The sequence below is a fragment of the Pyrgilauda ruficollis genome, unplaced genomic scaffold (genome assembly GCF_017590135.1).
Source record: "Pyrgilauda ruficollis isolate IOZ18807 unplaced genomic scaffold, ASM1759013v1 scaffold13, whole genome shotgun sequence".
NCBI lineage: Eukaryota > Metazoa > Chordata > Aves > Passeriformes > Passeridae > Pyrgilauda > Pyrgilauda ruficollis.
In genome coordinates this window covers 10,814,906-10,886,069 of record NW_024511432.1, presented here as the reverse complement: position 1 = coordinate 10,886,069, position 71,164 = coordinate 10,814,906, and the positions used below count along the sequence as shown (strand labels likewise).

General features: G+C 39.3%; 2 protein-coding genes across 3 annotated transcripts in view; one reads left to right on the top strand and one right to left on the bottom strand.

Moving 5' to 3' along the window:
* The first annotated feature begins 11,957 nt into the window (after window positions 1-11,957).
* Window positions 11,958-57,647, top strand: ADCY7 (adenylate cyclase 7). The gene is made up of 28 exons (XM_041458926.1): window positions 11,958-12,190; window positions 16,422-16,574; window positions 24,797-25,333; window positions 26,600-26,800; window positions 28,884-29,045; window positions 29,816-29,965; window positions 32,214-32,362; window positions 32,683-32,794; window positions 35,123-35,250; window positions 35,464-35,622; window positions 38,985-39,117; window positions 40,364-40,549; window positions 41,448-41,491; window positions 42,123-42,203; window positions 43,092-43,164; window positions 43,975-44,072; window positions 44,697-44,781; window positions 46,361-46,498; window positions 47,635-47,697; window positions 48,385-48,423; window positions 49,800-49,957; window positions 51,086-51,167; window positions 51,732-51,887; window positions 52,480-52,626; window positions 53,066-53,173; window positions 53,971-54,085; window positions 54,614-54,738; window positions 54,856-57,647. The coding sequence occupies exons 3-28, from the start codon at window positions 25,163-25,165 to the stop codon at window positions 55,000-55,002; spliced, it is 3,210 nt and encodes a 1,069-aa protein (XP_041314860.1). The 5' UTR covers window positions 11,958-12,190; window positions 16,422-16,574; window positions 24,797-25,162; the 3' UTR covers window positions 55,003-57,647.
* Window positions 57,648-58,847: 1,200 nt separating this feature from the next.
* BRD7 (bromodomain containing 7) overlaps window positions 58,848-71,164 on the bottom strand; it is a 13,669-nt gene continuing 1,352 nt past the window's right edge. For both annotated transcript variants that reach the window (XM_041458930.1, XM_041458931.1), the window contains exons 4-17: window positions 70,874-70,931; window positions 69,599-69,743; window positions 68,332-68,442; window positions 67,814-67,998; window positions 66,929-67,052; window positions 66,236-66,311; window positions 65,625-65,732; window positions 64,802-64,934; window positions 63,933-64,044; window positions 62,747-62,803; window positions 61,805-61,916; window positions 61,518-61,661; window positions 60,314-60,457; window positions 58,848-59,359 (exon numbers count right to left, since the gene is read on the bottom strand). In XM_041458930.1, the coding sequence (XP_041314864.1) occupies window positions 59,295-59,359; window positions 60,314-60,457; window positions 61,518-61,661; window positions 61,805-61,916; window positions 62,747-62,803; window positions 63,933-64,044; window positions 64,802-64,934; window positions 65,625-65,732; window positions 66,236-66,311; window positions 66,929-67,052; window positions 67,814-67,998; window positions 68,332-68,442; window positions 69,599-69,743; window positions 70,874-70,931 (1,574 nt within the window). In that variant the 3' untranslated portion in view covers window positions 58,848-59,294. The remainder of the gene's footprint in view (window positions 59,360-60,313; window positions 60,458-61,517; window positions 61,662-61,804; window positions 61,917-62,746; window positions 62,804-63,932; window positions 64,045-64,801; window positions 64,935-65,624; window positions 65,733-66,235; window positions 66,312-66,928; window positions 67,053-67,813; window positions 67,999-68,331; window positions 68,443-69,598; window positions 69,744-70,873; window positions 70,932-71,164) is intronic.

Below are 71,164 nucleotides of genomic sequence, written 5' to 3'. Positions count from 1 at the left end.
AATGCTTTTGTCTAGGTCAAAAGTCAATAAATTTTTTGTTTGTTTGTTTAGGTATCCTGATCTTTCAAATGCTTAAGTCCTGATCTGGAAGGATTTTTGTCATCCCCTGTAGGTGGAAAAAGAATGTGTTGAGGTGTGTTTGCCAAAGTCACCACACCTTGACAGTTTCCCCTATCCAGAAGTGTGGAACAGAAGCAGAGGGGTATGTGAACACAGCTCCGAAAACAGTAAGCCAATACGGATTTCTGATGGCCATTATGGCATGTTGGTTTTGCTTCCAGAAGTCATTAGGAACAGCAATTAGGGTCATTGGGGGTTCTTGTAAAGCAGCCATTAAACTTCTTAAATTTTTCTTAATGAAGCTAATGCCAATGCCGTTAAGAGTAAACAAGGGAGAGACTTCATTCCCTAATGTATGTGGGTATTTGTGTCCTCACGGCTTGCTCTAAGTGAAAGAGCAGGTGCTGGTGCAGAGGTAATTAGTTTAAGGTGTAAGCCTAGGGATGATGATCACTGTTTCATGTCAGGGTGGGTATTTGTCTAAATTGCCAGTGCTCTTAGATTAAAAAAAAAAAAAAAACTAGAAAAAGACAGTATTCCCCATGGAATAACAATAAAATCTCTAAATTGAAATCTTTGATTTATTCTTGTGTTCCACCTTTGACTTGGGTTTAACGTTATAATGTGACAGAATTTATCAAAATTACTTGCTCTAACTTATTACAACGTCTGTAAAATATAGGGTGAAATACTTCACCCAGTTATTGTTCCCTCAGTTTTATAGTTTGTGCTGAAGCTACGTTTTATCTTTCTGAAAAAAAGGATCCAGACTACTTGGATTTGCTCCAGATTAATACAATGCACTCAGCATCCGCAAAGCTTCCGTATTGCAAGTGTCACTTGGGATTTTTCTGTGCGGAAATACCTACTCTTTTTGTGTAAATCGAGGAGAATTTTAGTGTCCTGGGAGGTCTGGCTGGGCGGTGCAGGAGCAGCGGGCAGCTCGGGGTGTGCAGCGATGCTCCGGGGCCGAGAGCGGAGCTCAGAGCAGCTCCATCACCCGGACACCCCCAAAGCCTTACAGACCTGCCTCAGACCAGCGAGGCTCTCCAGGTGAAAGCCGGGACCTGCCTGAGCCAAAGATCTCTCTCCTTCCCTAGTAAAGCCCTGCCGATATTCAAATTGTGAAGTGCAGTCTCTAAATGCCATTTGAGGAGTTAGCCGGTTCTTTCAAAGGCTGAATACTTTATATGAAGAGGGGGAGAATCTGTTAAACTAGCATCTGCAGAGTTTCAAGATGATTGTTTGCTAAACCGACAGGATGTTACAGTGTGAAATAGTTTGTAAGCATTGTGCACTCAGATCATCTCGTATTACAATGAGGAAGTGCAACTTCTTCCTCAGGCTGTTACAGCAGACTTCACCAAGAGTCTGTCTTCTGTTTGCAAAAAAATTGCGTTTTATAGTTTGCATTTTGAGAACAGTAAAGACATAGATCTTGGATTCCCTCCTACTCTTACAAACCAGAACATTTTCATCTGGAAAAACTTGCTGCCTTAAAAAATTAGGAGTTTTACAACACTCTTATCTCATAATAAAAATCATTACCATTGTTATCTCCAGAGACTTGGAAATCGCTTTAAGTAACTGTTGCTTTTTGTCTTTCACCTCTGACACCATCCTATCTTCCTGAGGCTCCTCAAACAGGACCCAGGCCCTGTCTCGTCGTGCTGAGCAGCAGGGTATATGTGCAGGCAGGGGGACAAGCCATACACTGGATCTTTCCTTTGGAAGTGTTTTTCTTTGCTTAGTAATAACATATGATAGCATAAATATGCTGTAATGATATAATATTTCCTCCACACCATGTGAAGGTTGCTACTCCTGAATGTTACCTCTTCAGTTAATAAAATTGAGGGTGTAAAAGGTGGAATGATTCTGTCTAGGTTACTCAAAGATAAACAGCAGAATTTAAGTAGAAACTGGGGCTGATGTTCCTTTTCCAGCCAAAGCATTGCTTTACCTCAGTACCTTGGAATTATGGCATGTATCAAAATGTGCCCTTCAAACAGCTTTGTTTTGTGTAGTCTCTCTTCAGTAGCACTTTTATAAAAAATAAACAAACCTCCTCCTCTGTAGCAGCCAAGCTGCTGGTTTGATTCCTCCAGCACAGGCCCTGCAGTTCAGAGGCTTCAGGTCTGTTGGTGCTTTAAAGAAGAAACAAAGTCAAAGCTGGCTCTCCTGTGACAGCAGGGCTGTATGCACAGCTTTTCCTGGGAGCTTCCTTCACAACTAATGCCCAAAACGCTCCTCTCTTAACAGCTGCTCTGTAATCCTCTTTTCAGCATTAAAAGTGGCTTCTGGTCTGTAATTAGAGAGAGGGAACCAACAGGGTGTGTTTAACTTGTCTGTGGGCACAAAACTGAAGTGAATAAGCAATGATTCTAGTTTAACACGAAATAACAAAGATTACCAAGGCTGCAGCCGGTGTAAGTGAGAGAAAGGGGACAAGTTTCTTCGAGCAGAGCTGGCTGTTTCTGGCAGCTTCTCCCTCAAGTGCTCCTGTGTGCTGCGTTCAGGCAGTGTCTGTGTGTCTGCCCTGCTCAGGTTGCTGCTGGCGCCTTCTGGCACAGGGAAGCGAGGGAGGGAAATTTCAGGCTCATTCTCCGGTGTCCTGCGTCGCCAAAGGGCAGCGGCAGGGCTTTGTCCCACCTTCTGTTCTGTGGGATGCACAGACAAGTACTGTTTGTCACGCAAGTTGTCATTCAGCCCACAACAAAAGGAATCTATTTTTTTGAGGTGTTCAGCAAGAATAGTAGTAAATTCTTTTTCTTTCTTTCTTTTTTTTTTTTTTTTTTAATAATGCTGCCTTGTAAATGGCTTGTTATAAAGCCACAAGCTTAGTCTCAGAATCAATACAAAATTGCTTTAAAGGGCTTTAATAAAGTTGTCAGGCCTTGAGACTGCATGCTCAAGGAAGGAGACAACACAGTAAGTGTTTTATAGGTAGACAAATGTAGAAATAGTTTACTGTAGTTGACTGTATAATTTTGGGTTTAGGTTGTTACTTTTCACTCTATGAATTTTTTTTATGACTAAGTTAGCATTTCAATGACTTGAATTGAAATATTGTAGTAAGGTGCTCTTCATTTATAATATAGCCTGGATTTTAGTCAATATTTACTTATTTACTTAATGTCCAGCCTGGGACATTTTCTGCTTTATTTATGTAAAAATATACATTCATTCTGGGGGTTCTTTGAAAGAACTAGTTGATGATCAAACCAGTGACTAATTACTTGAATACCGTTTTCCTTCCAAATAACCAAAATGGTGAGGGAACGAGCATTCCAGTAGGATGACAGAGTACATGGAAGGGCTGGGCAAGGAGTGCAGCTGAGAAGGATCTCACAAAGATGGATTGGGACAGACTGAGCTCATTGAGGTTTATTTAAACTCAGCTGAAATTAATGGAAATGGGTGATAAAGCCCTGATCACTTAAATGCCAGATATTCTTGGCACCTGGCTCAGGTCAGCCTGAGCCCATCTGCTGTGGTGTTTCAGGCAGGACCTGCTTGCTCAAACAAGCTCAGGCTTAGTCAGGCTGTGGGGAAAACCCCGGATGGGGTCAAGTTGAGAGAGGATGAACTTTGTGCTGGAGCTTTTCTGTGTGTCTTTCTCTTTTCCCGTTATTGCTGCTGAGCACATGTGGGAATAAATCAAAAAAATAAGCTACAGTAGCAGAAGAGAATTTTGGTTTTAATTTTCTCCTTTGGAAGGAAGTTAGGGTACTGCTGTCAGAACTTTCTCACTTCCTGACACTCTTTGTCTGACCTGCTGCTCCTCCTTTGCTGGCAGTTTCAGCTGTGAAAGTGACAGGTATGTCAATGTCAAGGAATCAAACATTTGTATATTTGTGGGATATGTTTTTGTTGGAATAAACAAATATAACAGAAAATGTGTTAAATACATCTTGGCATTACTCATACATTATAATCAGGAACTGGGTTTTGAGGTTAAAATTTGTCTTCCTCTAGATTTGATGTAAATACCAGTCACTTTGTATTCCTGGGAGCAGATTGAGTTTTGGGGGTTTTGGACCCCATTTTGCTCTCCTATGGAGTCTCCACCTTGTTCATGATTTTTCTTTTTTTTCCAGCAAGATCCTGTGTATGTATAGGAGGGCAGAGTCTCTTTTGGGAACATCCTGGGAACTTTAAATCCCTTTCTGCTCACTTGTTATGTAACACTGACTAATGATGTTTGGGTAAAAAAACTGGTTTTTTTCCTAGAAATATATGACTTTGAATATGAACACAGAAGTAAGTGCACAGAAGGCTGTGATTTTTAGGGTGCAGCTAGGCTGGCTCAAGGAGCAGCTGTCAGTAAAAGCCAGCAGCTCTGTTCACTTCCTGCCCCTGTGCTTCCACCCCGCCCTGGAGTCAGCACTGCTGCTCATCTGACCTGCTGCAGAGATGATTCATGAAGCCAAATGGAGAAAATGCAGGTTTTTTTTCAGAGGATAAGCATTTTTTAAGTATGATTTTTTTTCCTCTGTAGGAACAGAACAACCAGGCTAGAGGAAGTGGCCAGAACACATTGTTGAACTTCTAGAGAGTCAGGCAGGGACAATTCCCTCCTCGTCAGTGGTGGCTATACTGTGTAATTGGGCTCCTGGTTATCCAAGCAGTAAGTTATACTTCTGAAACATGCTGGAAAAGTGACCTGGACTTTGTTTTGGTTGAAGGTATTGCCAGTTGAATTGTTATCCCAATTTCAGTATTTCTTGAGAGTGAGCTCTGTTCCTCTGTTTTACTTGTACAGCAGGAAATGAACATAAAAGTATTTCACTGTAGTACTTTTTAAAAATCATCTATTTTTTTTGTCAAGTTCCTGAGGAGTATCCTGTTTTGAATGTAGTAGTTTTTACTTTTTATTTTTAGATTGTTAATTGTAACAATTACAAGCCCCCTCCTCCCTCAGGATGCTGCCCTTTTAAAATAAGGCAGAAGATGCTTTGCAGTGCTACAGCAGCAGTTGAGCTGATGTATATTGTGGTTTGCTTGTGCAGCGTTGTTGCACATTAGATAATAACACAAAATTCACGTTGGAAGGTACTCAAAGCTGAGTTGCTCTGAGGAAGTGAGAACTTGATTTGATAACACCATAATTACCTTTCAAAGAAATAGGAAAACCCAGTGTAGTAACTTGGTGAAAACAGTTTGATGCAGTTTTTACAGTGCCACAAAAAGCTAAATTCCACACAGGCTGTTTTGCTTTCCCCAGTGAGCTGATGTGTTGATTGCCTGCATGTTCAGAGCTCACTTGTGGAGTGGTGGAACACGATTCAGTGACACAGGTTGTCAGGCTGAGCAGAGCTGTGTGTGGGTGTTAATTGCTTCTGGTCAGGTGCAGACCAATTATTTAACGATCTTTTTCGATAAAGGAGATTAAATTGCAATTCGTGAATAGTATATTAGGAGTACTAAGGGGGAAGTTTTGCTTTTCAAAATTCTGGACAAATTTAAGCAAGAAATAAGAGTTGCTCGTTTCTTATATTAACTCTGTATTCCATAACCCTTTGGCAAGCATGTTTACACAGGGAATTTGGATGTAGTTGTAGCTAAACTGGTTTATCAGAGTAGCATTAAACACTTGTTTTACATGTTGAATTAATTTCTGTCCTACTTGTGTGCAGGCAGCTGTATTTGGAAATGGATTCTCCTGTACTTGTTTTAAATTAGATTGTTCATGGTTAGGCTTTTCCTGGAGCTCTCTGCTGCCAATAAAAATGTATATATGTAAAGATACATGAATGTCTATTGGTATAGATAAAGAAAACTAAAGCATCAGTTCTGAAGGCCACAGAATCCAAAATATTGTGCTTGTTTCTTTTTATCTTTCTAAATGGCAGCTCCATCATATTCTGTGTATCAGTATCCCAGGCATCATTCTTTGGGCTTGTGCATTTGCAAACAGAAAATTTTTTAAGAAGCAGTGGCCAAAAAAACCCCAAACAACCAAACTTACTACTTGCTGTTAAGTCTGAGGAGTGTTGGTTGTAGAAAGGATGGGAACTCTGGGAATTGGAAAGCCATGAATCAGTTGTGGCAGTTTTTACATGCTATAAAAATGTTCTCATTAGGAACGGAAGGATTTTCACGAGGTGAAAAAAGTGAGATCGGGGGAGAAGGAAGGATTTCTTTAACTGTGCACTGCCCTCACAGAAATGGGATGGGTTGCAGGCAGAGGAGACCTAGTTATATTGTATTATTATTGCATAAAGACACTGCAGTTGACTTGAGAAGAGCTTGCCCTGATCCAGAGTCAGGCTTGGGTTAGTGCCCTTGATGGGAGGGGACTCTCGAGATACCAGAAGGGAGAAGGCAGTGTATGTCTTCTGAAACCTTGTGTATCTTAAAAGCACTTCTGAAGGCAGCTGCCTAACACACTGGAAATCAGGTTGTCCAGAAATACTTTTAAATTGCTGAAACCTGAGCTGTGCTGTCAGAGCAGTGGCCTGGCAGTGGGCAGGGGAAGTGTGCCAGTTCTGAGTGGGGAACAACTCCAGAACTCTTTCCAGCCTCGTGGTTGAATTTTAATAAGTTCTCTTTTTGTGTGCAGCTTAGTGATGGTATCACCCTGATTTGTGCCTTCTTTGCAAGCCAGCTGTATTTGTGTCCACCCCATGTGCAAGTGCTTTAAGCACCTCAGGGTTCTGGGTGCTGCCCCGCTGCACCACTCACTGAGCCTGGACCTTGGGAACAAGTGCCCTGGACATTAAAATCAGCTCTGACTCTTTTTGAAATAAACAAACTTTTCTGGAGTCCCATCAGCTAGAAATACTTAACTCTTGGAGGCATGAGATAGCTGACAGTCACAAAGACACAGAGTTAGTTAGTGGGGGGAATTTTTAAAGAAGCTTTCCAGGTGATGCTAGCGATTACCTGTCAGTGCAAAACAAACCATACAGCATGCTGTTTGCTTAATCTTCCCTCTTTGAAGTGTTCTTTGGGATTTGGTCAATGCTTCCCAGGGTTCCCATATCCCTGTTCCTGTACTCAACACCCCCAGCATGGGCTTTTCTTTGTGAGAAGGATCCAAGCAGCCTTTGATTCCTGTTCCTGTGCTGCTGTGTGACCCTCTGGCCAGCCACAGACCCTCGGGTGGTCTGTTGCATGGTTACCATACAATTTGAGTTCAGACCTGAAAAACTGGTTTTTAAATGCACCAACCACCTGTTCTGCTAGGAAACAGCCAGGTGATTGTGGATGATCTTTGCTGGTGTCTTATTCAGCAGAGGAGGCTGGGGCTGCTCCTTCCTCAGTGCAGTGCCATCCAGCCAGCCCTCCCTATGTCCCCATGTCACATGAAGGACTGTTAGCTTAAAGAGCTTTAGTGATGTCCAGGCAAACTTCAGATATGCGTCAGCTCCTGTGACAGCCACAAGGAATTTGTGATTACAGAGCAGAGCTTCCTCACCTCCCCCAGCAGTGCACACAGGCTGCACAAATTTCTTCTAACATAAATGTATATTCTTATACCAGGGGAGCAACATGGTAATGATGGCCACACTTGTTTTTAGACAATAACCTGAGAGAGTGGCTGCACAAAATGTTGTCAGAGGGCAATTTAAAACGCCTTAGTTATTACCTGTGTGTATTGTTATCCAACATAAAGTATATGTGAGACAAATTATTCTGCTTTTCTTTACAGGAAGCTGTGAGTTTGTATATTGGCAGTTGCTATGGGAAATTTTACATGCTATTAATCCTCATGTTTTAATTGATCTGCTGATAATTTGTTTGTGTAACTAGGTAGGCAGTTTTCTTTGCAATGGTAGCCTTTTAAAAAAGTCTTTGATAATTTGCACAGATCATTTGTAGCACACAAACTGTATTGTGTGCCTTTTAATTGCAACTAAAACTTGAGTCAGAATGATGTCAAGATGCCATTTTCTCTAGTTCTAACCTGCTTGGGGTGATTGTATTCCTATAAACCATTAATTATTTTTTCCTTTCTGTGTTGCTATATGGCTAACAGCATGGAACATAGGCAGCAGTGAGTTTTTAATAACATTATGGTAACCTGAGGGGTCACTGCACCTTCCTTGCATAGCTTTTGGTTATGATTTGTTTACAAAAAGAAAAAAGGCTTTCAGAACTGATTTCAGGCTGATTTCTCACTTGTCTTATGAATTTTTATCACCTTTTAGTCTAAGGTGAGTTCTTCTCTGCAGTTAAATGCTAAAAGCTTTAAATCACAATTTTGTGATTTAGGGTTCACTAAAAAAGTCTGCTAACATTAATATTCTGATAAAACACTAATGCTGTGTCAGTGGGCTTCAGCATTCTTATAACTTCCTTCCTGTCTTAATGGAGAAGTCAGCAAACTTTTCAACACTTTCTTAGGACCTTTAGTTTTTTACACCTATTTCCCAGTAATTTCAAGCACAGTAGTTGAAGAAATATGTGGTGAATATTATATGTTCTGTTTCTGGACTGTGCCACAGGGTTTTGTATTAATGCAGTTACCTTGGGTTTGTACTGTAGCTTCCTTGTGCAAGAGACTGATTTCAGGCCAGAACTAGACATGCTGCCTGCTCAAAGTCAGAGTACTGGCACAAAAATCTGCCTTTATTGATGAACTTCCTGACTGTTCTTTTGTTTGAGTTCTGCCAGAATGAGAATCTGCCTTTTCTTCTTTGGGATTTCTTGACCCTCAGTCTGAGTTCCTTGATGCGTCACTCACTGAATCATCCCTGCTCCTCAGTCTGACCTCCTCTTGATCCTTTCTGCAGGGTCATAAAACCAGGGCAAACTGGGAGAATCGCTCAAGGGCTCAGAGGAGGAGCCAAGAGCTGCTCCCCGGCTGCAGGGGGGAGCCCCACTGGTGTCTGGTCTGGCTCTGGGGAGGTCACTCGTGCACGGCTCTGTCAGCGTCCCCTGGGAGCCACAGTTTGTGCTAACGTCCAGATTCATCTCAGCCAAAGGAGGAAACGTTAAAGGAAATTGATAAAATCTAACACCACTTAGAAAAATTGATGTATTACTTACTACATTTACTGCCATGAATACATTTTTTTGCAAAATCTTAAGGGTTTTTTTTGTTGTGGCTGATTTAAGTCCCTGCTTTATGTTCACAGTACAGATTTGTTTCCAGCTGTGATGTTGATAAAGTGGACATCTAGTGTTCATAGTACACGTAAAATTTCTCTTATATGTAGTTTGTTTGATGAGCAGCTTTGATTTCACTTTATTTTACTTCTTTTGTCATCCTGTCTAGGAAATCAGGATTTCATAAGTCAGTGGTGTGGGTGGAGAGTTCAGTGAGTGTTGGTTTCCATATTCAACATATTTAGACACTAGCTAGTGTCTAAATATAAAAACTTGTCTTAATGCTTTTTTAGTTTGTGCTTGACGTCTGCAGCTGACAGTGTACAGTATGTTTCCTAATGGGACACTTTTTTCTTGTACCCCACTGGTTTTCTTTGAACGGCACTTGAACTTTTGCACATTTCTTGTAGATCTGCTGTCTCTCCCACACACCTTTTTTTGAGCTCCACCTGAAGCTGGGAGCTTGTGTGAAAGACATAGAAAGCCTTTTTCTATGCTTGTCACTGAACACTTTCAGTGTCTTTTTGTAAAAATGCTAAGTTTTGACTGTTTGCTTATAATTAATTCCAACTTATTTTATCATGTAGTGTTTTGTTGTGCTTATATATGCTCATAGGTATATTAAGCAATTAGACAGTGATGAAATTATTGGTGTAGTCCAATGTATACGTGCCTGAATAGAGTAACTGCTAACAGTCACTTTAAGGAGTGGATTTAAACAAAAACACCTACCAGACACTTTCACTTACATTTTATTCCTTCTCTTCCTTGTTCTAGGCCTGTATGCTTAGGCTTAACATGGTGATCAAGTAGTAGAAGTTTGGGTAAACCATTGTTTTATGATTTAAATGAATGTTACAGCATTTTTATGTCAGTGTGTAATACATAGAGTACCTAGAAATGTAGATTTGCCTGTTTCAGGCACAGGTAAGGTCACTGAGGGGTTGCATATAGCTCATGATTTTCCTTACCCTGAAACACTTGGATGTTAGCTCCTGGATGAAGTGGGCTGACTCAGTGATAAATATGAATATGGGGTTTGTCATATTGTGCATTATATTGTATTTTAGTGGTTTCTGCTTCATTTGTTGAAATTAATTCAAAACCAACAAAAATAAATGAAGTGGTAGTGTGTGGGGTTTGGATTTGTAAATGTTTGCAGATTGTGTTACATCAGCAACACTAAAAATGTAAATGTTTGGCTTTTTATTTCTCACTGTGAGCTCATATGTCTTTTGAGGCTGGTAATCAAATGCAAAAAGTACTTGGTTTGGAGATTAGCCTCTGGAAGGTGTGCAAGATAAAGGTATTAGAAGCTGCAAATTGGTCACAAATGATTGATATATTTTCTGTTCGTGTGCTTAACTCCCTTCTGTCTAAAAGAGTGAGCTAAACTTTTGGAATAGTTCTTTTTATCTTTGAAGTCCCTTAATTCTTCCTCCTCTATTTCCTGCTCTTGAGTACAGATCCTTTTGGTGTATATCTTGCCATGCAAAAATTGTAAGTTGGGAGGGAAGAGCATATTTTTCTTTTCTCTGAGTTAAATGACTGGATTTTTAGGTAGCAAACTTGAAGTGTGTTTACTAGTGGAAGCATAAACCTGGCAGTTAAAAGATGTGAGTAGTGCTCCCAGGGTGATTCTAGCAAGTCTGATTTATTTCTGGCTTTTTCATTCTGTGAAATGTTGATAGAAATAAGAGTATATGAGGTCTTATTTACTCATCCTGGAAGCTCCCAGACAAAAGTGGAAAGTGTTCTGGACATTAACAGTAATTTGGCTGCTGGAAGTTGCCCAAAGTACTGGCAGTGTGTTCTTGCTCTTACTGAAAAAATAAAGTAGCAGCTCTTCTTTCTTTCATAAGCGTATTTGTGTTTGGATCCTGCTCAGCAGCCTGTTGTGAAAGTCATCACTTCTAATAGCACCGTGCCCCAGGGACCTCCACAGGGCATTGACGGGCTCAGCACTGACTCAGAGCCCAAGTTGTTGACACTGCTCATCTAGAAAAATGATGCAATTACAACTCTCCTCCCTGCTCTGGGAAAGCATCTTGGATCTCCTCATTCAGTTTGCAGAGGTGGGGTGAGCCAATCTGACTGGAGTGAGTCTTCCCTGCTTGCATATATTTATATTGCCTGTTTTTTACAGTCTTGAATATTTCCTGCAGGTCACAGACTGTGCATAACTGAACTGTTAATGGCTTTTGTCATGTGTTAAAATCGAGAATTTCAGACCACCCTGACTACTTGCTTGTGCCAAAGGCATCGAGAGGTCTGTTTTCCCCTGTGGAGCCGATCTCTTCTGTTCCTGGCTCTTGCCTGGCATCTCTCTGGGCTGTTCCTCATCTTGGGGCACATGTGGGAGCACAGTTCCTCCCTCTGACTTAGGTTAAGGAGCACATTCCTGCTGTCACCTCATTGTTCTGCCTCTGCTCTGCAGCCAACTGCTCTCAGCTGTGCTGGCTGAGCTGCCCTCGAAGCTGCTGCACACCATCACTGATCTTGGCTGCCTCTTGGGCAGAAAGGAACAAAACCTAGGAGACACAAATGGTTATTTTTGTGTTGATCTGTTGTCCTAGAAACAGTAACTGCACATACTGAAAGAATGGTGTGGCAACAAGCTAGGAATAAGTGGTGGTGGGGTAGAGGAGGAGAAACTCGTTGAGAAAATATTACTGTAGACACCCCTGTTGTGGAACCAGAGCCAGGATCTGTGTGTATATTTTTTTAAATGAACAGCAAAACTTCCTGTTTCTGTTCATTAAACTGACTTAAACTCTGTGTGTAGGGAGGAGGGTGATTTGTGAATAAGTGTGAAGATGTTTGCAGCAGAGCACAGCCCAGATACCTCCCCTGTGGTGCCAGGTCTGCTGCTCGGGCAGGTACGGAGCCGTGCCTTGGCAATCAGCAGTGTCAGCTTCAGCTGTACCTCAGAAACAGTGCTGGTGTTTCAGCCATGTGAAGGGAATGAAAGGAACCTCGTGATTCCGTCCCCTGTTGTGTCACACCATTGCTCAGAGGCGCTGATTCCATTTGCTACTGAAAAACCGGCGTTAAGAGATCCCCCCGAGTTTCTGTAAGTGAATTTACAGCACTGGTTGCTGTGTTGTTTTTTAACCACCATGTCTGTCAGTGGGAGCTGAAGCACGGCATTCTGCTATCCTTAACATTATGCATTCTCATCTAATTATATATTTATTTTTGAAAAGATAATGCTATTACACAATAACTTAATATTTTATGTGATATTTAAAGCCCAGCATTGTGCTTCCTGCCACAGCTGAACAGACATTCTCCTCCAGGAATTATATGTTTCTGGAAGTATGAGAATAAAGTCCAGCAAATATTTAAGTGCCAGCAAAGATGTTTGCTGTAATGAATTGTTGTAGTCCAAAATTATCTGCATCTTATAAGCTTGGGACTATTGTATTCCTAAAATGTCTTGTAAGTATTAATTTATTTTTTTGGACTTTTTCTGGGTGGTTATTGGTATTAGGTCAGCTCCTTTAGGAGAGAAGAAAGGGGATACCACACACTTGAAGTCTGTCAGCAGAAAATCCATAGGAGGGAGGAAATAAATGAACTTGAGTTCTTTCCTTTAAACAAATTAGTTGTCCTCTCACACAGGGGCTAAGGGCTTTGGAAGGTTTTGGGAATTTGTATGTTCACAAGATGGAATATGGAATTATAAGGGAGAAGTTATTGAAATCATGTTCTTGTGCTTTTGGCAATAGTTGACTCTCAGGCCTGCTCTTAAATTGTGCTGGATTATAAGGGAGAAAAATAGCTCTGGAATTTGTGTTTTAACTACAGGATGTGGTTATTGAAATCATGTTCTTGTGCTTTTGGCAATAGTTGACTCTCAGGCCTGCTCTTAAATTGTGCTGAACAACTTCAGTGACAGAAGTAATCAGAATTTTGAGCAGTTGACACTAATTAAATGGGTGATTTGTGCTTCTACAGGAGCTCCCTGATCTACCAGGGAAGAATTGACCAGTGACCTCTCAGCTTTGGCTGCTCTTCCCAGATCTGCTCCTGAGGTGCTTCATAGCATGGGTTTTGGTTGAGCACTTTCCTTGTAAGTGCTGCCTTTCTCCTTGGGGCTCTGTGCAGAATGTGAGCTCTCTGAATCATGGTTATCTTTAAGAAACTACCAGCAGGTTGGACCTGCAGGCTATGGCTTATGTCCATTAGTAGTTTGTATTTTGTTGGGGCATAGGATTTATGAAAATTTGTTTTTTCCTTCGTCACCATCTGAAGATGAACTTGGGATGGATGACTTGTGTAGTTCAATTACATTTTCATTGAAAGATATTGCTTTTTCTTAGTTTTGAAAGGTTACTTCCTAGACTATAATTTCTCAATTTTTGGCACTTTTAAGAAAATCTCATTATGCCATTTGATCTGATGGTGAATATTTGATGTTGCATTATTAGTTTGGTACATTTTCTGTCTCCTTTGATTGATTTCAGTCTCCCTAGCATTAATCAAGGACTGTACTTGTTGCATACACAACTGTTGTTGTGTACTTCTTTGCACTCTAATACTCCAAACTTCAAACAAAGGAAACATCTGGAAAATAATAGGGGTGTTACAAAGTAACTAAGTTACCTTTTTTGAATACTGTGAAGTTTTGGGGTTTTTTTCCCTTTTGACTTGTTTGAGCTTGATAAAGTTCAGATAGTCAAAAAACAAAAAAATCCCACACTACCAAAACACGGTAAAGCAAATCTGTGCTGCAGGTGCAGCATTGATCCAGCAGCTCAGTGCCACACAAAGAACAATTTGGTATGTGTGAAAAGCAACTGCTGCTGTAGCAGCAAGGTGCAGGGCTCATAATGTAACTGGTTAAATGTTCTTCAGTCAAAATGAAAGCTCCCCACAAACTGTTGCTAGGGAAATAGGCGCCTGTGGTGAGTGTTGAATGCAGAGAGGCTTGTCTGTCTTGCAGATCAAAAATTGGCTCCAAGTACTTTGTGTATCACTTTACTGCCGGAAACTTGCTGCTTATCAGCAGACTGCTCTCTGTGCCTCTGAGGAACTTCAGCTACAAATACAGAGAGAACCTTTTTCTTTTTTAACTCTCTTCCCTTTACATTTTGATGTGAAGTATTTCTCCTGTGCATTATCTTTGTTTATAAAGTCTGTATAGGACAGGAATATCCCCAGAATCTGATCCTGAAGACACTTCTAGGGAGCAGCAACTTTATCCCTCTGTATCTAAAAGGAATATTGCATATAACTGTTGATCAGGGACTCTGGACAAAATTATGTTTTTAGGCATAACTTTTAAAAATAAAAAGAAAAGCTAAAGTGAGTGAAATTTTGTCAGCTTGGTATAGACTTTACATTAATTCTCTAAATCGCATTGCAATTCTGTTAGGTGTGTTGTAAGTATGAATTACAGCTAAGCACCTTCATAAACATGGGGTGATTTTTAAAACTGTCACAGTTTATTTTTCTAAAAGGCACTGTGATATTTCTGGGATGCTCTAACTATTCAGCATCCTCCTCATGTGCTGCTCTCCAGATGACACTGGTCCATTTCAAAGGAACATGAGGCGTCTCTCATGATCATCAGACACTCACCCTTAGCACTGGATACGTGACACAGTGAAAGTAAAGCAGCAGCTTAGTTAGGCATTCCAAATTGTACATGTAGCAGGTTTAACAAAGTCTTATTTTTATCTGCTTTTACGCATGCACAGACACAGCAGATTCATATCTGCCCTTTCAGATGAACTCTCTGAGATATCTTGTGGCTTTTCTTCTCATCTCTCTCCAAGGTTCCCAAAAGCCTTTGTCAGGGTTTTGACCGTTTACATAACAATCTTTTCCATCTTTCACCCAACTTTTATGAAAGCTGATGCATGTAGGGCTTGGCTAGGTACAGCTAATTCCTGGCCAAAATCTAATGGAAATGGCCACAGCTGTCCCAGGACTTAGGTATGAGCTGGACATTTAACCCCCTGTGACAGAGTGGAGTGCCTATTTTGTAGTTTGTATATTTTAGCAAAAAGTGATCAGAAAATGGCAGTAGATTTACTTCAGTTCTTGTTGTGATAGAATAATTTGCATCTACTCTGATTTTGTGCCAGATTATTTGGGAGTTTCCTTTGCCTTCTGCTTTCCAGAGTGGGTCCCTGGGGACAGAGCTTTGGGGTGGGCAGTGAAGTAGATGCTGATGCTGTCTCTTCCCAGCACAGCTATTGAACTTGGTCAGTCTCCTCAGTGCCATCTTAATTCTGATTTCCTGCTCTGGGTCTCTCTTTGGGTTATTGTTTCAACATTTCTGTGTAACCATTTACTGCTCTTCTTGGTTCATGCCCCTGGTGAGTGTGCACTGGATTCCAACAAGGAACAGTGAGGAGCCAGGGCTCCTGCCAGTGCCTGGTACTGTGCTGAGGTGCTGAACTTTTTTGGCATCTTCTCACATTGGAAGAGCTGTTTCCAAAATGTGTATGAAGAGGATAAAGCAGGAAGAGAGTGAGACAAAGCTAGGAGCTGTTGTGTGATATGAATTCCCCTATCTGGTGCACTGTGTTCAAGGATGATACCTAGCCATGTCTTGTCATCTGCCTAACTGGAGACACAATTTTCTGTTCGCAGCATCCCAGGAATATGCACTTTTGCCCTTTGGTACTCCAAGACAAGCAAACTCAGTGTCAGAATCTCTTAATTTCCACACTAGCAGTAGGCAAGTCTTTATCCAGAGTTACAAGGTCCAGGGAAGGAATGTTTTGTTGGTGTGCTTTTAGGGGTTTTTTCCAGCTGTTTTCTTGCCATGTTGTCATATTTGATGACCTGCAATATTTTAAGTTGTTCTGAATTATATAGTTTTTAATTTAAGTTACTCTTCATGGAGTGTTTTTATTTTTTAAATTGCTGATATTTGGTCTTATGTGTAACATAACTTACCGGAAAAGTAGGGCTTTCATTATCTATGATGCTGTGAAAGTTAGTAAAACATTCTTATCCTATTTTTAGCAGAGTTCCCTTTGCTGTCATGCAGGCCTTGCTTGAAAAATGTTAGGATCACTTAGCATAATGACAATGCCTCTCATCAGTCTTGAGCCTTTTTCTCAGGCATTTCCAGCTATGATTGTTTCAATCAGGTTCTATCCATGCTGCAGCATGTAACAATACAGTTAAATACTTTTTCTTCTACTGATAGTCTGAGTAAAGGTTCCTAAAATGTATGATGGAGATGGAGTAGATTATTCTTCCTTGAACTATGAGGGGAAGAAATAAAGCATTGTTAATGCCTACAGTGGTCCTTGGAGTAAAGATTCCCTGTCTTGTTGCAGGTTCCTGTGTGTGGTATGTCAAAAGATCTAGAGTCAAGGATTTAACCCGAGTAGGCTGCACTCACTGTCCTGTAGGAATTTCAAAATGAAGGAAGAGACCATGGTGGAGTGGAGAAATATGGATTTTGCCAGTGAATCCTGTGGCCTGTAATGGTAAGCAAACAACCAGCATGTGTTTCTTATCAGTGGTCCCAGTAAATAATAGCCTGGAGTAATCTGCTGCACACAGCTCAGCACTGCAGTGCAGGGGAAAATGCTTCTCAGTGCTGCTGAGGTGGGTGAACACCCAGTCCTGGGGGCTGGCTGGGCACTGAGCACTGCAGCCTTCACTCCGTGTCAGTGATGCCTCAGTTTGGAAGGTTCTTCTGTAAACCCTATGCTCTGAGGCACTGACTGCAGGCTGTTTTGAGAAGTGACTTTTGCCACATCCTGAAGATTTTTTGTGTCCATGGTATTATTTCAAGACTGGAATTAACTAGTTCTGCTTTAATACTCATTAGCTGGCTTTAGTATCAGCAAATCCAAAGGACAAAGTTGCTTCAGGAGAATTTAATTTAAAAGTATCTGCTTTGTTTTAGCTGTGCCTGGTGAGATAGCCCTGTTTCCCCTGGTGAGTCAGTGCTTTGCATGGTGCAGGTTTCCAGTGGCCTGTTAGCATTGGGAATGGTTTGGCAGGGCTGGCTGTCAAATAAACCTTTGGAAATGGCAAGATGAAAGATAAGATGAAATAAGAGGAGTGATAGTGATTAGATCTGTGTTCAGACATTTTAGTATCTTAGCAGGCAATAGGCAATCGAAACTTAGTGTGAATACAAAATTCCATGAGGCATGTTGGTTGTCACTGGAAAGCTCTCACTGTTTCTCATGGTTCTCTCTTTGTGATCCAAAGCAGCTTGTGAATGTTCGGCTCCTGTGGCCCTTTGTCTGGATCAATGAAAAACATGTATACAACTCCTAATTTTTAGTGTGTTGCTATCAACTGAGGATGAAAATATAAGATTCCTGAGGTTTTCAGTCCTTTATTATTGTTTTATTTCAGAATTACTCCACAAAGGACCTTTCTGAAACCAGGTACTGCATTTTGGAAAACTTTTAAAAAATAATTGTGGGTGTTTGACAGCTTTGAGTCCTGAGGTAGGGTATGACTAGAATCAATGCTTCCATCAGAAATGTCTGTCTCTTTGGTGGTGTTTTTAGTATTTAACCTCCAAGGGAGGGAACTTCCTTATTGCAAGTGTTACTTTTAGTTTTTTTGGCTGTGAAGTACGGATGTGGTGGTGTAACAAATGTTGCATGGTTAGTCTGGGCAACGTTAAAATTCTCCTGTAATGAATAGCATAGAGAAATAAGATTTTTAAAGCAGGTATTTGGTAGGACTTAGTCTTGAAGTACTAGTCATTAAATAAAGGGGGATTGGATTTAATCTGTCTCCTTAGCTTCCCCCTTCTTCCTTAAACAGTATGAAGACTTCTCTTTAGTAAAGTGAATTTTATACATTAACAAAAATATCTGTGCTGCAGTACCAGCCTGCAGTGCACTGCTCCAGGTACTGAGGCACAGTCACATTCTTTCTGTGTCCATCTCTCAGCCTAGGGCTGACTTTTACTTCCAAAATGAGATTGCTTAGGGAAGAGCTGAGTAAGCAGAAATTCAGCTAGAAACAACCATACTTTACAAAAACATTTAAAAACAATAGTTGGATCTGTAAAAATTTGATGCTGGGACAAAGAAAAATCAAGGAAAGCAAAGTTGTTGTTGTTATCAATGCATTGTTTGAATTTCAGATGCCAGTTTGTATTTCTGTTCATTCAGTGGGGTGGGAATATTGTAGGTAGGAGAGAGAGGAGCCTCCTTCCCTGTTCTGCTGGTTTTAGATAGACTTGACTGAAATGGGAAGTGATTTCTTATCTTACTCAGGGCAGGTGTTATCTTTTTCCTGCCTTCTCCCTGCCATATTGTGATTGCACCTGCTCTATGCAAATACACAATTTACCCTAGATGTGGGCAAGACTAATTTCTGTGTTGAACTGTACATTCCCCTTAAATAACTTTGTGGGACAGGAAAAAAAATGAAAGCAATGTGTGATGCCCATTACACTCTTGTTTACAGTGATTTTTAAAAATATTTTGTAATTTTTTACTTTTTGCACATCTGTTATATTTAGTGATAGAAGAGTCCAGTTACACCCTGGTAGTCTGACTCTGCCACATCTCTGCTTCTTGACTGCTTTACTGAAATAGATTAGCTGAGGCATGTTCAAAATTTTGCAATACAGGTGACAGAGAATTCATTCTAGGTGTAATTAATTATATTGAGCTTAGAAACCTTGTCAGCCTGATCTGTTTGTTCACTATTTATTGTAATTCTGTGGCTTAAATGAGATAATGGCTAAAGAAAAAAAGACTGTTCAAGCACACCTTTTTTGAATTTTTTGTTTTATTGCTGATTTCAGAAAGGCTCAGTATTAGCTACTGTGATGTATTTTTTTTTCTTTAAAAACAGATCCTCTGAAAATGTCAGGAGTTTTACTTTCTGTGAAAATGAGGGATATTCTTGTAGAAATTATTGGGGCTTAGACACACAGAGGTTCTGTCCCTGTCTTAGCTGAAAATATTTTTTGGCATGGTGTTGAAGTTTAATGTTCTGTGTTTCAGGGTTTTTCTGCAGTTTATATAGCTCAATATTACAGATTTCAGTAATGGCACAAGCACTCTGCTTTTGATATAACTAAACTGAAATTACTCAGTGAAAAGCTATTCTGGCTTCTGAGGACACTGTTCAAAGACATGAATTTTAAATAGGTCTGAAAACTGAGTGTAAGGGGAATATTGACTTTTGCAGTGGCAAGTTCAATTTTAGATCAGCTGAAGTCAAAAAGTCTATCTGTAAGATGTGACAGGGGGTCGGGAAGTCAAGAAATAATCACACACCTTGGTTTTGAAAGATGCAAAGCACAGCTCAAGTCCCTTCTGGTGTGATGTGTCTTTTTACACCCTGGAGTTTGCTGCTTATGAAAACCAGTATTATAAAAGGGCTGCTTCCTCCCCCGCCCTGCTGAGCCAGACCCAGCACTTAATTATAAGGCTTAATAGATTTGTTGGCTGAACCATTATGTGTTTTCATAATAAAAAGTACCTTAGAATAGTAGCAAACTCTCCCGTGTAGTTTGGTGGCAGCAGTCTGGTTATATGGACTTTTCTTTCTTTTTTACTGACTTAGTTTGTGAGCTTGTCTTAAATTACCAACAGGTTTTCTGAACCATATTCTGTCACCATTTTCTGTCCTACCTGAATCGGTAGCACAGAGATTTCAAAGTACATCCTGTAATGATAGGGGTATTTAAAAATGAGCAACAAGCAGCCTCCCCCTGCCCCCAGCTTTAGCAGTGGTATTTTTCATATTCTTTTCCTTAGGCTGAGGACCTGTGAGAAGTGATGAGTCAGTTTAAGAGCTCACTGCTGTGCTTGCTTTTCTACTTGTGGTTTGCTTTTCCTTTCCAAACCCCAGGCCAGCTGTGGAGCTCATCTGTACCTCTGCTACCTGCTGCACTGCCCCACCCTGACAGGGAAGTGACCTGCCAAATCTGGCTTTCCATGCTGTATTTGGTGAGTGGGCTCTGCAGAGAGCCCAGCAGGAGCTTGGGGCAGTGCCTGGTGCAGGATGGGGGCTCTGGGGGCGTGAGACCTCCTCCTTTGGCTGACCAGAGCTGGCTGTCCGTGCGTATGAAACCACAGCCTCTATTATTTCACATCTTCCACTTGTACAAGAGACTGAAAAACTGTCTCCAAATTAAACAACTTGTTACTTATCCCTACTTTAAATAGCATTGGAGAACAAACATTATGGAAGAAGCAATCTGCTGAAATAAGAATGTGAATTAATAAGTTCAGTTTCACTGCTTTCTTTGCAGCACATTTAGCACTATCATTGCTGTGGCTTTCAAAGTTCAAGGGCAAACCCTAAGAGATGTAGTGTCACTGATTGCTCTGATATGTCATGGGGTATTTTTTTTTTAAATGACAGACTTTTTATATTGATTTGGCTTTTTAATGTAAACGTAGTTCTGAGTGCTGATGTGTTGAAGTGGGTGTGCTCACTTTTTGTGAGAAAATAGAAGGTGAATATAAGTAAGTGGTTTTTTTTCTGTATTGCAGAAGAAGCTTTTCAACAATTAAAAGTAACTGAGGAAGGTGAAATTTCACATGAAAACTCCAAAATATGTATAAAAAAAGTTTGCCTTTGTAAAGAAACTCACTGCTAGCAGACAGATCATTAAAAACACACCTGTTCTCCACTCAGTACTTTTGTATGGGTAGTAGAAGCTAAGGTGGCTGCAGACTAGCATTTGAAAGCAAAGTCTAAAAGGAAGAAGTGTTGTCTTTAACATGAATGGTATTTCCTGTGGTTTATGTTTGGATTGCTAAAATTCATTTCCTAGACTGAACTAGTGGTGGAGTCCACTAGACTGGAGATTATTTTTGCTTGAGATTCATAATTCATCCACTAATCTCCTTCAATTATTCTATTGCATGTTTATAGATTCCTGATTCTTTTTTAGTATCTGCTAATGGGTAATTACAGTCAGCAATCATTCTTGTAATGGAAATTGCTAAAGTAATTTCAGAAACACTGTTGTTATTTGTGTGAAACAAAAGATGGAATGGAAGTCAAAACTGTACTTTCTGTCTGGTGCTGTAGTAGTTCAAGATGAAAAAAGTGATTCTGCTTGCTTTTACAACAGAAGTTATTGAGAGGAATAAGGAAATTTATATTGATTCATTTGGTTCATGCTATTAGGGTTTGTTTTAATATTTCAGACACTGCTCTTGGTAATCAGGCGGCTCTAGGTGATCAAGTCTTGAGTTCTTGGCAAACGAACAACAAAGAGAAAAAATACTTTATAAATTATCCAGGGGGTGACTGTGTCTGTGTTCGCTTGTGAATATATCAGGAACTTTGAAACTAAAACCAGAACTCCAGCATTCTTGGATTCTGTTTGGAAGGGCTTTTACTTGGTCAGGAGTGAATAATTCTCCCGAGAGAGGGAATAGGATGTGATCACTGGCTGTCTGTCCATCCTGGTGTGTACGTGAGAGGGTGGGCAGGAGGGTGCAGAGAGTGAAAGAAGCCATCCCAAGAGCTGTTCTGTTGTTATCAGTCTGATTTCTGTCTGATTCTTTCTGTTGCTCCACTATGCAATGCTGGGGGGAGACTGCTCTTTGTGCTCCAGAGAGCTCCCTGGGATGTGATTTGTGCTCTGCTCTCTCTGTGTCTTGGATCATCTCCCCTTTTTCCCTCCCCCATCTTCCCTCACGCTGCTCCATGCAGACAATTTCTGGGGAGGAAGGGGCTGAAATGACCCCATGCAACAACACTCTTGGGCTGGTGTGTGTTTCTTTAAAACACTTGGGCTCTACAGGCTCTGTACAGGCCATAGCTATTCTGCAGCTGTTGTGTCTTCAGAAAATGTGGTGGATTGATACAAAGCCTGGTGGGCAGTTTTAACTAGCCTGGGAGAAAAAAACAGCTTCAGTCCAAGCCTGGTAGGATAATCAAATAATAATTGCTTTTATATTTTTTGTGACAAAATTCTATTATGTGTCAGTAGGAGACTGGAGAGTTTAGCAACTCTTGAAAATTCCTGTCTAAGGGGAGGAAAGCATAGAGCAATACCTAGATTTGTGGGAGATAGAAATGTTATCCTTTTTGCTTGCAGTTGAAAGGTGGCTGTGCTTTTGTCAGCTCTTGCCCAGTTCTGGTGCTGAATCTGAGCACATCCTTGTTCCCACTGAAACACAGTAGATTTGGAAGGTAATAGGTGTTTTGGTTCATGTTCTGGAAGATATTGTGTTGTCCAGTTTTTTTATACCTCTCACATGTCCAGTGTTCTTACATATTCACTGGGCAAAAATTCTTCATGTTTATTGGCTTGCAAATGGCTATGGAGCTCACACAGATGTGACTAAATCATATTAGTGTGTTTGGTGGCTGCTTCTGTAAGCTCCCAGTGCAGTTTCTAACCCACACTTCTGGGGTTGCTTCTTATATATCCTGACCTGGGTGACAATTCCTTTTTTTTCCATGCAAACACAAAAGAAATGAGGCTTTTTCGTGACAAGCTGCTGATCAGAGCTCTGTGGCTTTAGGGCAACAGCCCAGATCGAGTCCCCATTTGGCTCAGTGTGTTTGCCACTGGGGCTTCTGGGAGTGTTCTTTGGTTTTTGTGGCCTGCTGCTCTTTCAGGGTTACACCTCTCTTGGTGTGTCATAACAAAAAATCTTCAAGGAACAATGACCAAAAATAGTAAAAGTGATGCTGTGGTGCACAGTGCTCACATGATCCTTAAATGTACAAACAGGAGCATGTTGAGTTGATCTTTTTTCCAGTGTGTGATACCACCCATGATAGAATCTTTTTCTCTCTCTCAACTCTACCTTCTACATTTCCAGAAGGTTGTTGGAAAAAATTCAATGGAGGAAAGACACAGAAAATAGGGACTGTTAAGAAGGGAGGTGGTAGTGGCAGTGGGACATGGGATGGAAATTGAAACTAATTCAGAGTTAAATTGTTCACCTCGAAGTAGCATTTATGTGTGCATTATGGATTCTTGGTAAATCAATAAAGTACTGTTGGGGAGTTTCTTTGCCTAGTAGAGTTCTGAGAGGAAAATTGTATGACCCAGGGGTCATTCATAATTACTCGCAGTGCATATCTACAAAGATCACCCAGGAAGAAACAAATCAATGAGATATCAATCTCTTTTTAATTAAAATGGGTTAGGCTATTGAAAAGACATGTCTCTTCAATCTGATGTCCTGTAAAACTCTTCAATAATATTCAGAGAGAGTTCCAAGCTGACACTGCACCCATTTTTCATTTTTTGAGCATCAGATAACTGAACCACAGTCACAAAGTATAATCCAGTAGAATAGACAGTTCTTGGTACTGTTTTTCATTGACATAGTCAGAAGTTACAGAAAGCAAGCTGTGAAGTAATTTTTCCTGGATTTTAATATTAAGTAGCCCAAGACGGGATAGTTTGTTCCACATAATTGTGAATGTATTGCTGCTTTGCAATTATTAGTTATTTTTTGAAAATGGATTCTGCTAATTGGAAAAACAAAGTTCCCTCTCAAAATACATATGTCAGTTTATTCTGAGTGTTACCGAATAAGAGTGATACTGTATGGGGTTTTTTGTGATTAATTCAATTTTGTGGGGTACTCAGGAAAGAAGTTTTAGTTTCTCATTTTGCAAAAGTACACTTTTTTTTTTGTTCCATTCTCACTGTTGATATATCTGGTTTTGCTTGCTTGATCATTAATAATTGGATAGGATGTTAGTGTTTGGCTCTATTTACCAGAGGCAGAATTGCTCACTATGGTTTGTGAAACTTTTTCCTGCTTTTTAGTGTGAAAGCAGTCTGAATGTGTGTGTGCAGTTAAGCATTTGGGCTTTGAAAGCAACTGGCTGGAATTTGGCTTTTCTGGGGAAAAAAAAGAAGTGGGGTTTAGTGGGTTATTTCTCCCTGGAGCAGTGGCCTTGGGCACCATGGTGACGGCAGTCAAGTGGCAAAGAAGCTGTGGTCCTGTTATCAAGTTTTAATATGACTTAGAAAATCCTGTTTTTCATGCTTCCCTCCATCACATCCCTGTGCTTCTTTCTTATGGCTCTTGGCACTGAATGAACTATATTAATGAACCTATTTGAAAAACACAGGTCATTAGAAATAAACAATACAGTTTATTCCTTAATGTTCATTGCTAGCAGAACACATGTATTGCCTTGGAAACAGTATTACTTAAAGTGGAATGAAATGTACAGAACTACATGCTAAGTATCTTTAACAAAAAAAAAAGTTTAATGCATTTTGACTTGGACAGCTGCATTCTCTTCTCATTTTTCTATGCCTTAATTAAAGTGTGAAATTAATAAAAGAGGATTTCTTAATTTTTAAGATGCATGTTTTGAGAAAAAATGGCATGTGTACTGTGATTGAAGATTATATATACACACACACAGATGCACACAACTTCCAAAGAGTTGTGAGCATTCAGTTACACAACACACTCCCAGGAACTGTGTCGTTTTCTCAGAAGGAAAAACCCCATGTAGTACACTGTATATGGAAATGTTTGAGCTGCCAGAGCCAGGTGAGCAGAGCAGCCCTTGGTGAGTGCTGCCGGGCACCGCTGCCCACGCACGAAGCTCCTGGGCTCCCACCCACCAGCAGCACGCAGCTCTTGCTCACTGCTCACAGCATGCAGGTAGAAAGTTCAAGGAAAGTTTAAGGAATCAACTGTTTTTATTCTCTCCTCCCTGGGGAACACTGTGTATGATTAACTATGAATTTACTAATCCTGTCTCTCTGCAGGATTCATCCCAGGAAGTGAGATTCAAGCTTATGGAAAGGAGTTTGAGACTTGCAAAGTAATAATTAAAAAAAACCTCATGCCAAAAACACCTGTCCGCACCAATGCAAGTTGATCTGGAGCTTCATGCTTAGTGCTGATGATGAATTGCCTGTGGTTTTGGGGAGGCTAATTCTTGCTTTTAATGGCATTGGAAATCTGAAGTTGATGCTCATGAGAAGTAAAATCAGGGAACGTGGGTTACTCGGTGTGCCTGAAGATCACAGAGGCAGCAGCAAAACGACAGAACTTCTCTTTGAAGCAGCGGCTTCAGCTGTGTCATTGTGTGCACTGGGAACTGAGAGAAATAGCAGCCAGCCTGGGAGAAGATGCCAGCTAAAGGGAAATACTTCTTCAATGAGAGCGATGACGGCCGGATATCAGACCCGCTCTATGAGAAGTACCGCTACACCAGCCAGCAGCATCCCCTCCTGCTGCTGCTGCTCTTCATTGCCATCCTCCTCTGGACTACTCTAATCATAATGTTCTTTGTTACTGCTGTGAGTAAACTCCTTTTGTGTGTGTTCAGTGTTTGCAGGGAGGATAAGGAGTTGTTCTGACAGCGCACTAAACCTTTTTGGCTAGGTAATACTTTGAGCAACATGGTGTCAAAGTTGCAGTGCTGAAAGATATCAAGTAAATGTGCATGTATGACTGTGTATGTTTTTGAAAGGATGGGAAGAGAGGAGAGATTGTCAGGCACCTGCACAATTACTATAACAATTGTTTTTCCTTTCTATACATTATGAACAAATCCTGATCTGTATTGAATGCTAGCTATGATAGTAAGTACTGAAAGGGCCAAGGAAGGAACAAGAACCGCGGTTAAAATATCCTGCATTTCTCATATTATGGTGACTTGCTCGTTTTTCATCAGGTTATTCCTGAGGTGATTTTTTTCTTAAGAGATTTGTAGACGTTAATTTCATTTTTTTTATCTTTTTCTTTTTTTCGTTAGTGAAAACACAACAGGAACCTCCCAGTACAATGGATGATTGGAGGAATCAAAATTTAGTTAGCAAAGAGCGGAGATCTTATAGGCATAGAAAAGATGCAGCTTAAAGATTTTTTTTGTTATGTAGTGTAATTTGATTTTCTGTAAAGAAATTGGTGTTTTACAAGCCCAGCTGGCAGCTGGTAAGGAAGGGCGTTGATTTAAAGATAATGTATGAAGGTAGCAAAGTAGCTATTATAATCCTTCATTGCCTTTTAACTGTGCTTTCCAAACACTGTGCTTCATGATAAAGGGTCTTCAAGTCCCTCTTTAGCAGCAAATCAAATGTTACCAATTGCACTTGTATTCCTTTTACCTTTTATTTCTTAGGAAGGGGAAAAAAGTAGCAATATTACTTTTAACAATTTGTCTTCTGTGAAACTTAGAGCACTGTTACTCCTCTTTAGCAAAGTTTGAGCTCTAAATCCATTTCTTTGGGTACATCTGCATTATAGATACAGTGTAGTTAGAACTTAGTGGTTTGGGGTTTACCTTTTAAGCTAGTTTGGAAAATAATAATGGAGGAACTGTGGTAGAATGAGTATCTATAATAGTATTTATTATGTTAGCTCTGTATGTGGGAATATCAGAAAGTGTTCATGCTGCCACAGCTAGTCTACTTAAAAACCCATGTTAATTTATTTCAGAGGTATCCATGCTGTTCCCAGGGCTGTACAGATGCATCTTTCACTTTTCTGAAGGGACATTTGCACCACCTGTAACCCTGTTTTGCCTTTGCAGGAAGCTCATTCCCTTTGTTTTGCCCTTGCAGGAAGCTCGTTCCCACCTTGCCTTCGTGGCGGCGGTGTGCGCGGCGCTGGCCGTGTTTGCCGTCATGTACCTGCTGCTGTGCATGGAGTCCCTGTTCCGCAGGTGGCTGGCGCTCTTTGGGGCCGTGGCTTGGCTCTGCTTCCTCACTGTGGGCTACGTTTCTCTTTTTGAAGCAGGAGGTGATTATCAGCTGTGGGAACAGGTGTGTATGCTGTGTTCATGCAGGTACCTGCGTAGGGCTGGTGGTCAGCTGTGCATGTGTTTGTGTGCTTTAGTCTTTCAGAATGTTGTAACTGCTTAATGACTCTTCTGAGATTTAGGTTAACTTTTGAAAACTGGCTTCACTGATTTGTTGCAGTAAATTTTAGTTGGTATTCTGGATTATAGTGAAAATACATTTCAGTGAAAAAATTGGATAATTGGTAAACCTATGTGGGAATTGCATCTTTAAGTTGTAATTGAATTGGATTTTTACGTAGGATTTTTACCAAATCTTAATTACTATGAATTCATCTCTGATTTTTTTTGTTCTTAATAATACTTGCTTTGTTAATTTATTTGGGTCAAAAAGGTGTTCAAGAAATGTATAAATGACGCCAGAGCTGGGTGTGCCCTAGGGAGCAGGTTTTTAAGTCAGTGGGAGAGGTGAAGTGAACAATAAGGATTAATGACACATCCTGGCATTGCTGGGTGTGGCTAAACTTCGTTGCTTGCTATCTTTGATCAGAAGATGGGTGATTTCATGAAGCCAAAAATATCATAATTTGTAGGAAACTCCTCCTAAGATCTCATAATGCAAGCAGAAGAGTTTTAATTAAATGAAAATTACTTTTTATCTTGTTTTATGAACTCTGCCCCTTCCCTTTATTTGAATAAAGAAAGATATAAATTATCAGTTAAACAACCAAAATCTCATTTGCATTATGGCCTGGATCCAGCACTGTACATTTAGAGTTGCTGCTCAGTATTTTTTAGCCTGAGGAAGTGCCTATTCCCTTAGAAACACCCCCCAGATGTATTGTTGTTCTTAACTATAAATACAAATATGTAACAAAGTAAGATTTGGTTTTGCTGCTTTCAGTGCTGCAAGCCAATGTGGTGTTGTCATGTGGTAATAATTCATTCATATTGATTTTAAGTCTAAAATATAAGGATGCCCTGCTCTGAAAGTGAATAGATTTATTTCAGACTTTCACCTTAATTTATGAATTTATCACTAATTAAAGCTACTGTTTAAATGCAGGTATGGCCTTTGCTTGTCCATCCTTTGTGCTTATAAAACTGTCACACAACATTCAGAACATTGTGAGATGGGGGTTGAAAATAAGGCAGAAAAAATGTTTTTACTTCAGCTAAAGCAGTAAGATATACATGGAAAAATATTTTCATTGAATGAAAACTTTTATTTACCTGTTTGTCTGATTATTGCTGTCTCAGTCAAACTGTCTATTCTGGGAATATATTGAAGGGCAGACTGGACCTTGAGACTTCCTTGAAGGAAACTCTGGTCTGGAATGGCACAATTTAGTTGCTGTGATGAGATGGAGCTGAGCCAGGAATGCTGCAATATATTCCTCTGATCAGGGCTGTTAGTTTCCCTATATATATATATGTATATATATATATATAAGCTGACAATTTCCATCTATATATAAGCTGACAATTGTAACAAGTCTATAAATATGAATTTAAGTTTTACAAACCTTCCAACTGATCTGGAGCAGTTCAGTTCTGCATTTTATAATATGTGTGCAGCTAAATGTGTGGTTAGTGGTAATAAAGGTTATTCTCCTGTGGGAGGACCAGGAAGTATTAGTTGGATTTTTGGTTTTTATCAAGCACGAAGCAAACATACACATGTGACTGGGTGATGTTAAAATTAGAAAAATATCTTCCAACAGGTGAGAAATCTGATTCTATTCAGTATTGCTGGCCTTGCAACACACTGTTCCTGATGTGTGGGTACAAAGTGCACCCAAAGCGCATCTCTAGCTGTAAAGGATAAGTTCAGGATAAAGGGCAAGGACAAGTGAAAAAATTATAGGTGATATGTCACATTAACCCATCTTGTCTATGAACCTGTAGCTGTTATTCCCTCAAAACTCTTAGAACTACCACTGTTCTTATGGTTTTAACTGTTAATTTTGAAACATCAGTATCTAATTGTTCAGCCTGAAATTGAGTAAGAATCCTACTGCTTTGCTCCTGTTTCTGTAGTGATTTTGGCATTTACCTAATAACACGCATGTGTGATTATTTTTTATTTTTTCTTTTTCTTTCCAAAGGTGCCATTCTTTCTGTTCGTAATCTTCACAGTTTATACCATGCTACCCTTTGGGATGAGAGGTGCTGTCATAATTAGTGTTGTTTCTGCTCTCTCCCATATTGTTGTTTTAACTGTGGTAAGTGTGACTTCTCAAGGAAATAAGGAACCCATTCCATTTCAGGTAAGGAAATAACTTGGTTACATAATGAAATACTCTAGTCAAGATACCCTTTGCTTTTGGCATAACTATTCCATTAAGAAAAGTTTCATTGATGTTTCAAGTTTGTGCATTAGGAGCTTTGGCCCAAAAACCCTTGGTCTCTTTTTAAAATTGCAAATTTTTAGATCTATAGTGCAATTTTGTTTTTCTGACCTAAGTGGAAAAAGCAGGGTTCTTTAAATTAATTTTTAAACTAAGCTGTTAAAAATATGCCTAGCTTAGTCACAGTCACTCTTCCCAACCTGTGCTCCTTCAGGTGGGTCCACCTGCCTTCATCAGGCACTGCCCACAGGGTGGATCAAAAGGGCCCAGGCTGCCCTGGGCTGTCAGAGGGGCTGGGAGTGCAGCCTGGGAGTCCAGGGCTCCCAGCCCTCATTAACAGGGTGTGTTCACAGCAGCACCCCAGCTCAGTCCGCGCAGGCGTGTGCCAGGCTCCACACAGCTGCTGGTGCAGGAGTTTGTGCACTGGTTTGCCACAAACCAAACACTGGTGCCTGCAAATAAATGTTAAATGATAGCATAGTGTTTTCTGTTTCATTATTGTGACTGTGAAAGTCGGATTGCATCTGCCAGGTCCATCCTGGATAACAGCAGCAATGATTTGTTACGAGATGGGGTAAGAGGAAATGAGACATGGTCTGGGATTTACTGTGTTTTATGGGACTAATATGTGTGTTAGTGAAGTATCAATGATTGCCCTGCAGTAGGTAAATATTTTTCTTCTTGTGCAGCTCCTTGCCAATGCTGTAATTTTCCTTTGTGGCAACTTCATGGGTGCATTTCACAAACGCCAAATGCAGGTTGCTTCGTGGGATTTGTACAGATACACCTTAAAGTGCATTCAGGTCCGAATGAAACTGAAGATTGAGAAGAGGCAGCAAGTGAGTGAGCTACTTCTTGTTACAAATTGCTTGTTTTCATTGCCAAAGTCTGCATGAATTCATAAGGTTGGTGACTAATCCATGTTGAAAGGCTTGGTCCAGTCTTTGAGATACCCTCCTAGTGTCAAAAATAAAAGTTGTGCCATTTGTAACAAAAGGAGGAAGTTAAAGGGAGGAAGCTGCTTTCTGGGGCTTGTCTACATGAAAATCACAGTATTTGTAACAGGAATGTAATTGCCAGTAATTTTTAGTTCCTTTTTTCCTAGAATAAACTGTTCCTGAGACTGACCTAAGATAACTTAAGAGAACATACCCTTAATGCCCTGAAATTTCTTGTAAGGTAATTTTAGCAGTCAGTTTTATAGTTCCCTTGGTCACATTTTTTTGCATTGAATTCTAAGGTATTATTTGCTCTTGTATTTTATTGTCTCACCAACTGTTTTTCCTTTGCTAGAAGGAGAAAATGGGATGTGAAGGAAAAAAAAATGTAATAGATTAAAATATTTATTTCCATAAACTCCAGTGGTATTCAAATAACAAAAAAGCATGGGTTTCTTACTGAGGAAGGTTTGTAGAGAGATACCAGAGCTGAAACTGGGGCACCTTTCCTGTATAAATAGGGTTAAGAAGTGCTCTACAAGGCTGATGTGTATCGTGTTCTCTGCCCACCAGTTATTAGATAAAAAAGAAGGGGCTGAAAAGTGACTGACCTGATCAAACTGGGAAGAAGAAAATGCCATACTGCTAGTGCGATCTGTTCTCTGATGCTAATCTTGTGAGATGAGATGACAAATCTGCATGAGAGCCCTGCCACAATTTCCCCACGCAGCCACCAGGGAAGCCTCTGATCTCCTTACGCAGGCAGTGTGCTCCCATTTCCTGGGCAATGTGCTCACTTCCATGGGTGTTCAGGATTTTGGTTTGGGGATTGTTTTGTTTTTTAATGGTTGCTTGTTTGAAGTGTAAATGCACTTAAGTCTATGGAGGGCTTTCTTTTCATCCGTGTTGCAATTTGTCAGGTAATTCTGAGTATCCTTTCTGCCTCCCACTTCTCTGTGAAAAAGATGTGAGAGCTGCAGTTCAGGGTTCCTCTCTGCTTCCTTGAAACATGCATGATGTGTCAGCCTCACAAAGGCCCTGTTACATTCCCTGGGATTCGCCTTCAGTTTAAGTTCTTTCCCAGGGATGACTCTCCTAGTACCAAAACAGTAGGTGAGGCATGGGAGGTGTTTCTAGTTCTGGGATCAGTCTCAAGTTAAACTGCAGCCCACACCTTGCACAGACAAGTACTTGGTGCTCAAGGACTGTCTCTTCCCACTGTGATCCCATGGTATCTCTTCCTGGGGGCAGAATAACCCTGGCAGCTCGCCGCTGCCTGCACATGGCTGCGTTGGGTAGCCAGGGAAAGGGGACAAGGACTTGGTCCCAGGGGACAGCATTTAGTGTTTGACTTGGCTGCACAATGTGTTAATCTTGCTGTTGATGTCGTCTGAAAGAGTTCCTGCTTGTAGCTGCTCCACACAACGTTTCCTCTTCCATCTCTGCAGTAGGAGAGCCCTTCCTCACTCAAAGTATTTTTTGTCATCCTCTTCTGCCCAGCAACTTACCAGGGTCTTCTTTGAAGAATGGGCTTTTGAGTGAGAACAGTGTAAAACGGTGCCCTGAATGCTCAAACAATGGGAGTGGGTTTGGAGCAGTCTGTTTGTCTTTCTCGTTCAGTTGAAAAGGCTTCATTGCAGTGGCATTGCTTCAGGTTGGCTGTAGCAGCACGCAGCTGACACTTTTGTATCTGTTGCTGCTTTTCCAGTATTTGAGAATTTGCAAATATTTTTAATACTGAACAGATTGTTAGGTACAAAACATAAGCCTTTACAGAGGCTTTATCAGACAGTGCCAACATAATACTGACATCAGGGGACAAAATAAAATGCAATTTATCCAGAAAATGTAGTACTGAATACTGACATTTTTTGTGTATGTTTGTTTCACGGTTACAATGGAATGTCACACCTAGGCCACAAGTAACAAAAGAAAAAATATACAACATAATTGTGAAATCAATAATTTGGAGAACAGCAATGTAAAATTGTTTTCTAGAAAACCTGATGTGCATGACTCAAAAACTGTTTGAATAAAGGAATTTTTGTTTTGGTTTTTTTTTATGCCTTCTTACAGTCAGTAGAATTCTGCTGTTTCAGACTTACTGTGTTAATAATTTTGCACAATTATTCCTCCCCCCACTTTTTAGGAAAATTTGCTTTTATCCATCCTGCCTGCTCATATCTCTATGGAAATGAAGCTGGCAATCATTGAGCGACTGAAGGAAACTAATGACAACAGGCAGATGCATGACAATAACTTCCACAGCCTATATGTAAAAAGGCATCAAAATGTTAGGTAAGTGGAAGCCCTAGAAATAATTGTATTGTTACACACTTCCGATTCTTATCAATACGTATGTCCTGGTGAAATTAAAATTTGAAGGCAAACTTTGAGGCTGAGGTGAGCTTCTTTCCTGCTATGGGAAGATAACGTGTGTTGCACTGGTGTGCTGTCTTTTAAATCAGGGGAGATACTTGAACCTTTTTTGTTGGAGTTCTTTCCCAAAGAGGAGAGAGGTGTTTTCTGTTAAAAGCATTTCAGTAGTTATGCTGACTGTGGAATTGATGTATCTTCATATTTCACTTTCCTTGCTTTTTCCTTTTGCTCTTGTCTAGCATTCTTTATGCAGACATCGTAGGATTCACTCGCCTTGCCAGTGACTGCTCTCCTAAGGAACTTGTAGTGATGCTGAATGAACTCTTTGGAAAGTTTGATCAGATTGCAAAGGTGGGTTTACAGTTTGTGCTGTAGGATAAAGGCCTTTGGAAAAAGTTTTTTGCACAACAGGATAGCGGGATGTTAGCCCTCAAGTCAGGAAGGCAAGACTGCTTTTGCTTTAAAGCTAACTGGCAAAATAAGATTAAAACAAAATGTAAATCAAAAATGGGAAATATTGCAAGTTGCTACTGTAATTCCAGTTCTTGGGTGTGGAGGTTTATCTGTATCATTTAGGAAATTGTCTGATGGTGGTAAGTGATTGCAGCAGGGCTGTGGGAGGTTTTGTGTACAAACTCCACCGAGGAGCTTTGCTGTGTTCAGCTCGAAGGTTTGACTCCACAAATGGAGAACTCTCAGACACACATTTAAATTCATAAATTCAGAGGCGTCAGGCAAAGAGTTCTTTAGCTGAGGAGTGAACTAAAGAAAGCTTCCTGTTACTAATGGCTACTTAAAAAGAAGTGTAAAACTGGGGAGTAACTGCTTAAAATGGTCCCTATTAAGGCATACCCTCAATACTGACCCCTCAGCCTGGCAGGAATTGTTACCACTTCCAGGTGCTGCTTGAGGTTAATTTTTTGCAGCAGTAATCACGAACTCAGATTTTTATTTCTCACATTACAGGGGCTGTATCACCTACATGTTTGTGTGTTGTGTTTGTGAAATCCTAAAAATTTGTCAGAAAAAGTTGGAAACTCTAAAATCATTAATGTAGCAGAGGAGTGAAATTGCTGTAATTAAACCCTTGTGGATATCATTGAATAAATTCTTAAATATACCACTGATTAAAACCTGACTAAGATGCTAAAAATATTTTTGACTACATGGCATTGAAATATCGTAGTTTCATGGCATGACTAATTTTTGCATTTATCTGAATTCAGTTGTTAAGTGTTTAGGTACTGACAAATAAGTTATACTATATCTATTGCAATTGTATTGTTGTGAAGCAGCTATAAAGACAGAGTAAGTTATGTCATCTTAATTGCCAAATGGCAAAATTTCTTTTAATGGTGAAGTAGAAGCTGATGTTAAACACATTTGGTAAGGTTTTGTAACTGTTTTGCAGATACAAAAATAGGAAAATCTAGATCTTGAGTGATGAGTTTTAATTTCTCACTTATGCAAATTGCACTGAAATGTCTGGATTAGTGAGTCAAGGTCTTTTGCAACTCTGTGGTTGAGCTGTGAGAAGAGGTTCCTGCTTTTTGTGCTATTTTTGTTCTGCCAGGGAGTATGGTCATCTTTTCCATAATGTACAAATATTGCAAGCTCCAGTTTACCTAATAAAAACTGATGGCTAAGCTGGACACTGAGCTGGATGCTGAAGTGCAGCGGCTCTAATCCAGGGCTGGTTTTCCCTGCTGATCCCTCTGAGCTTGTCACTTGTGGCACTGCTCAGAACACACTGGGATGGATTAAGATGTGGAGAAAGATGGATGTTCCCTAAAGGCTTTAACTGATGAGGGAGAACAGCTCAGTTTGGGAAATTGCCACATATTTGGGCTGATTTTGGAGTTGATTTAGGAGCTGTGTTCCCACAGCAGGTAGTGTTGAACAGCTGGAGCTATTGGCTGGCCCAAATTAAGCCATCTCTGCTCATCAGTCAAACATTACACAGCCTTGCAGAATTAGCCTGGGCTTGCTTGCAACCTTTGCAGTTAAAATTCTTCAGTAAAGTGTTCACAAAAGACAGTATCAGGGACTTTTTGCTCTCTCCTGCCAGTCATTGGCAGCAGTATCCTCTGTTGCACAGTTAGGAAAAATTTTTTTTGCTACCATTTAGTATTGTGGGTTTTTTATTAGCAATAGCAAACTGTAGTGTGTGCCAGCTTCCTCTTCAGTCATGTTTGAAATAACGAAAACAAACCCATTCTGCATCTGCACAACTACCAGGTTGGGCATCTGAATTTCTAAGTTTTCTCTCAGTACTGGGATGTTTTCTGACACCTCACACTGTTACTTATGAGGCTGCCGTATAAAAATAGAGGAAAACTGCCCATAATTCAGATGAAGATTAAAAGATAGATAAGTAGATTTCATCTTTTAGATGGTAAATTCTGTGACGGTTTTATTTATAGTTTTTTCGATTTCATACAGTTCCAAGAAAAAGGAGAGAAACTAACAAGATAGTGTTTTTTCAGAAATGCTTAAAGTGGTCATTTTTGTTCTCTCCAGTGAGCAACGTCCAGACATTCAGATGTGGGGCAGAAGAAGTAAGCTTTGTTTCGACAAGGACTGAACAAAGCCTGACTTTCTCACACCAGAACCTTTGGAGCTGCTAGCCTACTTGCAGTTAATTTTTTCCTGTTAAAAATGTTTGGTGTAATTTTGCAGGAGAATGAATGCATGAGAATAAAAATCCTGGGAGACTGTTACTACTGTGTGTCCGGCCTGCCTGTGTCCTTACCAGTTCATGCCAGGAACTGTGTTAAAATGGGGCTTGACATGTGTGAAGCAATAAAGTAAGTGTTACACAGAAGGCTGTTTAAAATATAGATACTGTGTAGATACTAAGATTTGAGCTATTGAATTAAGTAATTAGTTTTCTTGTCAACATTCAAAGTGTATTTATTAGCTGTACTTGCTTAGTTCTGATCATAAGTTTTGCACCAAGTGTATGATGAGACAGGAGGAGACAAAATGACAAGTCTGCTCTAATCTCTGATGCTCCCCAGGCAGGTGAGAGAAGCCACGGGCGTGGACATCAACATGAGGGTTGGGATCCACTCCGGGAACGTGCTGTGCGGGGTGATTGGCCTCAGGAAGTGGCAGTACGACGTGTGGTCACACGACGTGTCCCTGGCCAACCGCATGGAGTCCGCCGGAGTGCCGGGGTGAGCCAGCGCCATCCGTGCGGGGCCGAGCCAGGCTGGCATGGCCCGGGGTCTGTCGCTGTGCTGCGACACATGTCCTCACCTGGGGTGGTGGAAATAAGACAGATTTCCACCACTGTGTACTTAGCAGAGCTGTAAAATGCTCGTATTTTCTGATTGCATTTTCGATGAGCTATAAAATTCTATTCTTAGGCAAGAGACGGCTTCTTGACCTTCCCTTCATGGGAGAAACATGTGCGTTATGTTGACTTAGTTAATCCATGCTGTACACAGGGATAATTCTACGTTTGTGAGTTTAGTTAGAGAACAGTTGTGCTCCTTAAGTCAACAAGGCCAACCTGTCTTTACTCAGTGTTTCTGCTAATGCATTGATCAGCTCCACTTGATTTATATCAGCTCTATATTCACAACCCCCAGCACTCAAACCCCACAAGCAGCTCAGAAATTAAAATGCATCCTGATGGGGAGTATTCCAGCAAAGAGAGTCTGGAGCTGTTGTTTGTTGTGCATTTGCCATGGGCAAAAGGAAGGGAAGGGAGTGGTGCTGGATTGGAGGATTGAGGCTGAGCAGGAATATAACTCGCCATGTGCTGCTCAGTGATACAAGCATTGAGGCTGAGCTTGGTTTCTTGTAGCCTTTTTAAGACACTCGTTGAACAGAACAAATATAAATGTTTTGCAAAAACACCAACATTTGCATTTTCCTTGTTTAGGAAAGTATACTATTTTCCTGTGTTCCAAGTTAAATTTAAGGATTAGAATTCATCTAAGAAACTCTCTTTTTTTTTTCTTTCCTATTTTGGTAGTTCGCACTAAAAAGGCTGTTATAAGACTTTATTTTTTCATTTCCAAATCAGACCTTTTTTTTTTTTTTTTGGTGTCATGGTAGTCTGTACCAATTGGTTTCTTTCAGTAAGTGTGCAGTGTTTCAAACCAGTGACACGCGGGGCATGAAAAGCTATAGCTTTTCTTATTATTTCTGTACCTCAGACAGCTTTTAGATATATGCTTGTAACTTAAAAATTAAAGTGATTTATCGTGATAGGGGGTTATGAATATCAAAATACTTTTTTGCATTGGTGCCTGAAACAGAAAGAAAACTTCTCAGAGCTTGGTTAACAGCTACACCACCAGCCAGGCTGAAGGGTTTAGTGTGTTGATTCAGCATGATTAAACAAGAATACAGAGTTGTAAAGTTTCTTTTGTTGGTAAAACAAACAGCATGACAAAACCACACTTTGTTAGTCACGTTTAGGACCTTTGCCTAATCTTGAAAACTGTGATTATTCCTGTATGGCTGTCAGGTTTAGAGTTGATAAGCTGGTGAGGAATTAAGCTGGTTTAGTCTGTCATGCTGATCTGGAAACATTTTTCTTATTACTTCCTCTAGGTATAACTGTGTAGTGCTCACTCATCTTGCGTTTCAAAAGTGGCCAGAGGAAACATCTTCCGCTTGTGGAAGACTGAGCCTGACAGGGTGGAAGGGGTATTATTAACTATGCAAACGTTACGTTGTATTTTTTCTCCTGCTCTGCAAGCAATTATTTGTTGGGGATTCCTCACTCCAATGTTAGCTATTCCTGCTTCTTTGGAAGCAGTTCTGTCATTAGGAGCCAGCCAGAGGTTTTGTTTAAAATAGGAAGCATATCTATTCTGAGTTTCTGTAAATGAAGGAATTCTAAAGACTTTTGAAGGGATGCAGGAAAACTTCTAGCTTTTGAAGTATTTTCTGTCCAGTGTCAGAGTAACCTTGTTCATCTTCCTTGTGTTTCTAAAAATTACTTACATTCGTAACGGCATAATACGTTGCTAAAGCGGAAAGGAGTAGCATAAAACTAAAAACGCATTTATGACCAGTTCTGTCTGATTGTAAATGCCTGAAAGCTCAGCACGTGTTATTCTGCTGTCTGCATAGGAAACTGGGCACAGTGTGCTGGGTGTTCTGTCCTGGCCTGGCAAGAGCAGCAGTGCGTGCTCCAGCTTGCCTGGGAGAGCAGCTCTTGGTTGTGTGCTTATCCTGGAATCCAGGGAGCAATTAGTAACTGCTGAGAGATCACTGGCATCTAACTGGAAGAGAAGTTTGCAGTAAGATCAGGAATGTCCTACGAAGTGTGTGATTTGAGGGAGAGGAAGCTTGGAAAAATGCAAAATGGTGGGTAGTGAACAGCCCCAGTCTCTGTGGAAGAAAATTATTCTCTAGAGCAAACTTTAAAATTTCAGATTTGAAGGTTCACCTTAATTGCAAAAGTGTATAGTCAAGGTAACAATTAAACTTTTTTTGAGAAAATTACCAGTACACAGGTAAAAGCAGGCACCCTCTGCAATTCAGCTGTTACTGTTGGCTTGAAAAGTACTGAGGAAGTTTTTATTCTTCCTTCTTAGAAGCTACAGCCAGTAGTTTTCAGGTCTTGGACACATTACCTTCATGCAAACCTATGTCCAGCTTTAGGAAGGAGGGGCTGGATGGAGCTGTGATTCCCTTGCTCTCTCTAGTTAGGCAGCAGTGCTGCACACTGCCAGTTTCCATTCTGGAATTGTGCATTTCCCAGCCCTGAGCTAATGGATTGTAGGACAGTGTCTAACCCCTCTGTGCCAAAGAAAAGTGAGAAAAGCATGGGAAGATGAACAATGAAAAAGTAGAACTTAAGAAATGCTATTTTATGAACTCCCTCCAATTCTCAATAAATTGTTGAGAAATTATATGGAAAGATATTACTCATAACTTATGTGGAAATACATGATTTAAGATACTGAGTGAAATGACATTTAAGGGGAAGTGTGAATAGGTACAGAAAAATACTGGCTGCTCTCCTCAGAAGTGCATTGCTGTTGTTGCTGTGTTGCCTTTTCCTCGGATTGTTTCAGTCAGAAAAGGCAGATTTTCAGAATTCTCCTCAGAGTTAACAAAAAAACCTTCCCCAGCTTTCTTTTCCTAGACTTTGTGTCTCCCCCCACCCTCACGCATTTCTAGCACAAAGCAGCCCTTGCTTGGGTTTTGTTCATGAGTTTTCCCTGCAGCTCTCCCAACCTGCCTGTGAGCCTGCCTGTCTCGTGAGTCATCAGATTTCCTTTGATCACATTTCTTATTGTTTCATTTACTTTCCTGCTCATTCCAATTCAATTTTATACCAATACTATCTCATTACGGGAAGTGTTTTTTAGGACACTTGCTATGAATGATGTACTATAGTAAGAGATTGCAAATATAATTTTAAGCACTGGCAGGATTTTTCAGTTGGCTGCCAAAGCAGGGGGTGTCTGAAAAGCAGAAATGTCAGCAGTGGTCATTGAAATGTAAATGAAATGCTTAATGTGACCTTTCTGTGAGTGTTTGGGTCTCTTGTTCTTTCTCCTGTTCTCAGCCGTGTGCACATCACTGAAGCAACATTAAATCACCTAGGCAAAGCTTATGAAGTGGAAGAAGGGAATGGACACCTGAGGGATCCTTACCTTGAATCCATGAATATCAAAACCTACTTAGTGGTCGATCCAAGGGTATGTATTTGTTTTTAAACATGTATATTTATTCAAGTGTATACACACAAGTACATAGGTTTCTGTGGTGCATAGAGCTTTTTCATTCAGGAACAGAATTAGAGCATGGTGTGAGTCCCCTGAGTAGCTTGGATTTGGGAGTTCAGATCTGAAAGCACATCCTGCTTTTTTATGACATGCCTATTACATTGAAGGTAATAGGTGTTATGCTGAAACCTCTTATGTGACCCACTTAGAGTAAAAACACATATTTGACTAGGTATTTTTATGAATTGTCTCAAAAACCCAGGTCAAAAGATGAGGATGGAGGAATGAAAGAATACCTGTACTATGTGGTCACTTCCACACAAAATATTCCTTGTAAAATAACATCAGACATCTTCCTCACTATCTGAAAATAAAGATTTACCTTCTATTCAGGGTGTGAATTTAGCAACTGTGGGTTGCTCCTTTAGAGCTTGGTAACTACAAACACCTGGAGTATTGCTATTTTGAATTGGCTTGTGGTTGATGAGTAACATGTTTCAAATGAAAAAAGAATGCAGATGAGAAACTTCTTTCCTTCCTGATCTCTACAGGAAGGAACAGCATAGAGCCACTTTTAATTAGCAAGAACTCCCACCCAGCACATATTTTCAGAATGAGGACCTATGTCTATTAAAATGGTCTCTGTTCCCTTGAAGATACTTGTGAAATGTTAGCGTTATCAGTCATTGATGTCTTGGTTTATTCTGTAGTTTTAGCTTCCCTGTAGTTCTGCAAGGGTATTGCTGTCCACACTGTGTCTGTACTGCCTGGCTCAGCACCTGTGACACAGAGATATAATCTAATGTGGAGTCTGTAATTTGTGGGATCTTCTAACCACTGTTTTGATACACCCCAGCTCAGGAGTTTGGCACCTTTTTCCCTGCTGTAGTGCTGACTGCAAGGGAACTCTATCTGTTCATAGATCCTGTGAGCCCTTGCGTCACTGTACATAAACCTGGACGTTTGACTGTTGCAGTGTTGCAAGCCAAGTCTGGTAAAGGCAACTGAAGCAATTAATTGTGTGTGCTGTGATTTGCTTTAGCTCACCTTAATTAAATGAGATAAACGAATTGAGGTTGGCTGACATGTTGCTGATGTGTTCAGAGCCCTACAAAACTGCAAGATTTTTGTAGTCTTAAACTACTCAACACACAGAGCTTCGGTATTTTGCAATTTGTCTGAATTTGTTTTGTACGTGAGCGTGTTTTCTTTCTGTTAGTCCAAGCAGTGCCTATCAAACAATCACCTCCCCAAAACCCGAGTGAACGACGGGCTGAAGATGCGCGCGTCCGTGCGGATGACGCGGTACCTGGAGTCCTGGGGAGCGGCGCGGCCCTTCGCGCACCTGAGCCACCGCGAGAGCGTCAGCAGCGACTCCTCGGGCTCGCAGGGCCGCCGGAGGAAGGTCAGTGGGCAGAGGGTCATGGGCAGGCAGGGAGGGCCATGGGCAGCCAGCAGCTGCAAGCTGCTCTGCAGCCTGCACCCTGAAACTCTTCACCTGACTTCAGTGGCTGCACCTCTGCTCTTACCCTTGGTGCTCAGTGCCCGCACAGCTGAGGGGGTGTCGGTGCAACACCTCCTTCTGTCAGACCTTCACCACTCTGACTGCCAATCTCTCTAGCATACTATAATCATGGTATATCCTCACAGCAAAACTATATTTTTCCTATTATTTTTCCATCTTGAAATCCTGTGGTTTTGTAAAAAAACCCACATAGATACATTCAATACTTAATTGAAATGTATAGAAAATAAGTAGTCCCTCTACATGCTCTCTCAGCAACTGGATTTTATCAGTAAAGAATTTTTAAGATCAAGAATTCTTAAGGTTTTTAAGATTTTAAAATCTAAGAAAACTAATTTTTCCTTCCGTCTCCTCTTCCTGAAAGCTGGAAGTAGATGTCCATGCTTTCAGGTGTTGTCCTGGAGCCACAGCTGTAGTAAATTTTAATTTAAGCATCCATCCACCCATTCATTCAGATGTGTGGAATTAGTTTCCAGTCTGCTCGCCTGTGCTGGTGCTTGCTTAGTTATTTTGTTTTGTAGAGAAAAATGAGAGGGAAGATCTGTTTAATTATTTTCTAACAACCTTTTTTTTTTGTCAGTCAGAAAACACTCCTCACTTGTTAAAGAAGCGAAGTTGCTGGAAAGGATTGATTTTTAGAAACATTTGTTTGAGAATGGTTGTTGATTTCTTTTATTTCTGAATAAAAATGGTTTGGGCAGTTTCTTGATGCTTGTATCCCATAGTTGTTTGCTATTCAAAGAGCGTGTAATTTATTCTGAATTCCTATTTTCTTTAGGAAATACCTTTGTGTTCTACTGGGCGCCAGAGAACTTCTGATAGGTTTGTCAAGTACATTTCTGTTTTTTTTGTGCTCCTGCGCTCCTCTTGCAGTTCAGTGTGCTGTAAGGATGTGATCGTTTGGTTGATTAATCACTGTGTGTATGGTAGTCCTGCCTTAGAAAGGTTAAGCTAAATCTTTGGCCTTTGGAAGACTTCTCAGCTCCTGTTTGTTATTGTTAGCAGACTCTAAAAGGAGCTTCTTGTCTTACTCTGTCCCCCCAGTCATTCAGATTGCATTTTGCTTGCTGGGCTGCAGCAGGGTGGCAGGGAATTGGGAAGGTAGAGCCCTAAAGTGGAAAGTTTTGGGTTTGGTTAATGTTATTAATGTTTGCCATTACGATGTGATAAGAATTGTCAGTGGTACCTGTAGCACTGAGTTAAATGAGGAGCTGATTTTCCCTTGTGGAACATTCCCTCAGTTTGTCAAAATGCTGTCTTGAAAAATGCTTGATTTGGGTAACTAGAGAAATGCTTAGTAAAGTGCTCATGGGTGTGTTTTTTAATCAGTTTGGCGCATTCTATTTTAACTTTTGCCTGGAGGCTTGCCCCACTGTGTGCTGAGAAAGTGTACTCTGTACACATTGCATGTTTCTGAATAGCATTTGTCACGCAGACTTCTTTTCATCCTCAGAAATTCATCTCAGAAGGGAAGGATGGAGGAAGATATTTATGATGAAATGATGTCAACCATTGAAGGCCTCAGTTCAACTACGTATGCAGTATTTTAATTTATTCTTCATCTTTTCTTTGAGATTAACCTGCGTTCTCAATTTAAGCCTAGATATAAAATATGTGTATGAAGTTATCAGGATTTTTGTCTTGCCCTTTTTTTGGTCTTTGTTTTTATTTAGTTTCTGTTTTATTTTTTAATTTGAATATGAGAGTGCTACTGCATTTTTTAGCAGGAAGCCAGTGATCAGTCTTGCTGTTCAATGTTTTATTTATTAAAACAAAAAATGTCTTGAGATGGGGTGCTGTCCTGAACAAAAAACTAGATATAAAATCAAAACAGTTTTGTGGGTAATAAAGTTGCTTTAGTGCCTGGTCCACTGAAGGCAAATGGTCTGTCAGGGGTGGGTAATTCCTTTGACAGTGCATTTGCATTTAAAAGCAGACAAACACAGGCAGTGGTGGTGGTTTGGGTTTTCTTTTTTTTTTGGTTTTGTTTTAATTTAAAATACAATACTTAAATTCCTAACAAATTCTTAAAACACTGAATTGAAGAAAAACTCTTTCTTGCGTCTAAATGCTAGGAAGGCTGTACCTCAGGTATTCCTAATAGGAGTCTGATATTATTTAGGGGAAGTTTTTGGAGGCTGTGAGCCTTCTCTAACATCTGCTGTTACACTTTCCTACTCGTCAGCCTTCAGGAAGGTTTGGAGCTGCATTTTTCATGTAGCTGGCAGATGTTGCTGTCTGAGAGTGTTGTTAGATGAGTAAAAACATTGTTTTTACTGCTATGTTCTGCTATGAAACATCAAGACCTTGCAGAAGCATCAGTGTGCTAAGATCCCTGTGGGGCCTCAGGTGCAGGGATTATTTTGTGTCCTGTCCTTGGCCCTGTGTGCTCCTGGTAACCCCTGTCTCTCTCTGGCTGCAGTCCGTGGTGTGGCAGGTCAGATGACTTCTGTGGATTCTCGCTGATCTTTGCCGAGCCTGGTCTTGAAAAAGAGGTTGGTAAGAGCAAAATAATCCTTCCTGGTCTTTGATTTGCTCTTCAGAGCAGTATAAGAATTTTTGAAACTTTGCATTCTGAAACTGGATTCTGGAGGTGACTGCACATCCTAGAGGTTTTTGGTAACTAATGGAAAGCAGATTTCAGGAGTCATTTGAACTGGTCATTCTTCCTTGAGAATCAAAATTCTGAGCTTAAATAAGATTGTCTCTAATCTGTGGTCAAGTTCTTGCCATAAAGGATTTAGTGGGAGTTTGATAATTTTTTAATATAAACTACTTCCCTCTAAAGTAAAAAGATTTAAAGAAGGAAAGGAAAAAAAAATATTTCTATATCCATAATGAAAACACTTTGTTTGCTGTGGCTATTTCATTGTAGATATAATGCTGGTATTTGTTAGGTGCACTGTAGTTTTTCAGTTTGAATAACTGCTGTTAAATTTACTGTGCTGTGGATGTAGTTACTGGTGTGGGTCTGTACATACACTTTAGGTTTACTTCTGTGTATGTCCTTTTTTGATAAGGATTTTGGCCATGGGAATCTGTGGAGAGCTGTTTTACATACTGCCTGGATTTCCCTCTAGGCTGGAAATTTGGAAATTATCCTTTGGCCTGGGCTGTTTTTCTTGAAAGATGTTCAAGTGACTGTTTTTTTTTTTTTTTTGCTGGTGGTCTTCTTTTGTTCTGTTTTAGTATATTTTTAATAATACAGTATAAACTTTTATATATGTGTCATCACAAGACTGTAATGAAAAGAAGAAAAAACACCCCTGAGATGACCCTGATGCTTTATTCTGTCTGTGTTTCAGTATCGCACCATTCCTATTCTGAAACTCAAGAGTTACTTTGCCTGCGCCAGTTTTGTGTTCCTCTGTATATTTGTGATCCAGATGCTTATCATGCCAAAGTAAGTGCTGGTATTTTAATTATTTATAATTCAAATTAACCAACAGCTAAAGTGAAGTGCATGTGGAGGCTCCTTTCAGAACTTTTTGGAGTTCCTGAAGGGTTAAATTTAAGAAATATACATTAATTTACCCCATGATAAAGATTACATTAATATCATTAACATAAGAGCTAACATATTAGAATGAAAATAAAATAAAATATTTCTTTAATATTTTGTTTGCCTAGTACATCCAGGGAGGAGGTCAGTTTTATAAGAACAGTTGGCTGTAAGGACATTGAGCAGTAGGAAAATGGGATTTAGCTGGTTAAACTGTGCTCAGTGATCCTTTTCTGTAGAGCTACAAGGAGGCAACTTTGAGCTGCTAGTCACAGCTCCAAGAAAGCAGATGATGGATAATTCTGAAGTGTATGGCATGTTTGTTTTTCGTGGCTGTTGCAGTGCAGTTTCCATGTGGTTTATGCACAGGGCAGTGGCTCAGGCCATCAGGAGCAGAATCTCAAAGCAGTGATTGTGCAACAGAGCAACCATAACCTGTGTGATGCTATGGTTATTCAGTGCTATTTGAAAAAAAAATCATATTTAAACTTGTTTTTTTAAGTGTTTTTTTTTTCTTCTGTTTAGAACTGCAGAACTGGGAATTTCCTTTGGAGTTGTTGCAGTCATCATCGCGCTTATTTTGTTTGTGTGCTTTGCTGAGAAGTGTCTGGTAAGTTTACTTTTAAAAAACACTTCCTGTTTTCAAAAGTGGATGGATATATTTCAGCAACTTGGTCTGTCTTTTAGGCTCAGGAAATTTTAGTAATTTCAATAGGAGTTACAGGAGCCTTGAACCTCAGATTACCAAAAGATTCCATTGCCTGAAACAGGTTTTCATGTCTGAAAATTCTCAGATTCATAATTATTTAAATAATAATTCAGAATTATTTGAGTACAAGAATAGATGGTTAGGAGGGAGAACATGGGGTTGGTTTTATAAAATGTATTTTTATGTTTGTCATTAATAGTAATTTTGGTTGTAAATACTGTTATTCTCTATGCTGGAAACAATATTGAAATAGGTTGGAACAGAAGATCAGTTTTCATAATAATTTATGAAGTATAATGAAAATTACAAACATATGAATAATTTATTGGCAACAATTTCATGGCTGTTAGAATTCCAAATTCACCATTACATCAATTGGGACACTTTGCACTTGTAGTTCCTTTTTCTTTGCATTATTAAACACATGCAATTAATGTTTAAAAATATATAGTGACAGAGAGAGTCCCTAGTGATGGAGAGTTCAATGATACAGAGTTAAAAAAAAAAAAGTCCTCCTCAGTTCAAGAACTGCCTGGAAGCAGGGTGGGGAGAGGGAAGGGATTTTAGAGAAGGGATTCTGGAATGTTCCTTGCATTCATGAAACCTGCACTGTGCCAGAGTGAGGACGTGCAGCACCCAGTGAGGGGATGGAGCTCTCCAGGGAAAGAGTCTCTTACAGACCACAGTCAAGCTGTGCAAAGGGGAAAGAAAAAAAATAAGAAAAAATTGCACTCAGGACATGGGATAAAGGTTTATGACTCATTTAATTGTATGGTTAGACAGATTTATGGATTTTATGTATGTATGGTATTTATATATATATAAACATGAATTTTTGTATATATACCTGTAGAGAGAGAGAGAGGTGTGTGTGTATGCATTCATGTGTTTTTTCTACGTGTGTAGAAACACAAGGAGAAAACAGAAAATTCCAGGACTGCAGTTGTATGAGACTTGAGTTTTCAGCTTGGGAGTGTTTTGGAGTAGGCAAATAATGGAATAATGCTTGCAGTCATTAAAATTATATGCTTTACTGGATTTTTTCGTCTATAGCAACAACTGGAGGACATGGGGATGGCAAGAATGAGGACTGTCTAGGGTTGGTTTTGATTTATTAATCTAAAAAATGTAGTTCCAAATATATTACAGCTCTATAACTAAAAAAATACAAAATTTTTACTGCATTTTTATTAACTTTTCTCTAGGACTTTCAAACCATAATTCTGCATTTTTAAAGCACGAATTCAGAAAATTTTAGCACCCAACTCCTTTGAAGAAAGGAAGCATTGTTTCTATTTTCAGTTGGGGAAAGGTGTTAGACATTGACTCAGAATGAGGAGATTCAAAGTTCTAAATTAGAATTCCAGTGAAGGCTGTCGACACTCTCCTGCAGAAAAAAGGACAACTTTATATTTAGAAATATTTCTTCCCCTGTATCCAAGTGTTATCTGTTACTGAAACTAATTAATTGTGTTTACAGAAGTGCTGCTCAGAGCAGTGGCCTCTCCTGCGCCGTCTGTGTGCTGTCTCAGAGAAGGTGGAAACAATGCCTTTACTCAGGCTGCCTTTAGCAGTCATCACTATAGCTGCCTTGCTGATTATAGCCATTTTTAACTTGGTAAGTAATCACATTAATTAATGAACTTATTGTAAAACCCACAGTTTAAGTAACTTCCTGCTTCCTTTTCATCAAGTGCCAGTTTTTGCTGCTTTTTCTAATGCCTGACTTACAACACGAGTTGATTTGCACAGGAATAGTGCATGATGTCAAGTAAAAGCTTTAAAAATAAAAGCTCCTAGTTTGTGGAACTGAAAGTACACTTGATAGACTTCAGTTCTACAAACTTTTCTTGTTTTTAAGACAGCACTTACAACAGCTCTTGATTGTAACCCTCCTCACTAAGATATTTTCCTGTTTTAAAGTGGTTTGAAATATTTGGCAGTGGCAAGGCAGCACTTTAAGCAGTTCAGTGTGGTATTTGCACTCACTGGTAGTAATGTGGGTGAGGAAGAATATAGCTTGGCTCCCTTCTAAAAGCAAAGGCACTGGGGATAGGTACAGCTGGAGTAAAGTGGAAATGGCATCTGTCTTTTAAATTTAGTTTGAATATTATATTGCACCTGGGGCATGTGCATTTGAATAACTGTGCTGGTTTTTTATTTAAACAAGCTCTGCGTGTGATCAGTTCCACTTAACTGGTAGTTAACTACTAAAACTGATGTCCTCCTGATCCCATGTGTTCCTTTGCCTTGCCATTCTCCTGATTCCATGGGGAGTTCTTTCTGAAAGCAATACTGCAGAAAATGCTTAGTTTTCTTTCAAAGGGTGTTTTTTCTGCTGGCTTAGGTCCTTGAATTGACTCACAGTGGTGTCATGTGAACACCACCACAGACAGACTGAAAGACAACAGGAACAGCAACTGTGAAGCTGGGGTTGAGACAAAACCACATATTTGTGCCAGGTAGTTGCTAAATTAACATAGCCATAATGTAAACCTTTACCCCCAGTTAGAAAATAAGTAAATTTTAACCTTCTTGCAGCTTGTGTGTGCATATATGTTTAACACAACTACATGGGAAGCAATTGTATTTCAACATTTATTCAGCAGCAGTGAAAAGACAACCAGATCAACACTCTTTGTAAAATACATAGGGAAAAAAATCAGTGACTACCTGCTAATAAGTTTGTGTGATGGTTTTATTGATGTGTTGTTTTTTTTGTGTTTTTTTTTTCTTCCCCTCCAATAAATCAAGACTACTGAAAAGAACAAACCTGCCAACTTTACTGGATCAAATGACCTGAGTGCTACCACTTATGTGAGTACAGTACCATCCTAATTTCTAGGATTGAAATAAAATGAGTCTTGGATGGTGGGTATAGAATCACAGGACATCCTGAACTGGAGGGCACCCACAAGGATCATCAAAGTCCAACTCCTATTATGTAGGATGATGTCATAATGGATGACAACATTTTATATTTTTTAATTTTTATTTATAAAGATAGGGTTTTGGGTTTTTTAAATTGTTGAACATGAAGAATTGCTCATGACACAAGGCAGTTTTAAGGGATATTTTATATTTATATATATAGCTTTCTTGTGCATCCTTCAGGGATTTTCAGAAGTCTGGAGTATTCATGTATAAACTGAAGTTTTGGTTTATTTTGGTCTCTCAGCATATTTGAAAGGTATTCTCTAGCATTTCTGTAAGGGTAAATTCAGCACTTAGTAGTGACACAAGAGTATCATTTCTGGGAATTTCACTTTTTATATCTTTAACGCCAAAGTTGTGTTCTATTTTGAGTTCATCCAAGTGTTTGGGATGCTCCTTTGTCACCTGGCCACCCCTTTAGATGACACAATTCAATATTTTTGAATTATGTGCAGCAAGTTGTGTGAGGAGCCTTTCATTCAGATGCTTATGAAAAATGATAAGTTACACATATGAAACGCACATTGTGCTCACCTGGTAATCTTTTGTTCTTGCATGTTTGTAAATCAGGCTTTTGGAAACACAACTCATTCCTGCGTAGAGGAAACTGTAAGTAGTGAACGCATCTTACTTAGGCCTGATCTTTGAATGTGGTGTATATTACTGACAAGTGGCAGGTTCTATTGAAAGGAATGAAAGGTATGAAAGGAAGCTCTTTTAGATATTTGACAGCAGAAAAATTGTTCATGAAATCAAGATAATTCAGCTGCTGTTGTTGCACTAAGTATGGCTTTGCAGTTTTTAGAAATTTCAGACTTAGAAGTAGGTCTAAATCTTTAAGGAAAAAACCAGCAAAACAGTGTGATGATAATGTTTGAGTCTGACAGATGAGAGCTGAACTTGCAAGAGTCTCAGTAAAGTGTGTTTACAGAGTGAAAGGGCTTAAGTGGGCTGACAGACCTCTCTTGCCATTCTCTACATAGTGGTTCCTTTTTCAGAGGTTTGGCTTGAGGTAGAGTGTTCAATATCTTTTGGAGGTAGACTCAATGTCTTTAGGATGACAGATTTGGTATAATGTGATATATGGGCTCTGATTTGGTATAATGATATATGGGCTCTGATTAGGAGTTGCCTCATAAATTATTCTGGTTTCATTCACTTCAGTAGAAATGTTAATTATATAGTCAAGAATCTCACAGTTCTGTGGTAGGCCTGTGCTATTACAGGTGGGAAAACAGTGCTTTGTGCATAAAGAGAAATGAATTCTTGAGGAGCAGAAGCTGAGATCATTTTGGAGCTGCTTGTAGACTGGAGCGTGCCAGCTGAGCCCCTCACACCTGTGCCCGTGGCTGCAGGCAGCAATCCTGTCTGCAGCACACGCTTGGTACCGTGTTTGGTGCTGCCAGCTGCAGGCTGACCTGGGACACCCCTGCTCAGTAATTCCATAGTGGGGACAGTGGCCATAGCTTGATAATGTTTATCAGCATCAATCACAGTTCTTCTAAGGAGCTGTGCCTCAAGCTGGATAACCAGTCTCCACGTGTTACTGGTGTGGGAGCTGGGAATGGGAATCTGCTCTAGGTTGCAAAGGGAAAGCACAGAATAGGATCAGAGCACTGGACTTGCTGGTTCTATGGACTACGAACCTATTTTAGATTACTCTTGAACTTTGAATAAATAAATGCTTAAATTAATAAACTTCAGGAGATAAATTCTTGACACTTCAGTTTTTATCTGACATTGCGTACTTGTCTTGATTTTTTTTGTTTAAATATTTTTTTTTACCCATTAGAAATTATAAAAGTAAATGCAAATCAATATTAAGTTCATCCTTTTAGTGCCATTAAAAATATAGCTTTAAGTGATTGCAATTTCTTTGCTTTAAATTGCAGTGATCATGAACTCAGAGCATTTGCTGTGTTTTAAATATTTTTTAGACATAAGTTCTGAATAATGCAAAGGCTCTTTACCTTCCTCTTTTACAGTATTATGCTTACTGCTGTATATTGGCGTTCATTGCCTGCTCGGTATTTCTTCAAATGAGCTTCGAACTCAAAGTTCTCCTCCTGTCCATTGCTGTGACTGTCTACCTCATCATTTTTAACACCCTTCAGCACAAAGACAACTATGGCAACAGTACCAGGTGCACTGTAAAGTTTCTCATCCTTTTATGTTTAATTTAAGGAGGTGTTAGATTTTTGTGCTGGAATATTTTGTACTGGAATGTTGAAATATCAAAATCATATAAGCCAGACACTGCAAACCTTGCTGTAAAGTTAACAACATGGAAATCCTATTAGACCATGTCACTTTTTTTACATATATTTTTTAAACAAAGTATATGTTCTCTGAAAAAAATCTGTAATGTGGCTTCTGAGATTCCAAGAAGTCTTGGACTATATTAAGGACTAGAGAGTAGAATATTAATGTAAGGTTGATCTTAAGTTATGAAGAAAAGCCTTGCTAATTTCTGAGGCTCAAGCTTGGAGTCAATAGGATGGTGAACTCTTACAGGTATTTTGAAAAGTAACAGCAATTTACCTGATCTAATTGCAGAAACTGAAAATACTGAAGAGAAATCACATGCAAAGTCTTTACTGTTAGTTTTTAAGTCTTTCTCAGATTCCTCAGCATAGTCTCATCGCTGAAGATTAGAAAAAATTTATTTTACAGGGGCTGTGACCTGTCAGTACACCTTAAAAAACCTTGAGTGAACTTAATCATTCATGTGATGAGAATTTAATTTGCTTTTGTAAAAAGTTATAGATGTGGTAAGACTGATCTTACTATGAAATATGAGTGGTGATTCAGATACAGATATGATTTAATTGCTGTCTTTGTCTTAGGATTTCAGGTTTTTAATTTGTTATTGTCTTTCCTTCCACAAATAAGAGAGTCTGTTTTCCTATCTCGATGTTTTGTTGGCTGTCTTTTTGTAGGGCGGTGTGGGGTGGGAGATGAAACTCAGTCTGGTGGAAATGAGATGGCTCCATTAAGATAAAGCCCTGTTTACTTGAGCATCTCACTACGACAGCTACTGAACAAGGTTTCAACACCCAGTGTGTTGTGATGTGAAATGCATCATTCCATGAGTGGTACTGGCTGATCATCCTTTCTCGTTGTTAGGACAGGACCTGTGCACAAACGAACAGTGACACTGTGGTGCAAGTCTGGGCAGACACCCTCTTCCCCTCACCTCCCACCCCAACCCTCCAGCGTGCAGATTTTCTTAAAAGATACAGATAACTTTGTATTGCTTTCTTATTTTCAGGTTTTTCATCAAAGAGCCAAGGATAATGACTAATTTATATCTGGTTCTGTTTTACATAACCCTAGTTCTACTTGCAAAACAGGTATGTATTTAAAACACAATCACCTAGTTCCTTTACTTGCAGCAACTTGACTTAGATAAAATGCAGAAGTGTTGTTCCTTGAAATTGTGCTTTACATTAGTATATATTTTTGTATTTCTTTAATATTCTGGTCTTGCAGAAAACATACTTGTAATTAGTTTTTGGCAATGAAAGAATTTTTACTGTGAAAGGATGGGAACATTTTTCTAGTTTTCAACAGTGTTTGCATCACAGACGTGAGAACTTCCTGGTTCTTCCAGTTTTGATCTATCTGTATTTATATATCAGTATTCATTCTAAATCAACATAGCAATTCAAGATAAAAATAATTATATTACTGAAGTGTCATTTTGGTAAATACACCTGATGGTATCAAATGACATTTGGTCTTAGTGGCTGCTTCATATTTTTGTGACCTTTGCTCTCAAAGCATATTTTTCATAACTATATAGACTCAAAAGGCCTTGAAGGAACTATTGCTACTACACTTCTTGAGAAAATTGCCTGATATTTTTCAGTGAGTTATTTTATGGATTTAATTTATCATATTTGATCTCTTTGCAGATTGACTATTACTGTCGACTGGATTGTCTGTGGAAGAATAAGTTTAAAAAAGAACATGAACAATTTGAAACTATGGAGAATGTTAACAGACTTTTGCTGGAAAATGTACTTCCAGCACATGTTGCTGCATATTTCATTGGAGAAAAACGAAATGAGGTGTGTTGAACCTCTCCTATGTGAAGGACAGCAAATTGGATTTCTGTGATATATACTACACATGATGCAAAAAAGAGCACAGACTGTAAACTGCTGCAATCTTTGCCTCTTGTTTGCATTCCAACACCTTTGTAAACCAAACATGTTAACCAGATGCCCTCAAAAAAATGAGAAGTTTTAGTTTGGCAAATATTTAAATGAGATTTACTGCTTTCCAAAGACTGTATTTTACCAGAGAGGATAGGTTGTAATTTTTAGGGGAAGGAGTTGAGGAGCAGATAGTATCTCCCAGAGAGAAGTTAATTGATAATGATTTTTTTAAGAAATCTCATTCTGCCTGCATGTCATGAGAGAGAACTCTCAGAAGAGTGACAATGTCCAAGTAGATTGAAATGTTTAAGGTATCTTTAAAGAATCTCAGCTTTTCCTTAGGCAAATCTATTTTGTTCATGTATCTGATAGAATAAGAGATGTAGTTGCATTCATAGGAAAGCTGTAATTTGATTTCTGGTCACAAACAAGTATCATGAGCGTGAGTACCTGCGGGGGAGTGTGGCTGCTGACAATGTGTGGGTTTATTGCTTTCCTTTAGGACTGGTACCATCAATCCTACGACTGTGTCTGTGTCATGTTTGCATCAGTACCAGATTTTAAGGTGTTCTACACTGAATGTGATGTCAATAAAGAAGGCTTGGAATGCTTGAGGCTGTTAAATGAAATCATTGCTGATTTTGATGAGGTAATTAAGCTTCTGTCAAAAATGCACTGGATTACATATTTACTGCAAAATAAATGTTTCACTAGATCTGTGAACATTAGAGGGGGAAAAACCATTTTTATGCTGTACTAATATTCTGGCTTCAGCCCTGCAATCTTGAAGGATATTTTCCCGTCTAGTTGGGATTTTCAAGTACTTCATCTAATCCATTAGAAGTATGGTTTGAAAGTCCTGACTTCAAGGACTTTATTTCAGTACTCCAATGCTTTCATTTATCCTCTGAGTGGGTAGAGCAAAACTGTGAAACTAATCCTCAGTATTTTATTTAATCTTCATGTGAGTGATAGTATTGCTAGAGATGTTTAATGCTTATGGTAGGCACTATAAGATTTCTGGTTAAATACTACACTGAAATATGGTATTAAAGTCTCAAGTTTTTGTTTTCTTTCCATTCAAACAGCTCTTGTTAAAACCTAAATTTAGTGGTGTTGAAAAAATAAAAACAATTGGCAGCACTTACATGGCAGCAGCTGGTCTCAGTGTAACACCAGGCCAGGAGAACAACCAGGTATGTTGGCTCTGAATCTGCCTTCAGTATTCTGTGGGTGCATAGGTGTGCTTAAAGTTATGAAATATAACATGATACAAAAAAGAATATCATGATTGGTGACTTCCTGAAATGTAGAAAATGATGACAAAATTGTATTGTCTCCTGCTGATTTCACTATTTATCTCCTAGTTCCATTTTATTGCTGAATTAAGTTATTCAGTCTGTAATCCCAGCATACTTTTTGCATCTTTCATCTTTGATTCCAGTAGTTTAACATTCCTAGATGCATAACAGAAAGGCTGTAATAATAGGGGAGCCAAAGAATGGGAGCCAAAGAAAAGAGGCCATCTCAGAACTGGACAGTAGGCTTTGTCTGATACCTGAGAACTGGCACAGAAAGAGAATCCTCAAGTGCCACGTTAGGTCTTAAACTGTTACCTGGAAGAATTAACACTAATTTCTCTGGCTCATTTGCAGTATAGCAGGTTTGTGTATGACATTAAGATGCATATACTAATATATGCATATAATAATTATATACCCAAACTATGTAAGATTAAAGGTGAAACCCTAAAGGACAGACAATAATTTGTTATAAAATTCAATCATATCATGCTTGTTATCTCATATACATCCCAGCTGTATTTAATGGAGTTTTGAAATTCTGCAGTTCTGCATTTACAAGGATGAGTGGTCTCATCCTTATAGACACTCCAGTGTGTCTTTTCACACTTCTAGTACTGCTTTGGAGTAGCAGCCTGACACAGGCTTTCATGTTGTAATTTGGTCACTAATGTGTGTTATGACTTGCACAGGACAGGGAAAGGCAGCACGCTCACATTGGGATTATGGTGGAGTATGGAATTGCCCTGATGAGTAAACTGGATGGCATCAACCGACATTCCTTTAACAACTTCCGCCTACGTGTTGGTAAGTTCTGTTTGTGGGGAATGTGAACGCCACAGCTCAGACAGGTGAGAAATAGGCAGGATGAGGTAGGTCCACGTGCTGAATAGCCAAAGGCAGTATTGTCTGGTCAGCTTTTCAGACAGGCCAAGCTCCTGCGTGGATGGGTTTTTTCTCATCACTGGAGGGAGCAGCAGGAAGAGTGCAGCTGCATGACTTTGGAGAAAATGAAGGACACAGATGAAGAGTGCAGTATCCTGTTGGTGACTGTTGACTGAAGACAGTATTGTCATTACAATGCTCATTTCTATATATTACAAGTAGAAGAGGAAGAATTTTGCTTTGTGCCCTAGACTTCCTATTTTGCAATGAGTGAGTCACTTCACATCTCCTGAGCCTCAGTATGAATATTTATGGAACAGCACTAATACTGATTGCTAGACAGGTGTTGCAGAGTTAAGTTTTGGGATGTTTTTTTTTTCCCTGAAGCTACAGCTAACGCAATCACATCTCTTTCTACCTCAGTAATGACAACTGCTTGTGTTTCTGCAGGGATCAATCATGGCCCTGTGATTGCTGGTGTGATTGGTGCCCGGAAGCCTCAGTATGACATTTGGGGCAACACTGTTAATGTTGCCAGCCGAATGGAGAGCACAGGGGAGCTTGGCAAGATCCAGGTAAAACTATGAGCCTTGCAATGTCCAAAGCATTATTTCCAATTGGTTGTGGAATTTTGCTTTAATGTGAATAATCAGAAGAATTTCACAAGAGTTTCTTATTCTTTTCACACAAAGGTCACCGAAGAAACAAGCAAAATACTACAGGAGCTGGGATACTCATGTGAATGTAGGGGACTCATTAATGTCAAAGGCAAGGGAGAACTGAGGACTTACTTTGTTTGCACTGAGACAGCCAAATTTCAAGGCATGGGACTGAACTGAGGCTAAAATGAAGTTAATAAAAATAGACTTAGATCTGCCTCCCTTCTGTGAAGACGTAGAATTTCCCTCCTTATGTGAAGGACTTTATTCTAAAAACATGTATATACTGTTCCTATCTCTTCTACATCTCAAGATGAGAGAATTTTTTTTTTTTTTAATAAAGAATAATTCTGAGAAGTTCCTAGAAGATATACAAATATCAGTCTGAAAAAGACTACTTTTTCCTGAAGCAATTTGAGGATTTACCTGGAATTGCCATAAGGCATTTTCAGTTAGTTGCTTTCCTTACCTGCACTGAGAGTCTTAACAGCTCTGGTGTGGATGCACTGTAGAACTCGTTCCTATGCTAAAACATTCATTGCCTGCTTGACACACACCTGCTTACAGTATTGTGTTTGTCCTGACACGTGTGCTGAAACTGAGGGCACTGCCTATCCTGCTTTAATGCTGAACAGACTGCACAGCAGAAGACAGCTGAGTAATGGGAAGAGGAATGCAAGGAAACTCAAGTGTGTCACGTGATAACTGTTCTGAGCTCTTTTGGGAAAAAAAACTGAATTGCACAGTACGGGTCACTTGACCACCCTCGCCTCCTCCACAGTAGTACCTTGTGTTATGCAGATGTTTTCATGACCAAGAGCTGTTCAGAAATACCTGAAATACCTTTAATCTAGTTCAGTGTGTTTACATTATATTACATGTTCTCCTTTGTATTTCTCTGTAATTAGTATCTGTATGTGCATTTTGTTCTGTCATGGTAAATCTTAAATTTTTTACTTTATATTTCAAAAAGTACAAGTGATGGTGAGGAGCACAGGGATCAGGCTCTGACAGGAGCTGGTGTTGCTGATCCCAGCAGGAATTCTGATTCTGTGTTGTGTTCTTGAGGGCACTTAAGGAAGAAAAAAAAATCTGTTCTGAATTGCTGGGAAGTTGAAGAACAGAATTACTAAAATAGTATTAGAAACAGTAGCAGATACTGTATAAACAGAACTGTGTGTGGTGGGTTTTGGGGTTTTTTCCCTTCTTATTTCTACAGTTTGACTAGCCACTGGCTGGTTACTATGCCTTTCAAAGGCAGTGGAGTTTTTTTCATAAACTGGTTTTGAAGGTTACAAAAGGACGTATGGAAAAAATGTGTTCATAATGAAATGTTTCAGCAGAGCCCCAATACTGGAAATGTGAGTAGAGCATTCATAAGATCATTGTGGACACGGTGTAAATTAGTTTATTTGTAAGGTTTTTAAGCTGTTAGTGTCCTTTGCTAATTTCTACATTGGCATTCTTTACTTACTGCAATCTCTTAATTTATTTGCTGTTGGTGCAGATGACAGTAGTTTGTAAGGCTAGCATCTTGTGCCCTGTTATGTGCTCACTAAGGATGGCTTCCCCCTTTCCCCATATACCACGTTAGGGCTGGACAGCACAGTGATTAGTGAGTACAACACCTATTTGGTTGAGCCTTACTCCTCTACAAACAGCATTTCCTAATGCTTCTGGGTTTACTACCAACCCATGCTGGACAAGTGTTTAAGCAGTCCTGTGCTTCACTGCTGCCTTCTAATTACCGTGTAATTTCTTTAGAAGAGGAAGTGACTATATATCAAGACAGGAACAAATGTAAATATTGTCCAACCATGGATTAAAAATTGTACTGGTAGTCTTTGTCAATTTTGTAGATCAAATCTATGCGTGTAGTAGGTCTCCAACAGAAAACAGCATGTAAGGAAACCTGAATTTGAGGTGGTAAGTTCATGCATGGGCTCTGCTGAAGAAGGAAGTGACATACTCGCCGTTGTGTTAGTGCAAGTCAGTGTTGTAGTTGAATAAACCTTCAAACAGTTTTTGCTACTCTTGTATGTTGTGTATTTGTAGTTACAGGTGCTCAGCAAGCATTTCTTTAGAGATATTTATTGTTTTACAGGACTATGCATGTGTCAAAGGCTCCTTTCAGCAGTCTTTGATGTCATGTTAGGTAAAGTGACCATTTGTCTCATGAATCTATTTTGAAAAGTGCATTATGCCTATAAATAGAGCTGGCTCTGAAGTGCTCCTGTTCACAGAACTAGTAGACTGTAGATGTAAGTTATCTATGAAAGAACATTTGCTGTCTGTAACAGCATTTTGAAATGCTTTTGTTTACATGGTGTTGCCTGTCAGGCTGGTAACTTATTTGGGTGTAACTTCGACTCAACCTCATTTGCAGAAGTGGCAGGAAGAGCTGCAGCTTCCAAAGGGGAAGGAGTTGGGTTTGGTTGCAGATTTAAAAAGAATGCTCACTTGGTGTGCTGTGCACAGCCTTCTTGGGGAAGTTAGAAACTCTGTGTAATGAAAAAGAGGATGACTAATTTCTCACCAGAACTGAACTGTATGAGAGCTATATTCAACCACAGAAAAAGTTCAACTTAACAAGCAACTGTATTAAAAGAATTGTTTTCAGCAGTCCTTCTGAGATTGAACTGTGAAACTTAACGTTGAAGAAACAATCTTGGTGGAAAAATCTTCCTTGCAGCATTATTTTTTTTCTTAAATGGAAAAAATGGCACTGTATCTAATTTGAAGAGCTAATAACATCTGGAACTAGGAATCTGGTTTAAAGAACAAACTTTGTTTTTACTATGAAATAAAAAGCTTATTGAAACATGTCTGGTTTTGCAATTATTTTAATGGAGATCCCCATGAAAAGGAGGTATATTCTTTATAGTGCTGCAGACTAAATGGAACTCTTTTTACTCATAAACTAAACTTGGTATTTATCTTTTTAAAAAACATTGCCAGTAGAAAATGCTTAGAGTGACATCCACATGTTCAACAGCTGATGAGAAATACTTCTGTCACTAGCAGCCACCTCCTGCCCCATCTAAAAGGTGAGTGATGGGCAGTAAGATGCTATGGAAGGAGCGAGTAAGGATTTGGCTAGCACATTTGCCCTGAATCTTGTCTTTTTCTTGTAGCATGAAAATGATTTATATAGTAATGGAAGAATTTATTCCCTGGAGTAATAATTCAGCTGCTATTACCTAGAACTGAAAAAACTCCAGTGGTGACTATTAAGTCTTCTGGGACAAGTGAAACTACTGGAGAAAAACCCAGGGTGACAGTTAAAAATTTTGCTATGTATTTTAGTAATTGTGAAAGTTTAAAAACAAATCTTTCTGCAGCATTTTCAGAGAGGAAGGAAAAGAGGAAGCAAGGATGATGTTGGCCAGAAGACTGAGGGGAGAGGGTGGAATTCACAATGCTGTTTGGCCTGTAAGTTACCTCTTAGTTCAGTTCCCTGTCACTGCTCACTTGAGCAATGGCTGGAACCCTACAGCTCGTTCCTCTTGACAACAGGGTTATACTGGAATCAGGGATTAAAAAAAGCAACATTTAAAAACAATGAAGGATGCCTATGGTAGAAGCCATGTGCAGCACCGTGTGATGGTGTGAGAGCAAATGGGGAGCACAGGGAAAGCCTACTTGGGTGTGCTGCTGGCTGCACCTGTACCCAGGCAATGCTCGAGCTCTCTGTGCCTGAGAGCTGTGCTGTTGGCCTGCACCTTTGGTGAACAGGGAACTGTCTTAACGGGAGAAGGCTTTCTGACAAACAAGCCTAGAAGCAGACAGTATCTGCTAATACCTCTGCATAATATGAAGAACTGTCTGAGTGTCTGAGATGACTGTACCACAACCACAGGGTACTTGTACTTGCTGACAATGTTAGTCTCACTTCTGGTCATGGGTCTGAGCTTGCCCTCCAGTTTTAGGATACTGTAAGTACACAGCAAGGTTTCTCTAAGAGATTAATCCACATTCAAAGTATCACAAAGCTGAGCTTTTGTTAATTCATCACACTGCATCAGTTTTGTATAAAAAGTTTATTTCTCTTCCTCATGTCCATGAGAGTTGCACAGTAATTTTAAAAAGGGGCATGTTCAAACACTAATGATGTTTGCACTAACCAGACTCAGAGACAAGTCTATACATTGCTTCTAGAAACTTTTGGTTGAGTCCCTGTACCATATATAGGCACATTTTCATTATGCTTTGACTTTTCCAGACACTTGGCAATTTAGGAAAACTTAAATGCGGCAGAGGCGCTTACAAATATTAGAGAATGCAAAAAGAATAATTTAGTGCATTTACATAGCAGAAGTAACTAATACAAACCCTTCAAAAGCCATCAGCTCCAAAATTTAATAAACAAAAGTAGTTTAACACACAATGAACACACATGGTGAATGCACCTGAAGACTTTTACCTGGTTCTTAAACGGAATCAAACAAACAGCTGTAAGCTGAACAGAATCTTCAGCTTGTAACTGCACCACACTCATTTTCAGGGACAGTGATGGTCTTTTTAGGCTCTTCAAAGTCTGAAAGTTTACAACAGATAGCAGGTTACTGACCACAGAATGCTCAAGTGAGGACATGCATATACAGCAGAGCATGCCTCAGGTCATTTGCTATTTATGCAGACAGTCCTGTGTTAGCTGTTTGCTCTTCAACAGTCCCAGAAAATCCCGTGTTTCATTTGGTTCTGTTGCAAAGCTTCCGTGTAATGTTATGGAAAAGAAAAGGCTCAATAATTTTGAAATGGAAATTTCTTGAGCAGTTTCCTTAAAAAATAGGAATGAGTTCCTGAATTAATCCTGCTCTTTCAGTTAAAATGTTATTTAATGAAGACTTTCATAAGCCACAGATTGACTAAATTTGTTGTGTGAATTATGTTTTGTGAGAGGAAATTCTTCCTGCCCTGCCCTAACTCTGGGTGCTCTTTTGCTGTGCATGTTATAAATGGGGGAGGACACGGTCTGGCACTGAGACTCCACTGACCAGACTCCCTAATCCAGCAAAAACAGCCGCTGCTTTTGGCTGGATAGGGTAAGTTGAACTCATGCTGTCAAGTTCCAAAGCATGACAGCTTGCCAAACTAAGCAAAAGGCCTGCACAGCCAAAAGCCTGGAGAAGAAGGAATCACGATGTACTCATTTTAGCAAGTGAGGAATTTTAACTCCTCTCTTGCAACCTCATGCAAAATGGAAAAATTAAAATTAAATTAATTACTGAGATTTAAAAGCTGGCAGTGCTGTAAGATGGATTGTAGAGTAACCATGTAGCTGAACCAAAGTTCCATACATACAAAAGATTCATTTTGGACTGAGACCAAAGGCAGCAGCTTTCTATTTGAAACAGAATTTAAAAAGGAGAGAAGAACTGAAAATTGGAACCACACTACTGCAAAGTTTTACCATAAGCCAGTCTAAGGATTTGCAGATGTGGTTTTGTTCCAGTTGAACAGATGCTACAAGATGTTTTCATATACTCACCCTCTGTCAAATCTACCCAGCTGTCTTCTGTCTCAGGTAGAGGGACCGAGATTCCCATTGCTTTCCGGATTCCGTAAGTACTGACAATGTCACCTGGAGTCACTTGCTGGGCAAGTTCTTTCAGGTTATTGGTTACTCTCTCCGCTGAAAAAGATAAGAGGATGTGTTTATATGCTACATATAGACACCAAATTGCTGAATCACCCTGCAAACAGTCTAATTATTTAGTGCAAAGGCAACTATGTTAAATAATATTTCTAGAACAGAAGAGCTGTCTTGTGCTGTGTGCAGCCGTGAAAGACATCCTGGGAACCAAGAAACAAAGTAAGAAGAACAGGAGGAATGAACAGCTGCTGCCCAAGGCTTGCTGCCATCAGGAAACACCAGAAGTTAAAAGAGTAAGTTAATGAAACTTGGGCCACACATGCAGCAGCTGGGAGAGGGCTGATGGCACCCACACAGCACTGGTGTTAGTAATAGCAGGATTTTGGGATTCAGCACAAAGCTTTGGATATAAAGATAGACTGTGCTTGTTGCTACAAATGTGGTTTTCCTTCAAGAAGGAAGCCTTAAGTAGTGAACCATAAAAAAAGATAGTATTTGGTCTGGTTTAGACTTGGTGTGGTACCGACTTTGTCATATTACTTCAGTAATGTGGTTTAGTTTAGACCGTGAATAGTCTTGCACAAGTCAGTTTTACTTGCCAAACAGGCACCCTGCACACAGTCATATCTTAGAGGGCTGCCATTAACAAAAGCTGTGAAGTTGATCTGTGAGACAAGCAGGTTTGCTCAAATAACTAAAGAATGTATGACTGGTATTAATTAGTGTAACTCAACAGACTGATCACCAGATCCATCCTGGATCAAAGCTGGCCTTGCAATAATAACTTGGTAATACTTAAGCAGACCTGTTCAAAGACACTGCAAAACTCATGGAGTTATTGGTATTTGGCTATTGTCTGCCCCATGGCATAAAGAAGCTTTAATCAGTTCTAGGGACATTTAGGAATAAAGAGAAAATACTTGTAATTACTATTTAAGAGTTTCATCTGGCTTTACATCCAAAGAAGTTTAAGTTACTCCTCTAGGCCTAACAGAGCATGTAATCTACACTACAGCCCTTGAGACTTTTTTTTTCTTGGAGTTGATACCAGTTGGGACTTGATCAATTCTGCAAGAATGATCAGAACAAGTGTATTTACCCAAGTGCATTTCTCTGTAAGATGGACCCAGAAGACAAATCATATTAGGCGGTGGTTTTGTACTCAGTCGTTCATTTTGAGCGTCCTGGAGTTCTCTGAGCAGCTTTGTTGTTTCATCAAGTTTCCTCTGGAAGATTTCAGCCTCTGTTTAAAGAGAAAAAGAAAGTCCTGACTAGTAAGACCTAAGTCTATTTACTTATTTTACGATACAAAATATTGTGTAAGGGACTGAGAAACTAAAGGAGTTACAGACATATATCAGAACTTTCACTACCACAAAGACTCACCCTCAGAATCAAACTCTTCTATAGGCATGCCAAAGTTTGTAACTGCTTTTAGAGCTGTAAGTCTGTCGCTATTAGCAGCCTCCAACCTGGCAGCAATATCAATTTCCATACTCTGAAAAAAAAACCCCAGCAAGTAATAATGTAAATAATACTTGGTTCAGCCTTGAAACAACAAAATTGTCTGGGGAAGATCAGAACACAAAGGTAAGGTTAGCCTGATCTACAAAAGTAAGTGAACATACAGAGGGAAAGCTGAAAAGACACCCTGTATAACTTTACTGTTCTACAGTTATTGTTTACTCATTCTATTTCATATGCAAATAGAAATCAGCATCTGCCAAAATCACTGGGGATATGCACAAACAATGTGGTAACTTAAGACCAACATCCTACTTAAAAAGCAGTTTAAGACTTCCTTCAGCTCACCTAAAGGAGATTTTATCAAAGATCTGAGGGCAAAATTCAAAAGGAATCTGGGTACTGGCTGCAGATGAAGAAATGCTCCAGGAGAGCACCCTGGCCCTAGAACTGCTTTCTCTAATTGAGCAAAGTTTGGGTGGAATGATTTGACATCTATAATGTATTGCCTATAAGGGCACAAAGTGAGAACTTCTCAAAGACTGCTACATATTGTGTACATTGACATTACAAATTCATGTTAAACGAAACCATATTAAAATAGAAACAAAGCTACAGTTCTGAACAACCACAAACAAAAATACATAAGCATTTTCTTCCAGGTCTCTTAACATATAGTTAAGACTTAACGTTTTGGAGAACCTTAGTCTCCTCATGCCTACAAAGAGACACACCATTTTCACAAGATTTACAGCTTGTCAAAGTCTCAGTGTTGTAGTACAGCCCTGAAAGTTTTAGGCTGTTTTATAACTGTGAGCTTGGACAGGTTGGTTGGAGAAGTTAATTAATACAGAAAAATGTTACCTTTACATCTTTCATTGCATCACTTCTTTCCTGTGGGCCTTCAGCTTCCTCACATGGCTGAATAAAGAAAGGATTTTTAAAGAAAGTGTTAAAATTACTCTTTTAAATTCAAAGTAAAATCTTACAAGATGCCATATTCTAGGTAAGTATGCAACGTCATAATGTGCTTTCACTGTAAAGCAAGTTATAATGCAGCTATTTTTTAGGGTCTTTCTTGGGGTACTAATGTTTACTGAAATACATTTTTTCAGCTCAGGTTTTATTTCTCTTTGCAAAGTTCACAGCGATGTCACATCAGAGACTGATGTGCAGGAAGAAGAGGAAGGGTGTTTATTAGAGGCTGAAATGTTTTCTGTTTCTGTATGCAATTGTATTTCTCTTAATACTGCCCAGAGTACGAGGCCAGACCCTGAGAGTCAGTGCCACTACTGGGTACAAGAAAAGAGCTAAACGTGTAATGCTAAGGAAAGGTGTGAGCTGAGGCAAAAAGGTCCATGGACTATTTCTAGTATTAATTTAGGTAATATTTGACTCATTAAGGCTACAATCTGTTTATTTCAATAGCTGGCATTAATTTGAAATTCAAAGCAAGACTTTTAGTTAACAGGAACTGTTCAGAAGAGATTCTCAAATAATTCTTGGATTGTCAATTAAGTCAAGGTTATCAAATGAGCCTCTTTGATTCCAGTAATGTTTAGCACGGACAGGACTGGAATTTCCTAAGAATTTGAAGTGACTGCTCAGTGTTTTTACATAGCACATGAGTGAGTTTAAAAGCATGGTACCAAGTAAATGGAAAAACTACATATTAATTCACCTGAACTAAACAGTGACAGCTAGGCATGTGATAAAATTTTCATGGAAAAAAGAAGTCTGTCAATGATTACCTCAATTTTAAACAACTACTTAGTGGTCTTGAAACAGGAGTTAGTGATAATGGGAAGGGGATAATGGACAAAGAATGGGTAATTATATTCTATGTACAATATGTTAATATTCACTAATTAACAATACAATAATTGCTTTCCAGAAAATCCTGCCACTGGAGGCAAAGATCAGTCTTTACTTTCCAATTCTATCAACTGAAAGAAAGCCCATCAACAGGATTAGCATCGTCTTCCTCTTGCTTCAGAGCTTGTGTGCTAAAACCAAAAGCCAGATAGATAGTACACAAATCCACCCTTACCATTTCTAGTTCTCTGAGAGCTCTAGAATGTCCTCCTTTAGTCAGAACATCCAGCAAACTATCAGCCATTAGGAGAGGATAATCCTGGGATTTCATAAAAAAATCTTGAATGCTGAAAGAATAAAGATAGTTCAGGTAACTACTTTCATATCAAACATTTAATGTAAAAATGTTATGCAAGGTCAAACCATTATGTACAGCACAGAAAACGTAAGAAATAGGACAGTATCTGATCAAAATGGATTGCTTTAGTTTAATGATGCCTGCCTTCTGTAGCTGAGGAATCCATTCTGAATGGGACACTGGAAAACTTGGAAAAGTGTAGTGTCTGAGGCAGCTGCATCAACACGAAAGCAAACTTGCACAGGCCCTTCACGTTTACACTGTACTAAAGTATTCCTCCCTTTCCCAAAAATTTGTATCACTGTGCCTGCTCCTTGTGACACTCTCATAAAACAAAAGAGGTTTGAAATTTTTACAATCAGGAATAATAAACAAACAGAATTATTTTTACAAAGCTGTATCTCATTCAAGGCAGTAATTAAGGTGAAAAAAACCCACCAGTTTCTATAAACATTTGTAAAACTCAAAATTCTTCTGGCTTTGAACGTGAGTCCTTAAGTTATAAATACATCTAAGTTTAGACAGTGTACTCCTAGGAATCAGCAGCATCACAATTCTTCCTCCAATTACACTTTAGAGGCAGGTTCTTCTACTGAAGTATTTGTTTCTTACACAAACAAACCCCTGTGAGCTATAAAGATGGCGGGGCCATCACTCCACAGCAAAGCCAGCCCATCCTGCAGAGAGTTTCACCTAACTGCCTCTGTCCATGGGAGCTGTACTGTGCATCCTGCCTGCTGGATTACCTGGAAGATCCTTGATTAGAGTCTTCCCCATATGTTGAGTAGATTAGGTCAGAATCTTCTTTGCTTATGTTGGCAAATGTCGAATCATATGTTGGTGCATAGGAACTGAAGGGTCCGTAATTCAAGTATGTCACTAATGAATAACAACAGCACTAATTATTACCCTGCTTTGGATGCTTCACTAGAAATGAGAAGGGGCTCCAAAACAACCCCCAAGAAGAAACTTTAAAGGAATGTATTTCTTAAGGTGAAAACAAGCCTTCACAAACCATCTGTTCACAATGTAACAATATCTAATAAGATCTAAATCAAATGCATTTTTATTTGCAAATATGTCATTAACATCACTGTGTGCCTTAGCACTACATGAAGAGACTGATGCTGGAAAAAGGTTCTCAGGCTCATCCCTGCTCTTTTAAAGCCACCAAAAAGGTTTCTCTTCTCAGTGTAGATAAAAAATAAATAACTTGCCCCTTTCCTATGTGTAACTTAAGCAGGACTCTGTGATGTGCTGTTAATTGTGTAATAGATACAAAGAATCATAGAATGGTTTGGGTTGGGAGGGACCTTAAAGATCATCTATTTCCAATCCCTGTGCTTTAAAGGGTGAAAATGGGAGAATGGGACAATCCATCAGTGCAAGTTACCAAACACCCAGTGCAAAAACAACAACTAAATACAACACCCTGCCGTGGGCAAGGACACCTAATAATGTGATTTTTAGAAATTGTTAGATCCAAATTTGTGTGCTAGTAACAAGATACACTTTATTTATATAAGAAGAAAGATTTGTATTCTTAAAAAAAAAATATACAGCACTTACCTGGAGTAACCTTGTTTCTTTTGTCTTCTTTGAACCCCTGTAATGTATTAACTCCTGACTGAAGCCTTCCTGCTGTCATTCCCAGCCTCACAGGGCAGTAACCTGGTTCTGCAATAGGACATATCAGAATATAGAGAAGGCATAGGAAGATGACTGAACTGATTTAATACTCAGCTAAGAACTCAAATAGGACATGGCTTTCAAAGTGTGCTTTCCTATCCAAATGCTTCATGCTAATGATCTGGGACCCAGACAGTTCCCAATTCTAAAACATCTTGTGACCTTCTGGGTCAGCAGACACTGCACTCTGTACATGGACCAAAAATAAGAGGATTCCAAGAAATTCTCCAGCAGCAAGTGTTCTTTTGCAGCTTCCACAAACAGCTGACACAAATCAGAGAAGCAACAGCACTGAGGCCTCCCACCAGCTGCTCCTAACAACAGCCACAGCTGAGGCCCATCTACGTGATCCTTCAGCTGCAGCTTTTCCAATCCAGATCTTGATCAGACTGGAAAGAGGCATTCAGTTCTTGGCCAGGATTTGCTCATCTGTCCCTGCAAAGATGCCAGGTACGTGGAAGTCACGTGTTACCTGAACCATGCCTACTCACCTCCTGCAGCGAGGTCAACGGGATTAAGAAGGCCCAGAGTTGTTGTACCATCTGGTTTTCTTCTTTCGAATTCACACTGAAATAAGATTAGACTATTTTAATTTGCATAGTACTTGAATTCCTGGTCCTTAAACTAATGAAAACATTTAATGAAACTGTCCTATCTGCAGGAATAAGAAAGGAAATCAGTCACTCAGAATCGAGTGCTGCTCTAAATTTTTACTTTCACTTGATAATTTTATTATTGGTATAGGCACAAAGAATTGAGATATCATAATAAATATTAATGTTTCTGCAGAGGCCAAGTGACAAAAAATGTAGAAAAAGAAACACGCATAGTACTACCAATCTGAGTTTCTTCTCCTGTAATACTAATAACCTTTGATCAGGTATGTGTCTGTTTCAGAACTATGAGATTTTTGCAGGTCAGATTCATTTTCTTGAGCTTTCTACTATTCATCCTTTTCTATTACTTTATTGAAAATTTTAGCTCAACTTGCTCTGCTGATGAAATTCAGCATGCATTCAAATAGCACTTTTTTTTTTAACCTTATGATTTTACATAGATGATAAATGGTGTAAAATGGTGTAAGCTGCAGTAAAAGCAGACAAGAGGTTTCAACTGGTATAAGAGGCCAAGGAAACCTGATTTATGGAAAAGGGAAAGGAGCTACCAAAGCCCCCAGTGCTTACCTGGCTGTTTGCAAGGCGCCTGGTTAACTTCCCTCCGGACTCCTTAACAATCCGATCAATCTGCTCTTGTTCCCTTTCCAAGCTATTGCTTCGTAACTTGTCTTCAAGCAGGTCTTTATCCTTCCTGTGAATGCACCCACACAACTTAGGGACTAGCTGGACACCAACTGGCTAAATAACACAACAGGATACTGTGACAATAGTTTTAGCCTACTCTGTACCTGGTTTTGTAGACAAAACAACCAACAACAAAAAAGAGTGCTATTGAATATGACTGTATGTAATACAGCTGGGGAAGGCATGTGACAAAGGTTTACATCAGTAAACCTTTACAGTTAATCACTGTAAAGGTCTCCCACAAAACTAAGATACTCTTGGTATATTAGATACTCTTAATTTTAGTATCCAGCATTTATTTTCCTAAATATTTACCATCTTCCTATCTTGTATTTCTAGATATGAATAGCTATTTCAGAAAGTACACTTTCTGTAGCTAGGCAACTGTGTGTTTCAAATACAACTACTATGTAAACAAACAAAAAGTAATCAAAATTTGCTATGTAGCTTTTTGTACCAAAATGTTTAAAAGCACGTTTGCAAGCCTTCTCCAAAACTACACAGTGTCCGTGAAATGGACACTAAATCAGAAAATAATTGAAGGAATGGAGTTGATGAACAGTACCTACCCTCAAAAATGATTGTATCATAAATGATTCTAAACTTATTTGGTTTTAGTAATTAGGATGCTTTATGTAAATGTAGCTCCCTTGAGATGAAAATGTCTAAGTAGTACCAAAGAGAAACCCACATCCATTGGACCCTAAGTCATCTTGCTTCTGTAGCACTTAAAAGGTGTATCCTACAATGACTCAGACAATACTTCACTTTTTGTGCTCTTTGCTAGGTGTTTTGAATGCTTTGGTGTCACCATCCATAGGTTCTCCTCTGTCTTTCCCAGGACCATTTTCCTCTTCTCCAGTTTGCTGCAGTTCTGTCTTGTCCTTCTGCTTCCTTGTCTTCTGTAGGTCAGCCATGAATTCTATACTTTGTTTCAGGCTCTGAATTCTCTCCTGAATAACATGAAAATCCTTTTATTTGCTGCTTCAATGAATATTTTTGTAACCTACCCACGGAGACTAATTTTATCTGAGTTCTTTCTTTCTTATGCTAGCAAACACAGAGTCTAGAAGGTGAAATACTAAATTCAACTGTTTCCACAATGACTAATCTGGCAGCATTACTAAAACAATGTACTATTTATATTCCAATATACAACAAGCATTTGACAAATACCAAGCAAGGTTTTATTAATTTTCAAGAGATCCCTGTAAAGGGGATAAACAGGGATAAAAAAAAAAAGAAGCAGTATACTTTTAAATATTTTGGTTGGTGTTTTTTGTTACCTGGCTAAGTATCTTCATCCCTGAGTGCAGCAGTTTTTTTGCAGCTTTGTAGTAAACGGTGTCTGGTTTGTTGTAAATCATTGCATTATTACACATCAGTTTGAAGTTATCCTGTTCAAAAATGAATAATTTTGGAATGAAAGTTAATTTTCCAGTGTACTATATACTGATATTCTTGTTGCAAATAGGGTGTCTTGAGCTTTAGGGAAAAAAACTTAGACAAATACTTTAAATGAATGAATTTAAGAAATCTATTAAAAATGTAAACAGGGATAAGTATGTAACTCTGTTTTAAGACTTGAATTTATCAACCCAAGAGACATCCTTGAAATACTCTAAGTGTACTGTTTGTAGTTTTTAAAGCTTCAAAGGAAGCCCTCTTGACTACAGCTACCCACCTCCTGGCCAATCAGCAGCCATTAAAACAAAGTGAAGCAACATAACAAAGACAAAGAAAAGCTGCAGTGCAAAGTTAAATTATTACAAAGACTATCCCAAAGTTTTAGTTACAATGAAGAAATGTATGCTTGTTTGTAATTCAAGTGAGCTGGAAACTGCACTTCTATACTCACTGCAGCCTCTACAGGTGAATATGTTTTATCACATTCTCATTTATTTACAAAATTAAAATCAACCAGAAACAGCTGTTACAACAGGGAATGCTCGTCTAAGTTTTGGAAATCTAAAGAAGAATGTGTAAGAAAATACAACCAATACTATTAACTAACATCTGCCTAATTGTTAATTACACACAAATTACACCTCTCAGGCCCTCATCTAGCCCAGTAAAGAACTAGAGTATTTCTGATGAAGAAAACAAAACAAAACTAGGTCCCACGTATTTTGAAAGTTCAAGGAGGCTTTCAAACCAGGACCTTGGATCCATTAGGCACACTACAGCACCAGGACATGTGATTGCTGTCAACAGGATCAAGCTCACAGTGCCTTCACTCCTTGATCTCCATGACCAGACTAGCCTGGGAAAGCAAGAGATCTAAAACAGGCTGAAGGACAAACTGACAGACTCCATGCAATCCTGCATAAAACCTAAAACCATCTGCATCTTTTTGAGATGCACATTTACAAACCAGAAGTGTTTTCTCTTTTACAGTCAGAACTCACTTGCTCACAAAAATTCAAGAAGAAACATTTCTTGAGGCAGAAGTACTGATTCATCTTGGCATCTTTCTACTCCCATAAAATACTAGCCTTCAAGTGAATTGAGCATAACACATCTCTGTAGTCAAAACAAAATTCAAAACATTACCTTTAATTCTTCTATGGACTGGTACCCATTGTTCTTGATCTTCTCTTTCATGGTACTGAAATCCATTGGGTTTTTAATGATCATGGAATAGCCAGGGGCAATAAAGTCAGTCACAGGAAATGAAAAGAAAGAACTTGGATCCTTTCTGTTAAGAAATGAAAGATGGTTTTTTATGTTTCAACTTATAACAAAGAACATACTGAGTTTGGAACTAAATAGAAAGGAAATAACTAAGCTGAAAAGGAATCAGAACTATAAAGAGAGAAATAGCTTGTGTCAGCACAATCTTTCCCTTTCAAGGTTGAAAAGATCTCATATGCAAACCCATGTACCAAAAAAGTACTACAAATGCATTTCAGAAGTTCTTTCTATATTTTGATAATTATCTGTGCTCCCCAGAAGATAAAAAAACCCCAAATTTTTTTAAAAGGCTTTACATTTTAACAAAAGTATTTTATACCATATTAGAAATAATTAAAAAATTTAAAAAATATACAGAATATAAGAATATTCTTGTCATTTATCGTTTACTCAGAAATTATCAAAGAGAAGAGACAGGATTCAAAATCCAAGTGTTGTTTTTTGTATGCACAGAAAGGGAGCCAAAACGAACACGGGTATCTTTTGATAGTTTAAATTTCTTGAAACTGATACCACACCTAGGTCTTGCAAATTTACAGGTAAGAGAAAACTTGCAAACCAAGTTTCAAGATCAGTCTGGTGAGACAGCTAAAGGGAAAGATCTTTCAACCACTCTTGCACAAGATGCAGATACTCTTAAAGTCACGAAAGATTATCTTAAGTAAGAAACTACTCTAAAGAACTGCAGACTTGATGGTTTTAACCAAAAAGACATATGGTTAGTAAAACAGTAAGAGAACATGGTTGAAGTTTTCAAATGCATTCTTCCTTTTTATTGTAAATAATGCTAAAATAGAACTCAAGGTAAAAGAAACTTTGGCAAGTTAATTATAATTTCTTGTGCTTTCCTTTCAAAAGCTTCCTCTAAAGAAAGCATCACATTATTGGAAAACTTCCCTGGTTTTGAAGGCTTTTTAAAACTACTATGAACTTGAAACTGGAGGTGTTCACAAGAAGCCTAAGCTGAAGAGAAATTCTAAATACACTTTCTTAAACTAGCACTTAAATTCCTAAAATAGGCCTCTTAGCAATATATTTACCAATAATATTTTCACTGAGCTCTGTGTGTGCCCCTTCCCTTACTGGATGTTATTTTCACTTCACAGCTCTGCAAGCCTGTAGCACAGACATTACCTCTGCAGCTGTCTCATGAGCTGATTCAGAGCTTCCTGAAGTGGTGTCTGCTCCACCTCTAGAGCAAAAACAAGGAGAGGGGGAGAAACTGTGAGGCACAACTGACTGCAATTCCAAGATATTACAAATCAACCAAACAAAACTGACGCACCTTGAGAATTCAGTATAAAGAAAAGAACACCATGGCAAACCCCACAATACCTACAGGGGATCTACTTTTCTCATTGCCCTTACTTCACATTCTGCTCACTCTGACAGATACCACTCTGCAAAGGAAGTGTACAGAAAACT

Bases quoted from the DNA above. Each gene is read 5' to 3' on its own strand.
- ADCY7 (XM_041458926.1), top strand. From the start codon at position 25,163: ATGCCAGCTAAAGGGAAATACTTCTTCAATGAGAGCGATGACGGCCGG. The intron at 44,073-44,696 runs GTAAGTGCTGGT...TCTTCTGTTTAG, and splicing joins CAGATGCTTATCATGCCAAA to AACTGCAGAACTGGGAATTT. The intron at 47,698-48,384 runs GTGAGTACAGTA...TTTGTAAATCAG, and splicing joins ACCTGAGTGCTACCACTTAT to GCTTTTGGAAACACAACTCA.